At 43.7% G+C, this 72089-nt stretch overlaps 1 protein-coding gene across 1 annotated transcript; it reads right to left on the bottom strand.

Annotated features, from left to right (window-relative positions):
• Positions 1-16470: 16470 nt before the first annotated feature.
• On the bottom strand, positions 16471-59960 carry Ubl3 (ubiquitin like 3). The gene is made up of 5 exons (XM_057765704.1): positions 59069-59960; positions 23434-23542; positions 21578-21664; positions 18347-18424; positions 16471-18059 (listed from the first exon to the last, which is right to left on the bottom strand). Exons 1-5 carry the CDS (start codon positions 59093-59095, stop codon positions 18007-18009), a joined length of 354 nt encoding a protein of 117 aa, XP_057621687.1. The 5' UTR covers positions 59096-59960; the 3' UTR covers positions 16471-18006.
• Positions 59961-72089: the final 12129 nt, after the last annotated feature.

The following is a 72089-nucleotide window of genomic DNA, read 5'->3' as shown; positions in this document are numbered from 1 at the left end:
TGCTGGGAACTGAACCCAGTTCCTCTGCAAGAGCAGACTACACTCTTAACCGCTGAGACATCTCTCTAGCTCTCAAACTCTTCACATTTAATGAGTCTGTCTTTAACAACCTGATGCTTGGATAATAAAATATAACCATTATGTTATTTATTGTATATTTATAATCTCTGAGGTCTAAAGGAGTACATATTTGTTTCCACTGATCTTTGTCGAACTTCTTTATGTATAAAATATGAGTATTAATGTCCAAAGTTCAGTATAAATCTAAGGTGAAGTTGACAACATGGTAACCTTGCTGTTCTGTCTTGGTTACTAGATGGCCACCTGGGCCCGGGTGCTCTGATACTGGGACATGATGTCTGTTACAGGAGGCTTCGTGTCGGTCCAGGTGTGATCATCAAAGTGTCTGCAGCGCCTCCCCTCCACCCTTCCAGTGTGGGTGTAGACTGTGCTGCCGGGACCAAACCAAAGCTTCACACATAAGCTTCACACCAACTAGTAAGCACTTCACACTGAAGGTCATCCCAACCCCCCCCTTAACAGCCTCTCCTCCCGACTGGGTGGGGGACTCTGATCCAAACTGCAGTCAGTAGTTATTTAACGAGGGGGAAGGGAAGGAGTCCTTGCAGGGCAGATGGCCATTACTCTATTGGATTGGTCCAGTGCTTTCTCTAGTCCTCACTAGTGGGTGTGGGAACCAAGAGCCGAGTCTCATGAAGGTCACAAGGCTGTGACCAAAGTCCTTTCCTCTTCGCCTTCCTCTCTTGTGACAGAAACGGTGCTTTCACATTCAGCAGCTCTGAACTTCCTGAAGGAAGGGGATCAAAGCGGTCTGGGGTTGTGACAGAGCTGGGCTGGATTTAGGAACCAAAATCGAGGTTGCACAAACCAAATGGTGCTTCCAAATGTTGAGCAGGGCACCCATCCGGGAACTTCCCTTCCGTGCTTGCTCCTGGCTGAACGCAAGAGCAGAAAGGTTTTTCCAAAGTTCTCATTCTGGTAAAGACAAAGGATGCATTTTCAATTGCAGAAATCTCATTTGTAAATTAGACAGAGCTCCTGTTACTACTGTCAAAGCCAGTGCTGCTGCTGCTGCTGCTGCTGCTGCTGACCAATGGCCAGGGAGCCTTCTCAGCTTCATCAGTCGCAGCTTTCTGACGGATTCTACACCTACAAAAAGCCAGTGGGTTTTGGAGGAGGGGCAGCAGTGTGGCTGAAAAAACCTCCCTGGCTTTTGTGCTCAGAACTGTCAACCTCAGATTTTTTTTTTCCAGTACAGGGTTTTTCTGTGTAACCCTGGCTGTCCTGGAACTCATTCTGTAGACCAGGCTGGCCTGGAACTGAGGTCTGCCTGCTTCTTCCTCCCGAGTGCTGGGATTAAAGGCATGGGCCACCACTGACCAGCAGCCTCAGATTTTTTTAAGGGTATCATAAATATTTGAAAGAATTACCTTTAAATCACGACTATTTTTAAAGTTGTATATTCTAAGTACAAGGTAATAGGGACTTACTGCTGTGTGTCAGCTTGCATCAAGGTGTTTTGGATGCTGTGTGCCTCAAACTGAATTTTAAATACAACTTCAGATTCAGGCTTGTACTGTGCATGCGGCCCATCAGTGTATTGAGTTTGCTTTTGTTTATGGCTTCAAATAAAAGCTACCTGCTGCTAAGTTGAATGGGTAAAATATACAGATAACAACTGTAATCATTTGTGGAGATATTTAAAGCAAAAATCCTTTGGAAACAGTTTATAGAGGCTGTTTGCTCCCCAAACATTGTAAAACAGCCAGAATCAAACCTCGCGATAGCAATGGCAAATTGGAGAGGCTGCCTTGGCTAGTATAGTTTTCAAAGCCTAAAATGAATTATGTCAGCCTTTCTAGCCTTGGGGTTTATTTTAACTCAAAATAATCCGGACTCATCCCGGGTCACAATAAATCTAATGATGACCAGGCCTTATAGCGTTCAGGAATTAAAGCCATGCCTAAAGAAACAGAGACCAGTCAATTGTTGTGGGATATTTCTACACTGTGTGAAGATAATACTTATTGCTGTGATTGGTGTAATAAAAAGAACAGTCAATAGGCAGGAGGCATAGGTGGGATTTATGGCTGATGGAGAACTCTGAGAAGAAAGGCAAAGTTGCCAATCAGACATGGAGGAAGGAAGACAGATGGTGCAGAGATGAGGTAACGCACCCTGTGCCAGAATGTAGATTAAAAAATACAGGCTAATTTAAGTTATAAGAACTAGTTAGGCTGGGCGGTGGTGGCACACGCCTTTAATCCCAGCACTTGGGAGGCAGAGGCAGGTGGATCTCTGTGAGTTCGAGGCCAGCCTGGTCTACAAGAGCTAGTTCCAGGACAGGAACCAAAAGCTATGGAGAAACCCTGTCTCGAAAAATCAAAAAAAAAAAAAAAAAAAAAAAAAAGAACTAGTTAGGAACAAGCCCAAGCTAAGGTCGAGCTCTCATAATTAATAAATCTCTGTGTTATTACATATATATGTGTGTGTGTGTGTGTGTGTGTGTGTGTGTCCCTTCTGCTCTCCCCAATCCTCTCTGCTGGCTTGCTGGCCCCCATCCTATCCCCAATTATTCCCCCTGACATTTTCAGAACACAATCTATTCCAGTTGCTTTTCTTGCTCCCTTCACCTTTCACAGAAGCCCTGCTCTACTTTCATGCCCTATGTGGGTGGATGGGTGGGGGAATGAATGGGTGGGTGGGAGGGTGGATGGATGGATGGGTGGATGGATGGGTGGGTGGGAGGGTGGATGGATGGATGGGTGGATGGATGGGTGGGTGGGAGGGTGGATGGGTGGATGGATGGATGGGTGGATGGATGGATGGGTGGGTGGATGGATGGGTGGGTGGGTGGATGGGTGGGTGGACAGATTTTGCATATGTGAGAAAATATACTGATGGAGGAAGGCCATTGGTTAATTAATAAAGAAACTGCTTGGCCTCATAGGTTAGAACATAGGTTGGTGGAGTAAACAGAACAGAATTCTGGGAGGAAGAGGAAGTGAGCTCAGATGCAGGGCAGCTCCTCTCAGAGGCAGACGCGATGCAGCCAGCCACCAGGTCAGACATGCTGAATCTTTCCCGGTAAGTGCACCTAGTGGTGCTATGCAGATTATTAGAAATGGGCTAAATTATTACGTGAGAATTAGCCTAGAAGAGGCTAGATATAATGGGCCAGGCAGTGTTTAAAAGAATACAGTTTGTGTGTTGTTATTTTGGGGCATAAGCTAGCCAGGCGGCCGGGAACTGGGTGGCAGGAATGCAGCCCGCAGCTCCCTTCAACAATATACTACTGTCTTTCTAGGTCTACTTTATTTCACTTAATGAGCTGCTGCTCCTTCCATTTTTCTGTAAATATTATGATTTTATTCCTCTTTACATGTGAGTAAATCCCCAGGGTTTTTTTTCCGTTTGTCATTGATGGGCATCTAGACTGGTTCCATTTCTTAAGCCATTGCGAATAGAGCAGCAATACACATGGACGTGTTAAGTGAATCTGTAGCATGTTGGTATGGAGTGCTTCAGATAAATGCCCAGGAGTGGTATAGTTGGGTCATATGGTGGTTCTATTTTTAGCCCTTTTGAAAAAAAACTCCATACTAATTTCTATGGAGTCTACATCAGTACACACTATCCCAACAGTGCATAAGGCTTCCTCTTTCTCCCTAACCGTGAATACACCTCAGGCACCTGGCTTTAAACACAGCCCTGAAAGAGTCTCCCTTAGACACAGGGTAAAGGGGGTTATTTACCCAGCCTGGAAATGCCATTTCCCTGAGAGTCACTCCTTGTGTTCCTGTAAAACCTCACTCACGCATCTGCTGTCCCACAGACGCAGGCCACTCCTCTGGAGTGCTGTATGGATGGGTCACCCACTCCTCCCGCTAGCTCTCAGCACCTAGCAAGGGCCTGATGAAGAGTGGGTGTTGGGGCCCGAGTGAGAAATGTCCCCACAGGCTCAGGTCCCGGGTGAGTAGAGGCGTTTGGGGAAGTTAAGGGACCTTTAGGAGGTTCAGCCTTGCTGGGAAAGGGACATCATGGTGGGGGTGGGCTTTGAGAGCTAGCCTTTCCCCTCTCCCAGTTCACTCTCTGCTCCGCCCCTTGGAGCTGTGATCTCTTAGTTTCCTGCTCCTGCCATGCTGCTGTCGTAATGGACTCTTGGCCCTCTGGAATTTAAACCAAACTAAACATTTTTATCCCTAAATTACTCCTGGTCACGGTTTCTTATTACAGCAACAGAAAGTAACTGGTACAGCAGGCATTAGGGACTGAAGCTGGTCCCTGTGCCTCAGGCTGATGTGTCCATGTCTTAACCCCCAGTACCTTCAACAGACCATGCTTAAAACAGGGTCACTCACTGCATTTACCTTAGTTACAAGGAGGTTACTGTGGATCTCAGACAGACAGACAGGGTGATGCCATGGGATCATGACGGCAGATTAGCATTGTGTGTCTGTCAGAGACTGCCAGTCAGCAACTGGGAGCTGGAGGGAAGCCCCAAACCGAACTTCCTTTGCTGCTCTCAGAAGGCACAAAGCCTGCATACTTCTTGCCTCCAGCATCTCAAGGCAACAGATCTTTCTTCTCTTGCTCCTTCTTCTCCTCCGAACCCAGATTGCTCCCCTTACTTATTCTCTCTGCTCACCAGCCCCTCCTATTCTTTCTCTACTGTGCTATCAGCTGTTCAGCTCTTTCATAGACAAATCAGGTGCCTTAGGCAGGAAAGGGGAAACAAATGCAGTCTAAACAAAAGTAACACACCTTTACACAGTAAGTAATATTCTACAGCATAAGCAGAAGTAACATATCTTTGCCTAGTTAAAATAACACTCTACAACAGAGTGTGGTTAACGTTGCCATTTGCTGTTGGAAGGGGGAGCTGCTAGTTTGTCCTGGCCGTCCATATACCTTAGACCCGAAATAATCACACAGAAACTGTATTAATTAAATCACTGCTTGGTCCATTAGCTCTAGTTTCTTATTGGCTAACTTTTACATCTCAATTTAACCTATTTCTATTAATCTCTACATCACCATGAGGTCATGGTCTACCAGCAAAGTTTCAGCACGTCTATCTCCAGCAGAGGCTCCATGGCGTCTCTCTGACTCCGCCCTCCTCCTCCCATGCTATAGGCCAAGCCAGTTCTTTATTCATTAACCAATAAAAGCAACACATAGATAGGACCTCCCACACCAATTTGCTTAAACTAATATGCACCAGCAATAAAAAGGACGCATGACTTAAGTGGGGTTGCACGCCTTTAATCCCAGCACTCAGGAAGCAGTGTGGGCACATGAAGCTCTTAGTTTGAGGCCCGTCTGTTCTAAAGGATGAGTTCCAGTACAGCCAGGGCTACACAGAGAAACCCTGTCTCTAAAGAAAAACAAAGAAACACAACCAAAAAAGAAAAGAAGAAAGAAGCATGAGAGCTCTGGGCATACAGCTTAAATACAAGGGCTGGGTTCAAGCCTTCAATAGCAAAGTAGATTAATTAATTAATTGAAAAATACTTTGTTTTTAAATTTTATGTGTATAAGTGTTTGCCTGTGTGTATGCTGTGTTGCACATTTGTGCACCCTCAGAGGTGAGGGGGGCATCAGATGTGCCTCTCCACCCTCTTCTCTCCCCCTCCTCTCTTCTTCCTCTTCCCCTTCCTCTCTCTTCCCCTCTATCCCCTCTCTACCCCCTCTTCTCCTGCTCCCCCACTCTCTTCCCCCATCTCTTTCCTGTTCTCTCCTCTGTCTCTCCTCCCCCATTCTTCCCCTTCCTCCCAACTCTCCCTTTGCGCTTCTGTCACTGGCTGAGGTCCTCACCAGAGCTCAGGTCGGGACATGCCAGTCTGTGTGATTGCGAACTACGTACACCTTTTCCTGGATAAAGTTAACCTGTCTGAGTTCCTTGGTCATAGTAACAAAAATGAACTAATATGCAATACACCGTGAAAAGTAAGCTCCAGAGAACTTCGCTACAAATATCTTTTTAAATTGTAGGATCAACATAATTATGCCCAGTTTTCTCACATCTGGGAACCGTTTAAGCTCTCTTTAGAGTGGGACCAAGCTGATTTGGCCCAGTTGTGGGAGGCATCCTAGGATATAAGATGGGAATGGAATGTCACTATCCAAAACAAGATCTTAAAGAAAGGCCAGGCACAGGTCAGAATGAAGCAGCCGGCCAGTAGGGTTGCTAAGTCACAGGGGTCTGGGTCCACGTGTGTGCTTTTGTGGAAGGCACCATACACTAGCAGAGGTAAAAGTGGATGGATGTGCACACAGTAAGTCTGGAACCCTTTCTGACTTGCCATTTGCCACGTGCTTTGGTTTCTGAGTTCTCAGCACCCACATCATCAGTAACTTCAGTTCCAGGGACGCCCTCTTCTGACCTCCGTGGGAACTGCATGGACATGGTGCACATGTATGTGCGTGCGCATGCACACACGTGTATACACACACACATATACATGCACACACACAGGCAGAACACTCATACACATACATTTTTCAATGTGGTGGTGCATCTCCTAGCTCCTGTGTTTTTTGTTGGGGGGTTGTAGGGGCCCCTCTGGAGAGGACATTGGTGGGTTTTCCATAGACCCTTGACTGAAGGACCAGGACCCTCTGCATTTGTGTTCTGTAGCTCACTATAATGGGAGAAACAGAGCCTGATTTCACACCATGACCTAATTGTTCTGTCAAGTCAATCATCCTGCAGGCTCCATGAGCCTCTGTCCCTCGGTGTGAGTGACAGGGCCCCCAATGAACCCACCATGACCCATATTCTGTCCCGCGAGCCTGCTCAGCCTCTGCCTTTGGACCTTACGCTGAACTCTTGCTCTTGTCTGTTACCAGGCAGCCTTAGCTGTGACTAGGAGGGCTCAGTAGACAAAGCAGTAATTGAACATATGTAAGCTGTTTACTCCATCCATAAAGCACAGCCCAGCTCTACAGGGGAGCAGCCGTGTGACAGAGAGGACACCAGCCTGCATCATTCAGTGGAGGGTGCTGGTGGTGGGAACTCGCTTTCCAGAAACCGAATAAGCTGGTTCACCTGTGTGCGGTCAACCTCAGAGGGAAAGAAGTCACGGAATTTGAAAGAAAATGTGCTCAACACTGGACTGAGCTCCCAAGGTCCAGTTGAAGAGCAGAAGGAGGGAGAGTATGAGCAAGGAAGTCAAGACCATGAGGGGTTCACCCACTGAGACAGTGTGCCTGAGCTAATGGGAGCTCACCAACTGCAACTGGACTGGGAATGAATGAGCATGGGATCAAACTGGTTCCTCTGAATGTGGTTGACAGTTGGGGAAGACTGAGGGGCCAATGACAATGGCACCGGGGTTTGTCTCTACTGCATGTACTGGCTTTTTGGGATCCTATTCTCTTTGGACGTATACTTTGCTCAACCTGAATGTGGTGGGGACATTACATTGAACATATGTACTCACCACAGGGTAGGGTGCCTTGCCTTCTCTTAAGATTGGAGGGGGTTGGAGAGAGTGTGTGTGGAGGGAATGGGAGGGAAGTGAGAGGAGGAGAGGAAGTGGGGATTTGGATTGGTAGTTTTTTAAAGTAATAAAATAATAATAATAATAATAAAGAAAATGTGCTCAAAAGCAGCGAGGCTCTCTTGAGGGGAGGGGCTTTTCTCGGCCCCTTTGATGATGTTACTATTGGAAGGAGTGCTGTGCTTCTTAGTCCGACCTGCACATTTCAGAGCGAAGGAAGCCATGTATCATAGCCAATCAGCACATAGGTGGAGGTGAGACCCTGCTCCTCACGCAGTGCTGTGTCTGTTTCCTGTCCATACGTGAGGGTCAGCAGATCTACAGGAAGGCTCCGGGGTGGGGACAGGGTAGCACTAACTCTGCATTAGAGGACCTGAGGCAGATGGGTACCGGAGAGGGAAAGCCAGAGTCTAACAAGGCAGTGACAGGGCTCATAGGTATGAGAAGGTCAGAGAGTTGAAACTTCTGCTCCTTCAAGGTTATGGTCAACAGGTGTGGCTAAAATCCAGACCTGGTATTTCAGGTATTAAGAAGTAGATCTGTTTCTACCTCAAACAAAAGTCTCCAAGGATCCAACTAGGTTCCTACTCTCTTAGGGAGATAACTATGGATTCCACCCAGAGAGTGGTTTGCCTACAGAATGTTTTCGTCCAAGTTGTGAGCGTTACTTGTCTTGTTCTGGAAACAGAATGTTTAACTAAGAATGTAGCCCATAATCCTTCAATTGATCAGCTCATTTCCTTGTATCATGTGAATGCAGTTTTTTTTTTTTTTTTTTTTTTAATCTTACTCCTACCTTTTGGGGTCGGGTATTTAAGCAAATGGAAATGAAATGTGGGTGGATTTCAGTACTCACTGGAACTCCCTCCTGATACTATCCTACGTTTTTGTTTCTTATTTCTCCTATATTTATATTCCTTTTGCCTAATAATTCTAATCCTCATGCTCCTATCCTGGAACGTACCAACCTGCCGCAGACAGGGACCCAATAGAAGTCACCCCATAAAGGTGGCTTATGACAGGGCAAAAATGGAGCAGGCATTCCTGAAGCCTGCAGGTGCCTGGACTGAGAGGCATTTGTGGGAAATTAGAGTTCAGGTCAGATGGTACACTGATCAGAGTAGATGATCTGGTCTCCAAATGTGTTTGGTGATTGGTTCTAGGATCCCCCACGGGCACCAAACTCACCGATGCTCAAGTGTGAGAGGGCTGCATAGAGCTTCCACAAATCCTGGGTGCTTTCGGTCACCTCCAGGTTTTACTATATAATGCCTAAGCCAAGGCAAATGCCGTGTGAATCAGCTGTAGACCATTTGTTATTTGCTGAGAAATAACAGTATCACGGGGAGTCGAACTCGAGTATACTACTTGCCTAGCATGCACTGTCTTGAATCGCTTCACTGCAAGGAAATGAAACAAAACAAAAACTATAGATCCTGGACAGACCCTGTAACCAGCACCAGGTACCACCCTGAGAAGTCACCTGCTAAGGAGGAAGTTGCCACTTTCCAGCCAGAACCACTGACCTAGCTGTGTAGCAAAATGAATGCTTCTTGCTCAGTTACACTTCCCACACACTCAGCTGTGAATCAAAATCTCACCTGGGGCCACCTGAGAGGGGACCCTCTTTCCGCGCAGGCGGCAGGGAAACCGAAGCATTCAGCGCTGACACGTATGTTTACGAGAAGGAGCCACGCTCAGGAACCCACTGGTGTGGTCAGAAGGAGGAAGCTGCGGCTTGTTTCTTGGCTAGAGAAGGGCCACATCAGAAAATGACTTTGAAAATATTTCTTTGGACATGTCATGTGTACTAGATTTGTCACGAGAGGTCTTAGAGGAGAAGGAATGTGTGAGAGGTACGGAAAGTAAGGAACAGAGGTGAGGGCATTGCAGTGCCGACGAGCCTGCGGAAGAGACCCTGTCACCTGTCCTCAGATTCCTAGGATCTCTTCCACAACTTGACACCTGGCGGGCACCCCTTGGATGGTTAGCACTGAGAAGGGCAGGTGCAAGGTTACCAGGGAATGGCAACAGCCAAACGAGGCCACTGAGGAAATTGGTAAGGAGGTAACTCAAAGTGGAAGTGCCATAGGAGCCAGCCAGACTGCTCCTGGGTATCCCCACAAAGGACTCTAAGCCAACACATCACAGAGATGCTTGCACATCCATGTTCAGAACCAAGATATGGAACCAGCCTATACACCTGGGTGGGTAAAGAAAATGTAGGGTATATGTACAATAGAATTTTATTCTGCCATCTTGAACAATGAAATCGTGGGGAAATGGATGCTGCTGGAAGTCGTCGCATTAGGTGAAAGATGCCAAACTCAGAAAGACAAATATTAGTGTTTTCTCTTACATGCAGGCTCTTAAGGTAAAAACAGCATGTCTACAGACTTGATGCTGGAAGACAGACACACAGAGAGAAAAGTTGGGATCAGGTGGGTTGGGTTCATTCTGATGGAGTATACTAACTATATAGTGCAACAACAAACCAGTGGTGTGGAGGTCCTTTTGTCTATGTGTTGCTTTCATAGGTTAATGAATAAAGAAACTGCCCTGACCTGTTGATAGAGAAGAATTTAGGTAGGCAGGGAAACTGAATTCTGGGAGGAAGAAGGCAGAGCCAGAGAGACGCCATGGATCTGCTGCCAGAGTAAGACATGCTGCTGAAACTTAGACGGTAAGCCACTACCACATGGTGACACACAGATTAATAGAAATGGGTTAAACTAAGATGTAAGAGTTAGCCAATAAGAAGTTAGAGCTAATGGGTCAAGCAGTGTTTTAATTAATATAGTTTCTGTGTGATTATTTCAGTTCTGGGCGGCCAGGACAAACAAGCAGTCCTCTTCTTGCAATAAACCAGGAGCCTGAGCAGGTTTATTATGTACAGCACAGGGGCAGGGGTGAGCTAACCTTGGTGTGAAGTGTCTGTAGTCAGGTAGCAGTCATCTGGCAGCAGGAAGCTGCAGTTACTCATCTATTTGCACACACTATCAATATCCACACCAGAAGATGACTTTGCCAATTTCCATGAGTCTGAGGCATTGGTCCTTGTCAATAATACACATTCATTCAGGTTACCATTCTCTCCTCACACATCCACTCAGGACCCCATCCTCTCCTCATCCACTCAGGACCCCATCCTCTCCTCACACATCCACTCAGGACCCCATCCTCTCCTCACACATCCACTCAGGACCCCATCCTCTCCTCATCCACTCAGGACCCCATCCTCTGCCTCATCCACTCAGGACTCCATCCTCTCCTCATCCACTCAGGACCTCCTTGGCTCCCCACAAGACATAAAAAGGAGAGATTTCTGAGGAATGGGATTGAGTGCTGAATGTGATCCAAGTACATTATCTGTACATGCTTTGTATGGAAATCTCAACAAAACCTACTGTTTTGTGAAATTAATATATCCCAATAAAAATAATGAAAAAGGCAAGAGATTAAATAACCGTGTGAACCATGTGTTTCTGCAGGCTCCGCCACATCCCCTTCCTCCTGACCAGCAGAATGAGAAATGAACAAACAGAACACGTTCCAGGAGTCCTGGTGAGCACTGAGAAGACCAGAAGTGTAGAACATCAGGAGAGATGTCAGAAAGGGAGAAGGGGCTTTCTAGCAGAAACGAAGGTTTCAGAGCTAACCCTGAGTGTGAAGGACAACCGGAAGCCTGAGGACCAGCCCAGGTGGGAACACTTGATACATTCCTCCAGCCAGGTGGAGGGGTTCCGGGCTGCACCAGCAGAGTTTGCAGGGTGTGCCTTGGCCAGGGAGCCTTCACATCAGCTGCCCTTCCCCCTCTGCTCATGCCATTTCTTTAAACTATAGTCAACTGCAATCAAAGAACCAGCATGTAAAGTTAAAAAAAAATCAAAGCTCTAGACATAGCTGAAAATCAAAGTGCTGACAGAAGAAAAACGTGTAGAGACGAAAATGAGTGCGAATGAAGAAAACGGAACTGTTCACGAAAGCTGAGGGGAGAATAGACAGGCAGAGGAGGAAGGGAACCCAAAAATTGGGGGTAGGGCATGAAGGAAGGGGCTGGCAAGAGGGACACGAGACAGTCACAAAGTTGTATACAAAAGGCAGGCCTGGTCAGCTCTGAACTTACAGTTTTATGGACTTTAGACTGAGGTGGGGCAGAGAGAGGATTGCGTTAGCCTAGAAGTCCAAGGTCAACCTGGGTAACATTATCTGAAAAAATGGAAGAGGGCAAAGGAGGGGAGAGGAGGAAGAAGGGAAGGGATGAGCATGCCCGTGTGTGTGTGTGTGTGTGTGTGTGCATGCCTGTGTGTGTGTACACAAAATCTTCCGGATAGAATTAAGCCGCAGACCTTAGTATAACTGATGCCATGATGGAAATTCACAGACAGCACCACCTGCCAAATGAAAACAAAGACCTAACCCGTCAAAGCCCACAGTTCTGGAAAAGTCTCTAAATGTTCTAGCCTTGCTTTTCTGGCTTCTGTAGTTCCACTTCTGGCTAACTGTTCTTGTTAGCTAAGTATGTCAACCCAGGATGTGGTTTTTGCGCTTACAGGCTCACCCTGAGAAAAGTTGGGGCTACCCTGGGATTCTGAACGCCCAGCAGCAGTTGCTAGTCAGCTAATGAAGACTTCCTATTGGCTTGAACCTGTGTCTGAGAAATCGTCTCTGGTGGCTACCTCACAACAGAACCCATGGTGGAAGGAGAGCACTAACTCCCACCATTTTCTCTGACTTACACACACACACACACACACACACACACGGTGGGGGGGGGAGAGAGAAAGAGAGAGAGAGAGAGAGAGAGAGAGAGAGAGAGAGAGAGAGAGAGAGAGAGAGAGAGAGAGAGAGAGAGACAGTAAACAAATATAATGCTTTAAAAGATTACCAGAAGCCTTGGCCAAGCACGATTCTGAGTCATCAGATGACGATGTCACTGATTTATCTTACCTGTTTTTTTCATTTTTAAAAAAAACTTATTGATTCTTTGTGGATTTTACATCATGTATCCAGATCCTACTCCTCTCCCCATCCCCTCGCTTCCACCCTCTGCCCTTGCATCCTTTCAAAAACAAAATTTAAAAGTCAAACCAAAAAACAACCAACAACCAAACAACCAAAATAAGAAAAACCTCAGCATAGAAGCTGTAGTGTGCCCAAGGAGTCCCACAGTACACCCTCTAGTCCATACATCTTTACTTACAAGTGTTCATTGCACGGAGTCATTGATCTTATTCAAGGCCTCTGGCTTCTGCTACACCCTTGACTCTGGGCCCTGAGACTCCTCTTGGACATCCTATTGTTGCCTTGTGTTATGGAGACCCTGTAGCTTTGGATTTGCAGGTCCAACCCCCTCACTGGCACCAGCAGTTCATAGATAAGGTGGTATTGGGGTGAGCTACCTCAAAGTCCTGGTTCTGGGTGGTAGCTGGGCTGGTCAGCCTGCCAGATTTCCTTACCTTACCTCTTCTTGGTCTGGGTGATGACTGCAGACTGAGACCTTCCTCTTCCCAGAATTCTCCTGTTCTGGTCACCCCGCCTATACTTCCTGCCTGGCTACTGGCCAATTAGCATTTTATTAAACCAATACAATTGACAAATCTTTACAGGGTACAAGACCACTGTCACACTGCAGGCCAGCATATGGTAGGCGAAAGGGTGGGACCAGATCTTCCATGTGCATTCACGGCACTGGGCCTCTGCTCACAGGGTCAGCTCTACTATGCTACTTGAGCCAGGTGCAGGGCCCATTCTCCAGAGTGCTGTAGCCTTTGAGGGGCAGGATCAGCTCTCCCACTTGTAACCCTGGAACCGCCTTTTCCGCCTGCAGTAGGTGATAAGGGGCAAGGGACAAGAGGATACCTCTCTCTTGCCCATGCCACCATGTGACAGACTGTGGGGCTAACTCTCCTACTATACCATATTCAGGGCCAGCTCAACCTGCAACCCACTGTGTTGCCCTGGGGAGGTGCAGGGCCTGCTCTCCAGAGCAGTGTGGTTGGTGGAGGGCAGGGCCAACTCTGTGCAGCCCTATCCTCACTGCTTTCGGTGGTAACAGGAAACAGACATCAGCACAGATCACAGATGCTGCAAGGCCATGAACCCAGAGATGGCCCAGTCCCAGGCAACACCATGGCCTTGGATTGGAAGTGCAGGATACTCAGATCTACATGGCCCTGGCAGAGACTCAACCCTCGGACACAAACCTGATTCTAGGTGGAGACTGAGGCCCCTGACGTCCATGTGGCCCTGAGTGGCATTATAGGCCATGAACATCAAATACAGACCTCAGCTTGAACTATGGACCTAAACATGGTTCTTGGCAGCAGCCCAGGTTCAGATGTCACCATGGTCCTGGTTGGCAGTGCGGGTCACTTAGATTGGTATAGACACAATAGTGTATCCTAACTCTGGGTCTATTTTTTTTAAATTGTATGTATGTATCCATCTATTTATATATATGAGATAGGGTGTACCGTGTAACCCTTGGCTGGACTAAAACTATGCAGCCCATGCTGGTGTGGGGTTCACAGAGATCTGCCTTCCCAGTGCTGGGATTAGAGGCAAACAAGGCACCACACCCAGCTAGGTCTATGTTAAAATACAAGATAGATCCAGTTTAACAAACACACCAGGCTCTAAGCTGGGGACGCAACCTACAGTCACATCTCATGGAACTGTCTGGTCCTTTGCTAACACCAAGCACATTCTCCAGGTTTTCATTGCTGTCTTCCTTCCGACACTCACCTGGACTCATTCCTGCGACATCCTCCCGCCTTTGTGCACGCTGCTTTCCTCAAATTTAAAGGGACTGTCCTGGTCCAGCACATGCAGCTTTGTGACCTGGCTGCCATTCTTGGGCAGAGATGGCTTTCTTTAAAAGCAATCTCTACACCAAACCTACCAAACAGGTGTTACTTTAATGGTGGGGAAACTGAGGCTCAAATATCAGCTCCCCTGATGTCTCCCACTCTCAAAGCCCAGCTGTTTCTGTGGTACTGAAATTCGAGGATGCAGTATTATCAAATTGGAGAGACACTGAAAGCCAGCAACGGTTCTGAGAAACAATTAGTGAGCTTCAGTAAGTGACATCCCTAGAGAACAACCACTTGACAGGGACCGTGGCGGGAGTTGGGGACACTGCTCTGCTTCTGCCGAGCTTCCTATCAGATTTCTACATTAACTTCCCTGCATTCTGAAAGGGAGACTGGGGTCCCAGCTGGTAGCCAGCCCCTCGGCAGAGCTGGATTCTATGACTTCCTTCAATCACTTCAGCAGCTTCTCCCATGGCACCACAGATGCTCCAACGCCAACATGCGAAGTGAGAAGTGATCTGGTGTAGTAGCTACATCCTGACACTGGCTACACCTACCTACACAAGTGCCTGCAAGCCACCCACTGGCAGAGTGTTTAAAGGCACATTTGGCCAATTTTTTTTTCTCATTGGTGAACAATGAGATTGATGCTCCTTTCTCCAAACGTTTACTACTCTACTCTGTACATCTTGAAAGCTGTCAATGTGGAAGACAGCGCTATAAAAAATTAGTTAAGGACTAATCCTTGTCACTGTGACAGTACACAGACCCTGATAGGGAAATAGTTGCGGTTTCCCAGTTTTGCTCATGATTCCTTTGGCACGATGCTCTGTATGTAAGGTATGGGATGACGGTCCTCTGAGGAGGGCATCACGAACCACAGACATGCCTCTGCCCAAGAACTCCAGCACACCTTAGCCATGGAAAGAGTAATTGCTGGCTGGCTGGCTGCTCATGAGTGACTGCAAAATAAAATGATGGGGGCGGGGGATGCCCACGACAGTTACCCGCGAGGACAGTATGGAAGCGTGGTAAATTCTGGCTGTCTTTCTCTCACTTAGATAAACAGCAGAGGAGAGGCTGGGCCATGGTGAATTTTATTTGAGTGTCATAAAATAAAGTGAAAAGGAGTAGAAAGATAAATAGGATATTTATGACTACTATGAATGTAAGTCATTCAAAACAGGAGGACTACTCTTCGACAGGCGAAGAAAGTTCTCATTTCTTTTCACATTAAGTAAGCACTGCTTACCATGCACTGGCTAACAGAAACGGCTGCAGCACTGGTCAAGGTGACAGCAGGGACCTGTCTGGCCATGTGAAAACCTCTGCACGAATGAGGGTGTCACCTACAACTTATCCTGGAGAGAGAGCTAATGGTTCCAACCAGAAAGGCATGCTGAGGTTTAACATAGAAGACGCCATTGCATGGAGCACTTAAATGAGGACACTGCAAGCTGCAGATGACTGAGTTACAGGGCTGGGGTCAGGCCCATGACTCAGGTTCTCTTTACCCACTGGCTCAACTGGGTCTGGGCACGGCTCACCCTTAGGGAAGCTGTGGTTATTCTAGGCAGAGACCTCCAATCTCGGTCTTGAGTATGATCAATCCCATTTTAGCCATCGGTAGGGAGAATCCAGTGTTTTCATGTATACACTAGCACATTTTTGGTGTTTTCAGTGTAGGATTTTACTTCTTGCCAATAGAGGTATTCGTAACTGTCCAAATTCAATCACAATTCATTGAAAGCTCCTAACTGTGGGAAGACAGAGAGTAACTAGAATCAAAGCATTAAAAATGATTAATGAGTAGCTTGATTTACAAAAGAATACAGTCATCAGGACTGAGCGCTCAGCTAACTACCTGCTGGGTTATTCTCCAGTCAGTGCCTACACAGCAGATGGACACGCCATCTTCTGAATGCAACATCTCAGTGGTAACAGAGACAGAACCCCAGCTGCTGTGCTTCACACACCAACTGGGCAAGTGATGAAGACACGGGGCACACCCAAGCAGCAACGGAGTGGAAAGTGAATGGATTTTAAAAGACCCAGAAGAGTAGAAAATTAATTGTAAAATAGATGAAACAAGGCTTAAGCAATTATTGACCTTTAAATCACTCACAAAATGCACTACAATTTTTTATTTAGTTTACAGAAGGAATCTAATAAGTACAGGTTGCAGAAAGAAAAGGTTTAGTACTATTTACATTCATTTTAAAACTCTGTTCTATACAAATTTAATTCTGATCAGTATGAACAATATTTTCGTAGATCTACTGCATATAAAGCCTCTTCATCAACACATTAACAATGAATAAAGTAACCTGATTGCATTTAAACAGAGATGACCATCGAGACCATTGACACTTAATGCTGCTGAGAGCTAAGGACCCTCATTAAATACAGAACACAATGCAGTCTGCAACTTCATCTTTAAAAATGTTGGATAAAGTTATTGATATGGAATACTGGTCTATATGCTACACGCCAATCTATATTTGCGTTCTACAGTTAGATATTTTATGTTTTTTATTAAATATAATCTACACATATTTGTAATTTCATCCAGGAAGATTTCTTCCCAGTGAAAAAAAATATAAAATCTTTTTTTTTTTACAGGTTTAGATGAAATTAGCTCATGCTTTAGTGCTGTGCAAATTGTTTATTTATAGCATATCAATTTTTAAATTATCGGTAAAAATAAGAGTGGTGCTACTAATCATGTATGCCTTAAAAATCAGCTTGTGATCTCAATACAACTGCAAGCATTGATTCCAAATGCAAACTACATAAAGTAACAAAATTAGTATCTGGAGACTGTTTAAAAGGATTCCTCTGTCCTAGTGAGTAAGCATAATGCAGGGCGTGGTTACGGATGAGTGACAGTGGCGGAAGTTTCCAATTTTCTGATATTCAAATACACAATCGGATCTGCTGCTGAGGCTTCCTATCGTTTCTGCGCAGTGACAGCCCCTGAGCGACTGGCCCTCCACATTAAGGCTAGGGACACACTGCTGCCTGGCTTCTGTGCTGTCTGGATGAGCCCCTTGCCAAGAGGACTCAGGGCGCAGGCAGCAGAGGTATCCTCTGCAGAGTGCTGGGGGCAGCAGGCATGGCTTTTCCTTTGCTGCAGTGAGGACAGTCATGCCTATTTGGATATCCCGTGAGGACAGCCACGGTGGCTGACTTTGGTAGACTTCACCCAGCATTTTGGATCCCTTCCCATTTTCCCTGTGCGAATGGCCTGGTGACTAACTTCAGTGATGCTGAGTGTCCCCCAATGTGGACTGTTACGGGGTACTTCTGGGCACCACAGGCGCTGGCAGATTCTGCTGATGAGGAAAATAACGATAATCTTTTTTCACTGCAAACTGTACTTGCAACACTTGATTTCTGACTTCTGCGGATGAGCCTTTGTGGCAGCAAGGCGACTTCCCCTGGAGACCACTGTGCATTTCAGACTGTTCAACACAGACGAGAGACAGGAATAAAGGAGCAGATGAGAGTGTTCTTGGTTCTTTTTACTTTATAAGAAGAGATGGCAGAGCTCCCGAGTAATTCAGCCCCATGGGTGTGCAGGTGACTGTCCTACAGGTGTGGGACGCTGTTGAACCTCCTCTGTCTCAGCAGCATCAACAGACTGTGGCACATGCGGCGACACATCACAGGATCACGCAGCAGTTGCTCTCCCCAGTCTTCTCCCGATTTCTCTGGCCTGGGGAAACAAAGGCAGCCTACTTTAGCCAGCTGGGTCTCGGGTGGAGAGGCAAATGCAGAGGCATAGTCAAAACAGCCTGAACTTGGCTCAAAGCTTGCTTTAAAATACTACAACCCTGTCAATAAGGAATCTTTTCATCTTGGATGCTTCAAAAACCACCTGGTTACTTGCTCCATAAGCTCAATTCATATACTATGAACATTTCCTTCTCAGCAGAATGTCTAAGCGGAAGCAGGCATGATGTCTTGATGGCTCAAGTTAGGCATCTTCCAGGGTAGGCTTACCTTGTGAGTTGGGCTCTGGCAGGGTCTCTCTGGCCACCAAATGCATCACTGTTGTTTTGCCAAAAGGAAGTTTTAATGCTATGTAAAAGAAGGGACAAACTGTTACATACACGTCATTCTGTAAAATCACTAGCCAGGGATGAAAGCACTTAGAAATGTTGCCGGTTTCTGAATGGCTTCAGGTTGTGGCTCCTTCACAAGGAGACATTTCCTCACCCCAGGGGAGTGTACAGTTACAAGTGACTCTCATAGCTCCACCACTGGAAAGACTCAGGAATCTATTTTATCTGAGAGAAAGCACACACTTCTACCTCTAAACTCACTGCACTAGTGTGCCCCACTTTTCAAGGCATGCTCTATGCAGATCTACAGACTGCTAGCTGTCCGGGCATCGTCCCTGACTCACAGCTGCATGGCTGGCACTTCTCTTCTGCACCCAATTCAACGCAAACAGGAGGCATAGCTGCTGGCAGGTGAAGGAGAAGCCAGAAACTGGAATGCCCTCCTTCACGGAAGACCTTTCTATACACAGGGCAACATCCAGAAGATAGCATTTCAACTTTTCCTTTACACACAACCACCACCAGCATTTCAACTCCAAAGTCACACTGGTAGGAAATTGTTAAGTGCAGAAATCTGCATTTTAAAGAGTATCGGGGTTGGAGCTGGACTGGTAACTCAGAGGCAAAGGACTTGAACGGCATGCATTAGGCCCTGCACTCCTAGCCACACAAAAGTAAGTAAGTGAACAAGAATAAAGGAGAGTGCCCCGGTGATGCCCCACTCTCTCTGGTCCCCAGTGACTGTCAGAGTGTCAGCTGATGATCATCCTCTCAGCAGAGCTATCATCGTGCCTCTCCTTCAGAAGAGTAAAATTCCATGTGATTAACAAGGTTACAACTCAAAAGAAGGGGACTCAGGAATGTTTAAAGAGACCTGATGATCACAGATTTAAACTTGAAATTGAGTCAATCACAGAAATTCACAGAATGACAGATCGAGCTATATGGACCTGTAATGTGGGATTCCCCTCTCTATACTGTGAACATGTTTCATTACCACTGGTTAATAAAGAAGCTGCTTTGGCCTATGGTACGGCAGAAAGAGAAAGATGCCGGAACCTTACCAGTAGGCCACAGCCTCATGGTGATACATAGATTAATAGAAATGGGTTAATTTAAGATGTAAGAGCTAGCTAGGAATGCCTGAGCCATATATTTGCCTCAGCCAAATAGTTGTGTAATTAATATAGTTTTTGTGTGATTATTAGGATCTGGGTGGCCGGGAAATGAATGCACAGTCTCCACTTACAGACCTGTAGTCTGACTATTCAAGAAGCTGAGGCAGGAGGGTTGCTGGAGCCTAGCAGTGCTAGGCTAAGCTGCACAACACAGTGAAACCAGGTCTTAAAGTGGGTGGGGAGAGGAGAAGAATGAGCAGGCCCAGCCCTCCTCCTATGTCTGCCTGTCCAGAGGGAAGGCTACCCACCTGCCTGGAGCCTCACTAGTTCTCCTCCCCCACTGCTTGAACAGCACCTGCAAGGACTCCAACTCTTCCCATAACTGGGCTGTTCTTTTCTCTGAGCTGGTGAGATGACTCAGCAGGCAGCCTGCCAACCTGAGTTTGACCCTGAACCCTAGGTAGAGCTGGAGAAGAGAACTGACTCTATCAAGTTTCCCTGTCCTCCACACCCGCACCTTGTCCCCCATTGCAGTAAAATGAAAAATTAAAAATACTGTTATCAAATATTTTTGATTCTATTAAAAAGCCCACAATTACCTCTGCCTTTGATCCGCAGCTGTGGGCTCTAAATCTACTTCACAAGTTACCGAGCAAGTTCACACTTTCAGAGCAGCTGTGAAAATACTGGGAAATACCTGCCACTGCTGTACAGGTGACAAAAAAGGAAGCCTGCAGCCTAGAAAGCGGACAGTGGAGTGCTAGCATGTGGTCCAAGCAAGCACCCAGTGGCCCTGGACTGTGGAGGGCTAGCATCCGGCCTTCACCAAGTCCCAGGTGACACTGGCCAACCAAGGGCTACCGCACTCCACACCACCTGTCTAAATCACGAAGCTGCAAGGCCTTTAATTTGCTTCCAAAAAGACTGGTGGCCACACAATAGTCACAATGAGAAAAGTCATTTTGATGATTATTCTAAAAGAATTTAAAAAAAATAGTTTTAAAACTGTAATTTAATGAAAATGAATGAACCATCTTGATTTTAGCACAAATCCTGTGAACTTTAACCTGACCCTGGGACACTGGGCTGGCGGAAAATGCTTAAGAGACCAATGTTCAGAGGGAGATGAAGACTCACTCATAGTCGAGAGTCAATCCAACCAACAATCAGTTTTTTTATTAATTTTAATTCAAGGTCTTGTTTGAACCATAGGAATTAAAAAAATAAAAGATGTCCCCACCATTAACAGATGCATAAAACACTCAGGAGGCTAACAACAGTCAACTCTCACCAGAGGGTTGTCTAATTAGGCAGAACTACAAACAGAGAAGCAAGCCAAAGAAATGCGATGTCTAAATGGTAGTTACTTCTTAGAGACTACAGTAGTTTTTGGACCAGATCTAACCCTGTCACAAACTAGGCTACATGTGAGCCTAGACTCGAAAGTAGTCCACTAATGTGCCACTGTCAGTCACTGAAGTCATCAGCTCTAACCCTCAAGTCTTTTTACAGTGGACTTTATTGTCCCACGTAACAGAGCAACCTGAAGAGGGGGCAGGTAGGTGTCTGGTCATATTCAATGCTGTCGAGGTTTATTAGTGCAGATGCATAAAAAAGCTCAGCAAACACACAGTAACCAAATGAATAAGAACAATCTGCCTGAGGAAGAAGAGAGTGCAGCTCTCAAGTTAGGCTTAGAGGACAAAGTGCCTGTGTTGAAGTGAGGATCACTGTGTCCACAGCAGCTACTGACTTTATCCCCACACAACAAGCAATTTCCCAATTCACATGAAAAGCTGCTGTCCTAAGTGTGTCCTGGTCTGTGATGGGTTTTAGCTTAGGAGCATCACATCTAGACTCTGTCATCCGGCAGCTCAACGGAATCCACCTGTAACACGGTAAGTCTGCACACTGGCAGGCAGGGCTCATCTCACAGGGAGAAGGCACACTCAAAGCAGGGGACCTCAGATTGATTCTCAAGTCATCTTTTTTAGTAAATGCAAAGGCACTGTCATTCAAAATAAACAATGGCAGGAGAGGACGTCAATTACCTCCTAACGTGACGTTCCCGTGTAGAAATCTGCCTTGGTAGATGAGTCGCAGGATGTTCGGGCTGCTCACCTGTTCTTCTTCCCAGTCTGAAAGAGACGAACTGGTTAGGGGCCCGCAGCACAGTAGGGGCTGTGCACTGTCACATTCCATGGCCCAGAGTGTCTACCGCCCAGGCACTGCAGCCCTTGCTCCTTCCACCTTCCTTAAGAAGAAGCAAAGAGCTGCAGAACACTGCCTCTCAAACATCAGAGTGCCAGCTTGTAGGTTGAAGTTAGAGAATGAGCTGGGGAAAATCTTGTTTTAGTTAAAGGGATCTATCATTTGAAAATCGATTTCTGTTATCAGTAATTAATAGAGTGTTATAATGTTTCAGTGCTTGGACCTGCTGAAACGCAGGCTCAAGGGCAGTAACAAGTTCCTCAGAGACTTTCTTAGGGCTCCTTATGTTAGGTGCTGAGGGATGTATTGTCATGTTGTATTTGCCAACTGACCAACATGACATGGAAGCTGGGACAAACTGCTACCAGTGGTAGTATGGGTGGCCCAGTAGCTACTGCTGATTACCATCTGAAGACCTCAGTTCACAGAGACTGCTGCTCAGGCAGAATATGCTTTCAATGGCAGTTTCCATCAGCTTGCTGCTGCAACAACTGAAGCTCTGCGTTTAGTTAAGATTTGTGAATTCCTATTTACGTTTCTCAGTAATTCTAGGTTTTGCTTTCAGTAGGAGATAATGGAAACAAAGTCTAGCGTAATGGAAAGGAAGGGAGGCGTTTACCATGGTTTTGTTTTGTTGAGTGTTCAAAACAACTTATGTGCATGCACTTGACAACATCACCTTGATCCAAGAACTCTTATTCATTTCCAGGCGCCTGTGCTATGCCTGTCCTCATGTAGGCCCCCTCTTTTCCTGGGAATTCTGACTGCACTGGATCCTCTAGATAAGATCAGGTGATCCACTTTGCTTCAGTATGAATTACTCTGCATGCACTGCCTTTAAAACCATTGTTTACAGAGTATGTATGGCCAAGCATTCTTTTGTTATACAGACTAGTGACGGTAACTTTAATCCATACAGAAAAGAGGCTAGAATTGATTTTGCTAAACATATTATACAGACTCGGTATGGTGGCACATGCTTGTAATCCCAGATACTGGAGAGGTTAAAGCAGGAGGACTCCAAGTTTGAGGGCAACCTGGGGAATTTAGCAAGACTTTCTAAAAAAGGGAGCAAGGGATACCACTTGGTAATAGGGTACTTGCCTAGAATGCACAAGGTCCTGGGTTCAATCTTTTGTACTGGAAACAGTTAAATGAGATGGGCTAAATCAGTGGTACCAGATGGCACATGCCACAGAAACCGTTATGGGCAAACTCTAAGGACTTATTGAAGGCAGAGCATCACTAGACAGGGAGGAACTACCACAGACACTCCCCTAAAGTGTTCACTGTGGTGGAGCTGAAAGCAGAATGCAGAGATTTCGCTCTTTCTGGACCTTGTTCACAGAAGGCATGTAACACGAACTCCAGGTCAGTTTTGTTTCAAGTTTGTTTCAAGCTTCTTTTTCAATAGGCCACACATGGAGGAGCCCACGGGGCCTGCTGCCATGGTGAAGAGTCTCTTTCCTTCTGTGTTTTGGTATGAAGTTGATTCACATGGAGGTGGATGTGCACTGAACACTCTGCTGGCACTAAGGCAAACATGGCCTCTGTAGCCCTTTCTCCTTCACTGCTTTGTGGTGAGAAAGGCAAAATCTAGGGGAGTGGCTCCGTCAAGAATCAGATTATGCCCTCAGTACTTCCTCAAAACGTGTCAAGCAAGTTGGGGACAAAGAACCAAGCAGCCAGCACTCACCCATGGGCCAGTTGTCATACACATGCTTCGCAATGTCAGAGGCAGAGTCGTTTGGGGAGAAGAGGAACTCCTTCGTCTTTCCACTCACCAAGATGAGGCGCAAGTTAATCTGAAAGTAGACAGCAATGCTCTGAATAGACATCTCAGCTTGAAAACAGGATGGTTTGTACAGGTTTTCACTGACGCAACATTCTGAGTTGTTGCCAGTGCCATTTTGGGTTTTTCATTTCAATTTTTATTATTATTTAAGTCATGAGACAGAGTCAGAGTTTCATTACTGCATTTTTCATAATATGTCATTATACTTTTTATTCTTCTTCTGCTTCCTGCTGAAATGTCCCTGCCCCCGCCTCCTGCTATCCCCTGAAACTCTAATAGGTCTCCTTCCTCTCCAAAAGTCCCACCCCCTTCTACTTTCATGTCATATTACTTACATAAATTCTTTCAAAGTAGTTCTTATAACGGGAATTGGTATATAACTTTTACTTCTTGTTATTTACAATGAGCATGCTGCAGGTACAATTGTGAGTAAAAGAAAACCAAAGTCAAGGGTCCTGGGGGAGATGGCCTGGTTGCTGCAAAAGCATAAGGACCTAGATTCAGACCCTGGGCTGCTGTCCAGCCAGTCTAAGCTAATGGTGAGTCAGAGCTCAGTGAAAGACTGTCTCAAAAAATAAGGGAGTAGGATGGAGGAAGCCACTTGACACTGATCTCTGGCCTTGGCAAGCACACACGTGCATGTACACCCATACACATGTACATGCACAGAAAACCAAAGCCATTATGCTTCCGAATATATAACAACGTCCGCAACTAAACTGCAGATTATGACTGCTATTATAGAATTTGCTTTAATTCAAAACTTAATTTAAAAAAAGAACATCAGCCTTAGAGGGCCTGTTGCTAAACAGGAAAGCAAACAAGAAGAATCCAACAATTTTGTTCTGCATCTCTTGGATTTTGTCGAAAGCCAATACATATTCCAACTAAGCAAATATTCTGAAAAGTTCACTATTTTACTGCTGTTGTTAAATTCACTGTATCTACTCATTTCCCTATAAGACACAGATATAGGTATGGTTTCCTACATCTTCCCGTCTCTATTTTAAAGACTTTAGTGAGGCTGAAGATAAGCTAAGCAGTTAAGAGCACATACTGCTCTTACAATACACACGCGCACACACACACACACACACACACACACACACACACACACTTTTTTCTTGTTTTAAAAAGGCCTTACTAAAAAGTTGGGTCTGGTCCCAAGCTGAACATTAGACATTCTAGCCTGGCTTCTTTACATATGACCAGAGAATGTCGCTGGATGAAGGCAACTGTGACAAGGCCCAGGTTATCATCTCTCCTCTTCAGTTACTAATATGTACTTTTTAAAAATTAAAGCAATCAGGAATTCTCTAGGACCCAGAGTCAATATAAGCAGATCAGCACTACCACAGTACTGCACTCCTGCTTTCCCCCTTTAAATCAGTCATGGCAACACCACCTCTGGTACCTAACCACACCGAAAATATGCTGAAAATTGTAGAATATCTATCTACCCTTGAGAATGGATACTCACTAACAATGCAGAATCAACTGGATTCTTAGACAGAGTGGACTTAGGCTCATGAATTAGAATTTGTACTCTAACTGTATGGAAGCTCAATAGAAGAGAAAAAGGAACTCTATGGTACAGTGAGAAGCTTTCAATATATCAGTAAGAATTTAGAGCTACTTTAAAAATGAACTTAGACTAAAAATCTTAATATAGGAAAAGAAATGAGTTGTACTATTGTAAAGAAGCTCATGCTGAACATCCCTCCTCTAAACCTGAACCTTTCTGAATACATTTCAGACTGTGGATCTTCAGCTTAGGGATGTCCAACAAGTCAAATCTCAGGCATGCTTCAAACTCTGAACTACCTCTGGCCCCATCCTCTCAACCTGTGCTATGCAGAAATTGTCTCACTGGAGCAAGCTCAGGTGGCCATCTACAAGACTTAAACTGTTAGTCCCCAGCATTTCCCTAAGAGGACATTCTTGAGACTGGAAAAGTAAAAAGCTATCACTGCCCCCCACCCCTACACACAGTGAGGGGGGGCGTTAAAAGGTAGAGGGGACACATACACATGGGAAATCTATGTCTTCCTCTTAATTTTCCTGTCAACTCAAATTGCTCTTTAGTGTTTTGTTTTGATTTTTTAAAGAGCTATGCATATGAATATAGAAATGTAACATTTTAACAGCAAGTTATAAAATATTTCTGGTGTCCTCTCAAGATTCTTCACCGAGCCTAAATTAAACATTCTGGCTGAAGAAACCGTAACACGCACATGTGCACCCTACTCTACAAATACACACTATGTTCTCCGCACTTCCCGTTTAAAACGTGTACCATCATGAACCAATAAGCCGATAAGATACTTTTTCACAGTTTACAATTGTCTATTATCTACTCACAATACTAGAATCTTCTGCCCTTTACATGTGTTTGATACCATCTTAAAAGAATTACTTTTCTTGGATATTTATGGGTGGACACACATTTTTGGTTACACAGCTCTACTCACCCTCCTGCTTTGCTTCAGAAAACACCTAAAACTAGAGGGGTCTGAACGTGGCTCTGGAAAACTACACAAGTATGGTTTTTCAATCTTGGAGAAGAGAAGCAAGAGAATATGACAACTCCAAGGCCAGGAATTTATCAGTCTCACAGTTATAAGCAGCTAAACCTGATGGAAGCTGTGTCAAGGAAATTAGAAACAAAAATGGTAACATCACATGGAAGCACTGGGAGGCATAAAGTAACTCGCTGCCTAAAGCACCTGCAGTGCTTTAAGGATCCCCACAGAGATGCAAACCAGAAAGATCATAAGGAAGGCATGAAGGAAGCCACGCCTCAGAGTTCCTGATACCTGAGCACACAGGGATGAGTAAAAACTTCTGGGTAGTGCTCTGGATGCATGGGTACTCCTCAGAGTTTGTGACATGCCAGTTAGACTGCATGCTGTCACTGAATGAATATTCTGCAAAGTAAATCCATTTCTATGCTACCATGCACGTATTTGACCCAGCTTCTAAATGAAGACAAAATGATTTATTAATATAGCCAACTTGGTCCCACACCAGAAGTGTAACCTGCCTCGTACATGGCCAGATAGTCTGGGGTTGTTAACACCAACAGAGGAAAATACTGAATTCCAACCACTCAGATGAGCACAGCACACAGGCTGGCCAGCAGCTAACCGTTCCTGTATTGTAACAAGAATCTACTCAGGAACAACCACCCCTTGGAGGTAATAGAGTCCTCCACATGGCAACAGGGTAAAGACTCTTCTCTAAAGCTTATGCACAACACACTTTGTGCACATGTCGAATAAATGGTTATCGGGACAAAATGACTTGGTATGAATGGAGCAGAATGTACCAGAAATCTCAAGAGGTGGCATTCAGAGCTTCCAGATGAACTACATGCTGAAAAACTACATCTGAGGTAAAGCAAGGCAAGATGACTGTGACTACTGGTGACTGTTCATGGTCCACAGCCACTGACTACAAGGCCAATGGAACAAGAGGCCCCAGACTTTCAAACCACCATCCCTCTCTGAGATAACAAATTTGGAGACACCTCATTTAAAGCTTAATCACATAATTTGTTTAAAATGATCAGGATAGAAAAATTAGGCGAGTCAAAGAATGGAAGACAGACCTGACTAGAGAGAAGACCAATGGAAATGAGACAATTATGGAGGTAGACAATCTCCTTTAAGAGGAAGCAGAAAAGGAATTCACACTTCCTGACTGAAAGCCTGAGGGGTAAGCAGTAAGGCCTGGGCTATGTCCCCAAGTTTCCCTTGGGGAACAAGATTAGGAGAAGTACAACTGCCTCCGTGCTGTGGATCTCCATATTCCATGTGCCCTACCCTGCCACTATTCTTTGATAAATGGCCATGGCCAAGTGGTGAGTGGAAAGACCCTAGATGACCTCTAAGCAAGTCACTTTTAAAGGCACTCAGCACAGCTCAGGGGAATTCTGCTGGGTGAGGGGAGGACCCTATAGGTCTACACTGTGTGAGTTCCGTTACAACCTCTTCTACTGACAGAACTGGAAGAGGAGAGCAGGCCAGCCTTGGGGAGGAATGAGGAGAGAGCTGTATCTATGGAAGTGGGCAGGGGGAGCTGTGCATCTCCCTGCTCTAGGTCATGATGTGCCAGCGTCCCAGAAATGACATGTGAGAACGCTACATAGAACTAAATACACTCATCTACCGCATCCCCGTGACGTAGCAAGTCTGAACATCCCGTGAATCTTACCAATATCTGATTCCAGTTGTGATGTCATAGTTATGAAAGGGTTACCATTAGGGAGATCTGGGATTTGTTATTCCTTACACGTGCGTGTGAATTTTAAATTATTTCAAAATAAAATGCTTCTTCTTCACTTAGGTATGCCAGTGGTGCCTACAGTTAGTCTTGCCTACCGCTGACGGAGAGAGGCAAGTCGAGACTAGCCTGGGTGATATCTCAAGAAAAATCAAACAACAAATAATGCAAGTACCCAACTTCTTAAATATGTACATGGGATTTAACATGCATCTATTTTGATTATTTTTCTTATTTCCACTTGAAGATTACAGTATTTTTAAAAGTATACATTATATTAAAATAACTACTTAATTTAGAAAAAAGATGCAACCCTGTATCAGTGACTTGTCTTAAGACAATATAGTAAATTGAAAATAGATTTGAGGTTTTCCTTTCTCTAGAAATGAAGGTTAATAAATGGCAGATTTTAAATGTTGTTAATGCTTATAAAAAAGCAACAAAGAATGAGGGAGAGTGTAAGATTGATTTAAAATAAAAATTATATCCAAATACTTCTATAGTACTAAAATATGAAAGCTATGTATTTAACAAACTCATTTCCCATCCACTCAGACATCTGGAACACACTGTTTTGTGTTTGCATCATGAAAACTTTAGTATGAAAGTAGAATTTCCTAACCTTCATTAAAAGAGTTATTTTAATTATAAGTACTTGAGTGTCTATGTGGGTGTGTGCACACAAGTGCTGGTGCCCATGGAGGCCAGAGACATCAGATATCCTGGTGCTGGAGTTACAGCAGCTGTGACGCAACTGGTGTGTGTGCGCGAGGGACCCAACAGACATCCTCTTCAAGAGTGGTACAAGTGCTTACACACTGGGCCATCTCTCCAGCCCCTGATGTCACAGCCATGAAGACAAGAAACATACCAAGGAGTGAAGAGAGGAAGGAGGTTTGTCCAGGATGTAAAAGTAGAACTGCTCACTAAGGATTGGTTGAGTGAGCTTTAATAGGAACCAAAGAGGAGGCATTCATGGGTTGAGTCCAAAGTAGAGCACAGCACAGAAAAGCCTACCATGTGCCACTTACTGGGACATTTCACATTGTATTTAACCACCCCACCTTGCCCACTGCCAAAGCAGAGAGAGACCACAGCCCCACTTCACAGCTATGGGAGGGCTGGAGGCAGTGCCTCACAGTGCTCGGCCCCCAGGGCCCCGCTCTTTATTCTTCCACAATCATTCTGCCTGTTTAAAGCACAGGCATCTTCACTCAGTCCCTGAAAGCGCCAAGGCCTTACTTTCTTCAAAGCCTCCGCACAGGTCGTCCTTTACTTGGGATGCTCAGCATTTCCTACCCCAAGGGCACACCTAAATATCAGTGCACAGCTTTGCCAGACTCCACTGCCTACGACCAAACTGCTTCTGTGTGCTTCAGAGGGGAGGGCATAATAAGTAACCGAGTCTCAAAACGTATAATCACTGCAGATGAAATACTAAAACTATGTTATGGAAAAGAATTTCAAGGAGGAACTGGAGAAGCCCAGTAAGTGTTTATATTCCCCACTGGAAAAGCAGCAGCAAAAATATTTGTGCAGTTTATTTACTCATGACATCTATGAATGTATTTAAGCTATATATAATACACCCGAGTTCCTGTCTGTGGCCTCACTGACCTTCCGGTAGACTAAAGCCCAGAGTCATGACTAACCACACTGACACCTGCTGGTTGGATTTTCTCAACACTGTTAGCACCTTAGGTGACATAGATTCTAATCATATGTTGCATATTAAGCCCTGAAAGTGGGATGCTCACTCAAAGAGGTACTCTGTTTCATATTCTAGAAACATCTGCCTATTGTAAATGGAGATAAAAGATCAGAAAGGTCTTTAACAAGTTCTTCTAGAATAATGGTTCTCAACCTGTGGATCGTGACCTCCTCAGAGTGGCATATCAGATATTTTTGCATATCAGATATTCACATTACAATTCATAACAGTAGCAAAATTATAGTGAAGAAGTAGGAAAAAATAATTCTATGATTGGAGGTCCCAACATAAGGAACTGTATTAAAGGGCTGCAGCGTTAGGAAGGTAGAGAACTATGTTCTAGAAAGTTTTATATCTCCCCATTTCCTTGAAGTGTGTACTTCCAGAATCACATTCCAAACAGTATTTTATATTTCCTGAATTGTTCAACTATTTATTGATTTATAAAAATTCCAATCACAACACAAACAAGAAGCTATGAAGCCGTAAAGATGAACTGATGGTAACAGTGGCTAGCTTACTTGCTTTAATATGTAGATTTATTTTTCTATCGCCAGAATAAAGAAGAGGTTTTTATATGTACAGTTTAGACTTTATATATGCAAAATAAAGTATCTAATGTGTTACATAGTAAGTACTAATTCACTATCAACATAGATTACTGAACATGGTAATAACCATATTCAGCCTAGCAAGTCACTAAACATTACTACAAAATATTCTTCTTTTAAGTTCTTTATAATGTACATTTATTTTGAAATAAGTTTGGGGAACTCTGGTAAAATTAAAATTCTATGAGAAGATTAACAGTGCATAAGCCTTGGGTATTCATGTGTGAGAGAGAGAGAGAGAGAGGAAGGAGGGAGGGAGGGAGAGGGGGTAGAGGGAGACAGCACCTATTGGGATATGTACACTGTGTGAAGATGGAATGCTGTGATTGGTTTAATAAAAAGTGGAATGGCCAATAGCTAGGCAGAAGGTATAGAAGGACTTCCAGATAGAGAGAAGAAGTAGGAAATACACAAGGTGTGCAAGGGAGATGCCAGAAGATGGCGAGCAGGCAGGATGTGCAGGAGGAAAGGTAAGAGCAACGAGCCACGCGGCAGAATGTAGATTAATATAAATGGGCTAAATTAAGTTACAAGAGCTACTTAGGTGTCAAGCCTAGGCTATAGGCCAAACTTTCATAATTAATAGGACGTTTCCGTGTCATTATTTGGGAGCTGGCAGGACAGGGAAATACAATACAATCTGCCCCCTTTTATAGGTCAGGTCCCATTGGCCTGGCACTTTCAGGGTAGCTTGGGCTGCCTGGCCAGTTAGCGGGCCTGCCTGTCTACAACTCCCCAGGGCTGGGAGTGTGTCAAACATCCTAACTTCTTCTTATGCTTCCTTTTACAAGTATTTTATATCTTTTCTAGCCTCAATGCTTGAAAATTCTTGCAAATTACTACTGGAAATGTAAAATTTTAAAGTTCCCAATGTTCTAAACTTATAAAATATGTTTCTGAAATCAAGTTCTGGTTCTGCAGTGTGTTAAAGCCTGACGATAGGCTGTTTCTTTAAAATCTGCCCACAGGACACCAAGTAGTTGCTTCAAACTGATTTTAATATGCATGGCTCTTACATATACTGTCAACTGAGGAACAGATGTGAGAGACACTTACCTGCTCTGGGAGGGACATATAAGGAAACCTTTGTCCTAAACAGGATTCTTAAATCCCACAGTTGACTAGAGAACGCTGTACATGCAGGACAGCTGTCCCTGATAACTAGGTACTGAAGATACTAAGTAAAGGTAGGAGGAAGAGAGTTGGCAAAAATATGGTAGTAGAGAGCCCCTGGGGACAAGAGAGGCTTCCACCCTGTCACACACTGTCATGTACTTCAGTAGGGGACAACTCTCTTTCTCCTGCCTGCCTCCTCTTAGAGAAACGCAGCAGTCCAATTTTTTGTGTAAGCTGGTCTGAAATCACAGGAAAAGAAATCAAATACGTCAACTGGCACTGAGGTTTTCCTTATGTATTCCCCAAATGATTCTAGCAGGTTGTATTGGTGTACTTTCTGCAGTTCATCTCCAGCCACCTAGTCACACAGGAAAATCCTGGCATGACATGGGGGAGAGCTCTCAGGAACCAGTATTAAATTTGTCTTGGTTTTGTTCCATCATCAGGTCTTCTACACTATTCCCTTCGGGGTGTCTGTCTTTTTGTCTCCATCTCTTCCTATCTACTCAGACCATCACCAAGCTCGCAGTGCTACATCAGATCGTACAATAAGGGAACTAAGAGGCCAGCCATCAACAGCAAAGCATAATGAAGACCCCAGGTTTCTCCTAGATGAGGGTTTGCTCCAGTGCTCCTTAACTACAGCCAAGCTTCTCCCCATCCCCTAGGACTTCCTCAATACCTGACCTCAGTCTTCAGTCACACAGAGGGCTTACTTTTTTCTAAGAAAACAAGTTCCGAAGCAAAAACAAACAAATAAACAAAAAAACCAAGCCTCTTTAATTTGTGACACACAAATTGAAATCTAGTCTTGCATTTCTCTGAACCATGAAACTTCAGAGGAATAAATTCTAAGAGAAAAAGGATTATTTATTATTTACTGTAAAAGAGGTTTAAAAATGTACTCCCTTAAAAAGCTTAACAAAGTTCCAAGCTTTGGTGCTAAAGCTTCGGAAGCCAGGAGAAATTCACAGAAATGAGCATCAGAAAAGGTTTATTATCTAGAAAAAAGTAAGTTTAGGTTTTTGGTTTGTTTGTTTAGCATTATCAGTTTTGAAAACTCAATCTTAAAAATTTATTTCTGGTAGCACCAAGGATAATTATCATCTATACCATGGATTTTGGAGATGAAGCGCCTTTGACCGCATTGTTTCCTGACTAAATCTTGCTATTAGATCAAAATAGGGGGAAATGCATTTTAAATAATCCATACAGGCATTGCCTGAAAAGAGAAGGCATTTTTAAAAATAAATAAAGACAGAATTTCTGTCTTGGAAGTCACTCTGTAGGCTGGGTTAATCTGGAATTTAGAGATCACTGCCTCTGCCTCCCAAATGCTGGAATTAAAGGCATATACCACCACAGGTTTTGACTGGACAGGTGAATCAATAACAGCCCAGGGATGTCAGATTACAGCCAGATTCAGTGTCAACAGTACGCCTTATATATAAGAAAGTAATCTACTAGAAATCACTAAGAAAGTAATGTTTTCTACTACTTTGCTATTAAGCATGACTAGGTAAAAAGAAATTCACTATTCTACATGCATTCTAGGATGCAAACTCTGACAAAGACCACAGTGATAATAGAAGACACTTGCTCTTGAGAAGTTTAAAAACTAATTCTTTACATTACATCTGTCAACTTATTATTCCAAAGTGCTAGCAAGCACTCCTATTTATGAAGATGTTCTGTCTGGCTATGAAGAAAGCAATTGTTTCACGCTGCCTGCGCTCTGCAGTCCTATTCAGCTTACACAAACAATCTGCATCGACCTGTGACTAGTGATACTGTCACTTAGTGGTGCCCCAGATAGCTATGACCTCATGGGCTCTTAATATTGAGGATCTTATTTATTAATTAATGTCTCTGGAACATTCATGAATTCTATCTTTAATACAATGGTGTTTTATTTATTATCATTAATTAAAATTTAAAACCCAAATATACTCAGGGTAAGTATAACAAATTATTCAGCAGGAAGGCTCATAAGACACAAACAAGAACAGAAACAACTGAATAATGGATGCATCAATGTCACTATGTAATATTAAATACAATCATTGGGAAAAATACAGCATAAAACTGTGCTAAGAGAGTTGCCCAGCATGAACTCTGTGCCAGTCAGCAGAAGTGACTGCTTTAGACTATCACTTAAAGATCCCTGAATCAAACTATACTTGCGGTCACATGGTGATAGTGCACACCTTTAATCCCAGCACTCAGGAGACAGAGGCAGGTGGATCTCTGTGAATTTGAGGTTAGCATGGTCTACAAAGTGAGTTCCAGGATAGCCTGTTACACACAGAAACCCTGTCTTGAAAAACAAAACAAAACAAAAAAGTCATTCTTGCTATAGACAGATTCAGCAGCACTGAAAAGCATTCATCCTAAGGTAGAGCTGAATGGAGGTTTGTTTCCAGGAGAGTCTATCAGAGTACTATTCCTCCATCTGTAAAAGTCAGACTTTCTATAATGAAGGCTAAAAGTAAGACATGAAGACACTTCTCCAAGTAAAAAGAAACAGGGAGACCCTCCCTGACTGACCCCTTAAGTTGCTGACAACTGAGGCCAGTAATTCCAGTTGAACCACTCCATATAAGAGCAGGATGGTGAGGCAATGGCTTGCCCTCTGACTAAGATGGAACAACAGCACAGTTAGAAATCTGCTCCCCCACTCCCAACCCAGAAGTGCAAGAGCAAAAGGGTATGTATGCGCTCTGTGAGAACAGAGGGATGCCACCTCCGCCTGCACTGGCTTCAGAATAATCACAACTCTCTTAAAGTGGTGTATAACCCTTTGTGGATCATGTTGGTATCTTCAAATCACATTTGTAAGTGAATAACTTGTCCCAAACTGCTTCACTGTCTCTAGCAAGTATCTAGGATCACTTCTGTACATTTTGTGAGTGATGCTAAGTAGGAAAGGAGTCTGTTTCTAAAAGAAATAGCTTTAACACTTTAATTCAAAAGAAATGAGTTGTTTCCTAGCTCTTACAACAGCCAAGCAAACACCAAAGAAGGAAGAACCAAAGACACTGCAAATGGAGGTGTAAGGCACAACTGGCCCATGAGAGGCAACATGAGAAATGGGGCTCAAGGCTACCTCTGTGTAGAGAAAATGTCACTTCCAAGTCTCTCTTAATTTTGGTCCTTTAAATTAAAACCTGACTTACAGAAGAAAAGTTATAAATTGCGACGCAGCCCTTGTCTTAAAGTGAGCTCTAAGTTTATTCCAGTCCGTGTATGTTATCACTGATTGGGGCTTTGATTAGCTAGTCATACCTCCATGAACAGGACCAACTATAGACCAAAAATATTCAGAAAAAAACTGCATCTGTATTAAATACGCAGGAATTTTTCATTGTCATTACTCCCTAAACAATAGAACACAGCAGTTATTTATACATTTCCCATTAGCTGTTGCAAGCATCTACTGGGGATTCCACTGCATGGAGAATGTGTTAGGTTATACACAAGTACCACCATTTCATAGGGGTCATCAGATTTTCAGGGTCCCACTGGGGGTCCAGAAACTTCCCCTCCTACACCAAAGTACAGTTGTAATTAGACTTTAAATTACAATTATAAACTGAGATTTTATTTTCTTTTCAGATATTTTAATGATCTGACCAAATCTTCCCAAATACCTGAAGATTCTTTCCAATGTAATAAACTAAATTTAAGAGCACAGGAGATCTTAAATTTTAGTGAACACAGCATTGAAATCATACTGAAAAGATCAGTAGTTGTACTGTCTAGTTTCATATCAACTTGATGCAAACTCAAGTCATCAGAGAAGAGGGAGCTTCACTGAGAAAATGCATCTATAAATTCAGGCTGCAGGCAAGCCTGTAGGACATTTTCTTAATTAGTGATATATGGGGGAGGGTCCAGCACATTGTGAATGGTGCCATCCCTGGACTTGGTGCTGGGTTCTATAAGAAAGCAGGCTGAAGCAGCAAGCTAGTAAACAGCAGCCCTCCATGGCCTCTGCATCAGCTCCTGCCTCCAGGGTCCTGCCCTCACTGCTTTTGATGATGAACTATTTTATATGGAACTGTGAATGAAATAAGTCATTGCCTCTCCAACTTGCTTTTGGTCATGGTGTTTCATCACTGCGATAGTAACTCTGACTAAGACAGTCCAATGCTTGTTTAACATTGCAAGTACAAAGAACAGGAAGTACAAGAAGAGATGGCTGAGCATGAGGAAAAAGAAACCATTGCAAACACACCAGGACAGCTCCAATCACAGAGAAGGGCAAATAAGAGTTGGCGCAGATGTGGAAACTATAGCCCTCAAATGCTGCTGAGCGTGATGGAGTGGCCACTCTCGACAACAACTGCAGTCACCCCCTGTGATTGAGGACCTCTAGCCTGTGCAGTCCACTCTCCTGACTGTGGTGACAAAGCAGAGGACACAGACACCTTTACTTGTTGGGGATGTTTTATCATGACTCCGGGTAAAATGACAAGACAGATTAATTTCTTAAAATAGCAAATTGAAAACAAAAAGGGGGAAGGAGACATTGAGCAGGCTAAGGGTGATTTGCTGTAACTGTGGGTGACAGGAGGGTTCATCAGATAACTTCCACTCCCAGCAACACTTGAAACTTTCTACAAGGAAAACAACTGAAAATTGTTAGAAGGTGGCTGATAATTTCCCAGGAAGGAAAAGACCTTTTTCTAGAAAGAAAATAATTCTATCAGAATTTAGGGACTTTTTCTATGGAATTCTTAGATTGTTACAGTGTCTCCAGGATCCAGGAGGCCTGTTGGGATAAAGACGATTCCTGCCTGCTCAAAACCAGCTGTTGTACAGCTGTTATGTCAATGACTCCTTCCCTAAAAGAGACAGGTTCTCAGTACCTGCCACGAACCTAAACAATGTCTTCCCTGCTATAGACAAGACCCTGATTACCAGCTGCGGAGGAGCTGTCAGAATCGCACTTTCCAACTACTATAAGAAAGCTATAAACAAAATCTCTCAAAGATTCCTTCACTATGGGTGCTATTCACTGTGAACAACTTATTCATACACCACAGAGACACACTCATACCCACTTTGCATATGCTCACGAATACATACAGGCATAAATCTCTCTGCTGACTGGAGGAAATTCATAGACTTCTCTTGTCTATAACATTGACTAATTTAATATCATTCAAATCTTAAGACACATAAATGCTTTCTGATAAAACTGTACATATAAGCACTTTAAATTTTCTAGAATATACATGTTTTTAATATTTTCCATCTTCCAGGGCCTCAATTCTCTTAGGTAAAATAACAGGTGATCTGATCATGTCACTCTCATAACTTGGTCTGAACTCGATCACTACAGGGCAGAGGTATCATTTGCAAACTGTTTGTAACCTCCTACAGGACACTGAATTTAACTAGTACCCTCCAGAACTCATTTTCTAGATATAGAGAAATTACAGAAAGACATCATGTATGGGAACATGTACAACAGAAAGAGAAAATGGTTTGGTGCCTTTTATTCAAACAGTGACATAGCAATTACAAATTACTAACAAACAGTAAAAATATTTTCTGATGACACATCTTATGAAATAAACTGTAAAGAAAATGTTTCTAATGTATTTTCTTGTTCTCCATATTTTATTTCCTGTTTTCTGTGGGTCTGTAATTGTTTGCTGTAGACACAAAAACTCATCTGTCAGTCAGATAGAGGGAGGCTGAGAGAAAACTAAGAGTGAGGTACTAATCAGATGAGACATGATGCTCACAGTCAGCACAGCTGTGTGCGGGGCCAGAGAAACCCAGCATTAAGGAAGTCATTGTGTCTGTGTGCTGCTGTCAGTCTGACAGGGTTAGCTGAGCCTCCCGATGCACTTCTTCCCATTGGGTGGGACAGCGAAGAAAGAACGATTCTAATGCTACAACATTTTCCTAATGCTTGACCCTTTAATACAGTTCCTCAAGTTGTGGTGACCAGTCATAAAATTATTTTGCTGCTACTTCACAGCTGTAGTTTTGCCACTGTTAGGAATCTGCATTGCTACAGAAATGCAGGATATCTGACATGTAACCCCCAGGTTGACAACCGCTGTGCTAGAGTAAGCGAAGCAATGTCCTGTCACTGTTCCAATGCTGACATTACACACTAGCCACACACACTTGGGAACACTTATATAAGAGTGTCTACTGAAAGATTAAAAACCATAAGAAACTTACTGTAAAGCTTACATCTTCAAAGTGTTGTGAGTCTAGATTTGTGTGTGAAGAGTAATTAGCATCCATGAGAATGGCTGCCCCTTATTCTTCTTACCTGACCCTCCTGGTCTAGCATACATTTAGTCCTGTAAAACCTGAGTGCAAAATAAGTAGGCATGCACATCAAACCTCCACAACTAGACTGCAAACCCCTTGAGGGCAGAATCACAATGCATTTGACTCCTGGTTCTCTGCTCCCTTTTACTCTTCTTCCCACTATTAGCCAGTTCTTCACAGTATCTGTGGTAGCAAAGGCAATAAATATCCTCATGAAAACTCAAACAAGAACTACACCAGCTGATCGTCCTCCCTGAAGTACGTCAATAAAATCACCAGGGGCCATTTAGAGAGGAAGGGAAACGCCATGATTGCCATGGCAGACTGGGCCTCTCACAAGCCTCAGTGGCTGAGTTCCCATAGTAAACACATAAGTTCCTCTTAAGAAGCTAGCAGTACCCTACATTTTCACAGTGTCTATACTGTTCCTTTGGACCATGTCAGTATGAATAAGCATTCACGAAGCACATACGGTTAGAAAATGCAAAGAAGGCAAGAGCTTCTAGTGCTGCAACACACCAAGATATAAAGACTATTACTTAGAAGATAAGGGGTATCTTTTGCAGAGTTCTTTATTTTTTTTAAATTATTTTGTTTTTCAAGACAGAGTTTCTCTGTGTTAACAGCCCTTGGTGTCCTGGAACTCATTCTGTAGACCTTGAACTCACCTCCCAAGTGTTGGGATTAAAGGTGTGCGCCACCACCACCCAGCCTACAGATTTCTTCTAATTTCTTACTGGGTAATGTTTTGAATTCAACTGGCATTCCTGAGATTTCATATTCTAGATTCATAGAAACTAAAGAAAGTTGTTAGAGAAAACCCCTAGACAAGGGGACACACATTGTAGAAAGAGAACACAGTTCAGTGTCTCTTCTCTTTAAATAGGGGCATGCCAATTACAAATTACTGACAAATAATTAGTAAAAATGTTTTCTGAAGGCTCACCTTATCAAATAAGCTGTAAAGAAAACCCCAAGTTTTAGGATCTATTTAAGAATTCACCAAACTTCATTATTTTAGCAATGTTTGATGTATTTTAATTGGTGGTGATAACAGCAGGAATAATATTTACTGTTTACTCCATGTTTGAAACTGTTGCCTATAATTACTCAAGGTAAAGATTGTTACTCTTGTTTTCCATCGGCAAACTCCAGCTTCAGTGAATTCAAAGTGGAATATCCACTGCAGCTCTATGTTACATTGTTGAGGATAAGCCTTTAATATTTAATATTAGCACTCAGGAGGCAGAGGCAGGCAGATCTCTGTGAGTTGAGGCCAGCCTGGTCTACAAAGTGAGTTCCTGGACAGACAGGGCTGTTACACAATAGAGGGCATTTTTAAAGGTATTTAAATCATTGGAAACAATCCAGCGATCCACCCTTTTCTTCGAGGAACATGCTGTGTGGTATGTATCTTCTCAAAACAAGTTACCTACAGAATCTCCCCTACTTAGTGCAACTAGAAGAGCCACTAAGAAGTTCTTTTCAGAAGTCTGTCTTCCCATATTTTTACTGTATAGAAAGGTCGAAACAAGTGTTAACATTCAAGATGTTAAGATGTAGCTGGAGAGATGTGCAACCACGAGGACCTGAGTTCAGAGCCCAGCGCCCACATCACAAGTCAAGCATAGGCTCATGTCATGCTTGTGTCCTCAGTGCTGTGGGGTCTTTCTGGTTGTCAGCCTCATCAAAAATAGAGCTTTGGTATGAAGAAGATTGCCTCAAAGAGGGAAAGCAGAGACTGACAGAAGACACCACACATCCTCCCAGGCCCTGGGTCTCTGCCTGCACACAGAGTCAGCTGTACCTGTGCACGTGCGCGCACACACACACACACACACTATAATTTTGCCTATGTGTATAAGAGTAAAGATTTGAGAAAACTACTCGCTTTAGAAGCACACCTCCTATATCAGCAAATTATATACATGGTATCCAATGGATAAACTGCTGTGGAGAAAAACAATTCCACTAATGACAGTTTTCATGTATAAATAATGACTGACTGACTCATTAACCTTTACACTGCTCTTTTTCAAAAAGGAAAAGACTCAGAAAATACCTAATGCCAGGCTGGAAAATAGGGTTCAACACTCTGCCAATTCCTACTGACTTATAATAGCTTCCAGAAAAGCAACACAACAAACTACACCATTAAGGATCGGATCCTGAAGCCATCCTGGGTCAGTGTAAACAAGTTGTGATTAATAGTCATGCCTGCCATGATCACAGTGTAGTGCTGCAAGGCCATTTATGTAATGCCAATTTACAAGGCAGTCATTAGTGATCTACTCTATACCATTAAAATCACTTCCCAAAGTCCTTAGGAATTTGAAGAAATTACATTTTATTTATGTTTTTGCATATGTGAAGGCACATGTATATCAGGGTACAAATGGAAGTTAGAAGAGAACTTTCAGGAGTTGGTTCTCTTTCTACCATATGGGTCCTAGAGATCAAACGAAAGTCATCAGATGTGGTGGCAAGCATCCTTAGTCACTAAGACCTCAATGTGTGGCTACTGACCCACCGTCCTACTGCACACTATATGAGTGGCAGCCCACAGGATGCCACATCCCTCACTCCTCAGCTTGTAGGCCACTCACCAAATAGTTGTATTTGGATTATGCAGGAAGCAGTGGCTCCAACCCCCAGTTAAGTCTAGATGTAAACTGCAAGCAACGAGTTATCTTGTTTTCTATCAGAAAAGTTAATTGGAAAGAGATTTCTTCAGGGCCTGGGACACAGTTCAGTGTGGAACACTCCCTAGCATGTGTTCAATTCACAGCACTGAAAAAAAAATTCCAGTTACCTAAAGAACACTAAAACACAGCATATTTAACTCAGTATCAATTTGTCTTCAAAATATTGTAAGTATTCATCATCCATTCAAGATTTCTTTGTAGCATCTGTCACAGACACATTGGCAACATAAAATGAGAAGCAGCCACAGGCCTCCGTCAACACGTTCACTGTGGATGCTGTGTGGCCATGTGGCAGGGAAAGCAAGCCTTTAGCCAGGCAACCTCGCACAGCGCTCCAATGGAAACTATAGCCTTCTAGAAGAGGATATTTGGGAGGAGCTGGACAAAGCCTTTGTTCAGGCAACTCAGGGTCAGAAAAGGAAGGCAGTTGTGACTGCACAACACCATACTGCAGGCCATGAAGACTTCAAGTTAGGAAAGGAAGGTACTTGGCACATCTGGGGAAACAGATAACAGTAGCAACTTGTGGGAATTCACATATTTTTTTTTTAAACAAAGAAGCAAATTACTGTCAGTAGGAACCAAAATCTGAATAAATACTAAAAACCAATGTAAGCCAAAGGCAAGTACATTTTGATAAAACATAAAAAGTTGTAGTCACTAACTCAAGCTGCTATTTTTTAATTCACTGTTTAATTCACTGTTTCAAATGAGAATAAAGGAGCCTTCAGTCAGCGCAGTGCCTGTGTGCTTGGGAGGTGAATTGGAGCCACCTTTTGAATCCTGAGGAAAGCAGCAGAGGAAAAAGACATCACAGAATTAGTGACACTTCTCTGAGTATCTAATGAAATGAGGTTCAGAATTATAAAAGTAGCTATGTGTTCTAGAAGATTAACTTCTATTCTGAGTAACTGGCCTACTCTAAGGGAAAATAGTACCTTTGAGGTCCCATTTATAATGTTTCTAAAAGTAGAGTATGTAATTTTGCTACAGGTTTTGTGACCTAGTTCCTCAAATATTACAAGCAATGAAGTTTGTCAACAGTTACATATTTTAGTGTTTACCTAAAATTGTACTCACTTACAGATTTTTATCAAGAAAAAGAAATATATTTTACCAGACAGCAAGCTTAATCTAGAAAAGAAATTCATAGCAGTAATGTAAAAATGCTAAAAATAAACCAGAAATTCCTGTTGTTCACATAAAGAGATCGTTTTCTACACAGCAAGAGACACAGCCAGTGCATAATGAAAAACAATGATAATTTCATTTCTGAGGTGCCAGGCCAAATACTGCACATGGGCAGAGGAGAAAAGACCAAGATAGTTTATAGTCAGTCAAACACGGGTGAGCACATCCTCTCTGAAGCACTGCACCAGGTTCAGGACTCAAGAATGACACATTCATAATCTACACCCTTTGGCAATGGCCTAAATTTGGTGAAGTAGGCATGAGGGGCTGCTGTCTGCACAGTAAGCTTTATGATGGACAGTGCAGCACTGTTGGTAGTAACTGGGCACATGTGCTAGCAGTCAGACAAAGTCCCAAGACAGAATAAAAGTCTTTACAGAATACATTTTATTACCCAATTTTAATGTCTACTTCAGGGGAAAAAAAAGCTGTAACATCTTGTGAGCTGTCTTGCCTATTTTAGAGAACTGGCCCACACTGGTAGGTAGGAACGACTCAGGAAGGCATCTGCTTCTGCATAGAAATGTTATTAAAAGAAAATCAATTTCTTCCTCTTCCATTAAATACATGTTGAATAAATATTTAAAGAATATTATTATTAGCTCCCAGATGACATGGTGTGGCCCATCCCTAAGCTCAGGAGCAATTGCAATGCTCCAGTGTGACTAAGAACCAAACAGCTGTCAACTGTGGCACACTGCCCAGCAGACCCCCAGGAAAAGGGCTGTGTCAACTGTGGCACACTGCACAGCAGACCCTCAAGGAAAAGGGCTCAAGAGAGACTCCTCTTTAGGAGCTGCTGAGAGAGAAGGCAAAGAGGGAAACACTTCTGATGAATCAACCTACTGCAGACTTCTGAGATCCTATAAATGGAATGCTATAAAACAAACACAAGCATTTGAAATGGCCATGAATCTATTATGGAGTCAAGATGCTAACACAAAAATTCCTGTACCCAAGTTCATGCTTTCTGACATTAAATTTGTTAACGTCCTGAAAAAAGTAAATTTGAAAGCTCCAGGAGCCAAACAATATTCACAATGCGCAATTAGAAAACAAAAAGCCTCATTTTACTTTTGTTCATCTAAAGGCCACTTTAGCCCCAAACACAAGCTGTTTTCTCAGTCTACAACCATAAACAGCAGCCAGCAACGTTTGCGGGGTACAAACATCTGGGGGAATTCTTGGCGTACTTCTCAGATTACACACAAATAAAACCACATGGAGGCTTCAGATGGGTTCCCCAAATATTGAACAACTCTGACGAAGCAGGTTACAGTCCAAAGAGAAAACTACCAAAGACATCTAGAAGCCCCTCCTTCCTGCAGTAAAGGAAGGGACTTACCTTCCTTTCCGGGGCTACCTCAAGTTCGATAATCTACACACATTTGTAACGTAGGTAATTTCAGCATCCTCCCATAGTTACCATTTTTTTGTGAGGAGTCATCACGAACATCATTTACTATGCAATGATGACTCCAGTCCTTACCAGGTAGACACTTAAGACATTTCCACTACACTTTGAGGATGCTGTGCTGGGAACCCTGCCAAGTTTTTTTGGGATTTCCTCCCCCTACTGTTAGCAGGGTTGACTTAGACTAAATGACATGTAAATGAAATATGAATGAAATCATTTGAACTGTGGCCCTTCTGTAAACACTGCAATAGCAAAGAATTTTAGTGTTACTTCTGTGCCATTTTGTGTATAGTCCCTTTCTTCTCTCCAAGCTATTTGGCCTTGGGGATGCTGTCTAGGTTGGGAAAACAGCCATGACCTATGGAGTACTTATCTTGGGAAACAACCACTCTCACAGAAGCTATCTGTCGGGACTATAACTGCAAAGTTCTGGCGATGGGCTGAATTTTTAATTGTCTAAACTACCAGCAAATACGTCAAAAGGAAAAGGAAAAAGGATACTCCATGTTAACCTCTGAAAACGTCTAGGAGTGTATTTTATAACTCTGGTTATAAGAATCTGTTTTGCTGCTGGAGAGCAGAGATTGCTGTAAACTGGAATCATCTAGCCTGTCTTCCAAGATGTAGAACTCAAGTTTTATTGGCTGCTTGCTAGGCTTCTCCAAACACAAAAGCCCAACCAATGCTACTAGGCTGATTTTTCAGTTATTTTAAAAAATATAATCTGTACCCCAAGCCTTACAGTAGAGCATAATTATAGATGCTTTTTAAAGGTTACATCATCAGAAGATCAATACTAGAATCAAGTTTGTTTAATGAAATACTTAAATACAAATCCACACGTACATATATGAATGAATTGTGTATTACATGTGTTCAATTCCTCCTCCATAGCTGCCAGTTTAGCAAATGATTGTGGTTCATTCAGAAGCTGTAGCTGAGGTCCTTATTTCAACTCCCCGGGATAGCACATCTCATGTGCAAATGCACTCCCCAGAAGCTGCACTACACCACCACTTAGCTGGGGCAAGGAAGGAAAGTAAAAGAACAAGACCAGATCACCCCTCACAGGCTTTCTTCTTCACGATCAAGACATCTAAATTTAAACTGAGGGGAAAGGATACTATCACACACATCCTTTTCAGTCAGGAAGAGAAAGTTAATATCTATAAAGCCTTCAAACCACAGGAATTCAGAGATACTTCACATCAATTATTTACGAAACAGCTAGTCTCTTACAGAGCAGAGAAAAAAGAGGGTTAGGTCACTTGACCAGAGTATAAACACTGTATGCTTCCTTCCTTTTCCTGCCAATAAAGTGGCAGAGGCCTAATGAGTTCTCAAATAAAGCCAATCGATCATTTTAAGGATATTCTATGGCCAAGAGCGATTTCTTAACAACGACGCAGCTCAGTAACTGTTAAAGTCTCATACAACATGTAGGACAAATGTTTTGTGGTCGACACTAACAGTATGTAACAGTTTGCATACTCAGGCAGCAGACTTAAAAACCTAAGAACTGGAAATTTCCTCTGTAAGGCTCTCCCCATTTCTCAATGTTCCCTAAACAAAAGCCACTCAAAGACATTCTCAAATGTTTCACTTTTCAGAGCCTTCATTTCAAATTGCTAAAAGAAAGTATGACTATATAAGCTTTGTATCTAAATTCTTGATAATATTAATGTTCATGATTTTAAGGCATGATTAGGGAACTATAGATTTTTTGGGGTTTTCAAGGAATTATAGATGTTTTAAAAATAACTATAATATAGTTATATAATCATACATTTTGTTAGCTTTCTTTTTATGCACATTTTTCAAAACCATTCTCCCATCAAAAAGGCCACCATTTTTTGTAAAGAAAAAAGTTATAAAAGAATCAAATTGGCAAATTAGAAATAATTCAGAAAGAACCCAAGGATGTGTTTTCACTCAAAGAATTAATAATCAATCTTCATCAATGTCAAGGAACAGACAGCAAGATCTGAGACCTGTCACAGGAGATAACGCAAGGACATCCCACTCCCAAACTTTTCTACAGGGAACTACAAAGTAAATGTCAGTCTTTCAAGAACCCCAAAAGGTTCCGTCTCCAATGTTTAGGTAAATTCTAACAAGGTCTCTTATTTAACTCACAGCACTAACACAGCCTGCTTTCTTGCTTTGTGGGGAGAGTTCTAATAAAGTTCCTAGTGACCGTAGTATGTCAGCAACTTACAATGAGGTATACGAGGATCAATAGTCTCAGGGAGAGACCCTCAGCCACTTTACAGTAGAACAGATGTTCCACAGTCTTTGCAACCCATGAGCTTTTCACTCATGATTCCTATTACTGGAAACTTCATTTAATATCCAAAAATATGTGTAACTTTTTTCTTGTGAGCTATTTTCTACTCTATTCTTGGCCCGTTGTCCTTAACAATAAACAGCACTGAAAACAGTCCCATGTGCAGTGGACTTGACCACACGCTAAAGACCCCAGGCTGAGCCTTGTAGCTGTTCCATTTCTGTGTTACATGAGCACCGCCTCTGCTGTTTAGGTTTCCTTCTCCCAGTCAGGGCTTACTATGTCCTGCAGCCCAGTCTTTGGCTCTTGTCCTCCTTGCTCAGATGCCAGAGCTGACAGTACTACTCCCAGCTTAATGCTGCCTATCTGATCGTAATAAATAGTTCAGTACACCTTTCTTGAGTCCTACCAAGTTCTGGAAACAATGCCTGGGTTTCAATCCTGGCTCCATCACACAGCAGCAAGTTGCTTAAAAATCTCATTTCAGTTTCCTTGCCTGTAAAATAGGGTAATAGTACCTCAGAGAATTGTAGGAAACTTAACATGTATAAACCACTTGGACAGTGCTCATTGGCCCATCAATACCTGCTCACTGAATTGTATGTATTTAATTGCTAAAAGTAATGTGAAGCAAGGAGATGTAGATCAGAAAAGGATCTGTAGCAAAAAGCTATTAAATGTTTACCATGTCCTTACCCTGTTAACAAGACATGGATGTGATTACACCAACTGTATCATAGAGCCTCCCTTACACCACTAAATTGACCACAGAGAACAATGGAATACCCAACTTTGTGATACAGAAAAGACACACACACACACACACTTAAAAACACTTTAAAAGTCAGACGTCCACTCACTTCATTGAGAAGGCTAATTGTGTAAATCACATTACTACCCTGTCCAACAAAGAAGCCAGCAGCTACACGTTCTATTTCCCACTCTAACTAAATACAGTCCTCCACGACACCAGCCAAACGACAAGCGCTCAACAGTCTCAGGCGACTAGTGACAGGGCTAGTCAGCATTTCTGAGTATTCACTGTGCTAGGTACTAATAAACCAGTCTGCCTCCATCTTGAAAGCCATCAAGACAAACTAGGTCCATCCCTGTTTATGATTAAACCTGTTTCTCAAGGGTTGAACAATATCCCACCTGTAACCTTAACTACAAATAATTATGTACTACCTATTCCAGGAATAGCAATCATGTCTTTGTTCCAAAAAGTTGTAATGGCCATCTTGTGACCTTAGTTTCAAAAGGTTATGACTGCCTTGACAACTTGTTTCTATGACTACCTTGTTATGACCACCTTGCAACCATCTTTTTGTTTCAGGAGGTGGTTATAACTAACTTGTTATGCTTATGTTCTGCTCCTGTAACCCCACCTATTTCGCCCACCAAATCCTCCATTTGGAAACCCCCAACTCCTGAGCTGGGAGTTTCCCACACATCCAATGCTGACCTCTCGAACCCTGCCTTAGGGGAAAACAGCCTTCGTACAAGAATAAAAAAGCTTACTTAATTAGTTGCTTGTTTTAATTTGGAGATGATAATTTGGGTTGGTGGTCTTTCTCTTCAAATCTCTGGATTAACAGTACTATGGTAGGCACAGGCATGGGTACAGAAAGGTAAGCATCTTTGTCCTTAAAGCGCATATGTACACTCTGTCTAATGGGCAAACAGCAATATTTACAATTGCTAGAATAAAGGTAGCGGCATTGAGAGCAATCGTTTGTGGTGCCTACTCTGACTTCTAGAGCAATGAGCACCATCCTCATCCTTTATCAACTCCTGATCCCGCCTTCATCCTGCAGGCTGGACTTTGTTCATGAAGGCTTCCACAACAAGTGATGCTGTTACTGCTCTCTACATATATACCCCTGAACCATCAGAACCAGAATGTTAGTTCTGTCCCTCGGGTTCTTTATACTGAAGGGAAAAACCATCCTGCCACTCTGGTGTTTTTCTTCTCTCTCCGAGGAGACAGCTCTCCAAGGAGACAGCCTTGACGGACTGTCTCTGTTGGATTACGGTTACAACATATGACGTACTAAGTGACTGATGCCTGGTCACACTATAGACAAACTAACACTGCAAAGGAGGAGAGGCACATTTTAGGCAGAAAGGGAAGACTGGACTGCAAGGAGGAAAGAAAAGCAAAAAAAGAAAAGCAGAACAGCAAAGGGCAAGATTTGTGGACAAGCAGGGCAACTAACTGCAGGACAGGAGACAGGACTATAACCCCAAATGCCTAAGCCTGAATGTTTCCCTAGCTGGGAGCCTAGTCCTATTAGCCAGTGAATGAAGACCAGTCATTGTCAAACAAAACAGCAGATAATGAGGCTTTCAAAAAGAAAACCTAGAGAATTGATGCAAGGCATATAATAACAGATAGAAGTCTCCTGGAGGTTAAAGGTGGTAAGAACAACATAAGAGAATTGATTTAAGAGATTTGGAGGAAAATAATTGGTTCCAATCACTGACAGGCTCTACCCAGCACAGTGGCATCTAAATATGTTGCTGTCAAATTAATGAGGAAGAAAATGAGATCACTTTATATTAGTAACAAACAAAGCTGGACGCACAACAAAACTTTAAAGGACTGGCAGAAGAAACAGCGAAGACTGGCTAGAAGGGACCAGTGACATCATACCTAACTTTCCACTGAAAACTACAACATTCTATGACCGTCACTGTCACCAATAATCTGGCTCTTTGAACACACACACACACAGAGAGAGACAGACAGACAGAGAAGGCAGGAGCAAAGGCATGGGAAGATGCCATCGTCTCCAGACCCTTGCCAATGATTAGGAAAGGCCCCAGAGGGAGCGTAATCCATTTTACCTACCCACAAATACAAGCCCTGGGATTCTGTACTACCAAAGTAGCCAGAAATAGATGACCCCATGGTTAGTGGCCCATACCTTTAACCCCAGCACTTGGGGGACAGAGGCAGGTAGATATCTGTGACTTCAAGACCAGACTGGTTTACAGAGTGAGGATAGTCATGACGACACAGAGAAACCCTGTCTCAAAAAATGGAAAGAAAAAAAAGAAGGAAAGAAAGGAAGGAAGGGAGGGAAGGAGGGAAGAAGGAAAGGAAGGAAGGAAGGAAGGAAGGAAGGAAGGAAGGAAGGAAGGAAGGAAGGAAGGAAGGAAGGAAGGATGAACGAGTGAGCTAAGAAGGGCTCTCACCAAGCCTCACGAACTATACTTGAAATTCAGACTTTACCAAGGAGAGGCATCTTAGTAAAACACCAAACTTCAACTGAGACCTTAATAGGGCCACACACCAGAAGAGAGGATATCAGAAGAAGCTAAATTCGGCCACATGCCATACATCAGTCACAGATGTGTGCACTTGAGACTGTGTCTCTAACTGCTAGGTGAGAATATAAGACCCTACCTGGAGAAATAGACTGTTATTCAGATTTTCTATAATTTTTCATCAAAATCCAAGGAAAAACAAACAGATAATTAAAAAGAAGAGCATAGAAACATTTTATAACAATGAGTAATGCACCCAAGAAAACATGAGCTCATCATGAGAAACTGAATCTACATGTGCTTTAGGACTGCACATACAAAACTGAGTAACTGGGTACTGGAAAGAGAAGATAAATGAACCACAAGATAGGTTGGCAGAAAATATCCAAACTGACATGGGGGGTGGGGGGGCGACGACAATGGAAACAGTGAAAGGACCCAATATTCATATAACGCAAGTCTAAAGGGGAAAGAAGACTTAATATACTTAATATTACTTAATGTAGGCACGCCTATAAAGGTGGCACTCAGCTGAGACAGGAGGCTCAAGGATTTAAGTCTACCTAAAGCTACACAAAAAGACTGTCTCAAAAACTAAAGGAGAGCACACACTAGGAAAATTTCCAAGTGACAAAAGGTAGCAAGCCAAAGGCAAACTCAAGGAAGGAATCTACAAACTGCCAAATAACTACTACAAACAGCTCTACACAGATCATAAAGCCTGAAAACAAAAGACAAATAATAATCCCAAAGGCAGCAAAGAGAAACACTAGCCACAAAAGGGATGAGAGGCACACAGGCTGACTTGAAGGCACAGGGAGGCCACATGCACTAGGACTACCCTGAGGACACTCAAGCTACAGAGCCTAAATTTAAAGATGAAAGAAGATGCACTGTGTGCCAGACACAGAGGAGACTTGTACAATACAAGCAACCCTGAAAGGACTTCTTTAAGTGAAAGCAAAATCACCCATGTGCAAATGTAGCAACATAGAAAAAAAAATGAAGATCCCAGAGTATAATTGCTGGAATAATTACTGACTTTCTAACAACTGCATCACTGCTATTACCACTGTTACTATTATTTCAACAACAACGTCTTTGGGTTTAAAATAAAGCAAAGAATTAAAGAGGAGTAGACTGGACTAAGATGTAGTAAAGTCCTTTGATTATCTAGGATTGAAGACTGTAACTTTAGCCCAGTCCCATAAGGCAAAGAACGTGGTCATCTTTGAAGCAAGCAGTGAAGATAGTAAGAGGATTGATGACAAACACACCAGAGAACGTAGAGTAAGCACTTTATGCTTTAAAAAAAAAAAAAGCAAGAAATAGGAAGGACTGACGGTGGGAGTGGAAAACCAACCCAGAGAAGGCGCTTGGGTGATGACACTCAGATTTATTTCAAGGCCAAAGAAAGTTGTAGAGGCCAAGGATGAAAGTGGAAAGATGGCAAAGGCTGTAAGTAGACTGCTCCAAACAGGAAAATGGAATATCCATGAATGCATTCTCAGCCAATAACCCAGTCTCACAGGCACAAGACAAGGTCTGAGGACTGAGAGAGCATACAGTCAGTAAAACCTGGAAACTGTAATGTACTTCTTTCAAGTGAATGTTGAGAGGGGAGTCAATAGCAAGCTACAGAGTGTGAACCCCCAAATCACAAAGCAAAAAAAAATCTGTATATTTACAGATAAAATAGATTATGCATGATTAGTAAATTTGACTTAGTTGATATTTATGGTACATCATACCCAGGTTCCAAAAACTACAAAGCAGGTAGACATCAACAAATGACCGTTTTGTGAAATCATAGGACAAATGGCTCCAGGTAATAACAGCATTAAACATGGTGTCAAAACCCAAACATAGATAGAAAGTCGCCAATGCTAAAATGCTATGCAACACATTTCTAGGTAACTCATAGGTCAACAGAAACACCATTGTGGAAATCTTAAAGCATACTGAATTATTTTTTGAAATTTAAATACACTTTGATTAAGGGATAATAAAAAGAATAGAGACTGAACTTGTGTGATCTAGCTAAATTTGTATTTGGAGGAAGATTTCCTACATAAACAAATGTATGAACTAAAATGGGACTGGCTGGTAATGAATGAATGACTAAGAATAACAAAGTAAATTCTGTTAAAGGAGAAGGGAAAAGATCAAACAGAAACTAGCAGAAAATGAACTTTAAATTGACTTCCTGAAATCACCAAGATAAGGAAACACAAGTTACTAGTAAGCAAATAGAGACCAGAATACTGAAAAAATTCAAGGTGAGGTGGAATTCAGGTGAACGGTCAGAACCCTGAAAAAGCAAAACCTGATACATTAAGAGTCCTGCATGTGCTGAAGAAACAGTACAAGTAATCTCCAGAGAAAACCCCAGATGGCCCTGCCGCTGAATTTCTTGGAACATTTACAGATGAAATAAAATCAATACCTACAAATTCTTCCAAAAAGATTCAGAAACATTTCCCAGATCATCTTATGAGGTAAATATAACCTTAACACTTAGATCTCCCAAAGATTTTTCAAAGACATTAAAACTGATAATCAACCTTTTCCATGGACAAAGTTGTAAACATTTGATGTGATGGATAAGTTAGCATACTAACAAATGAAGGCTCAGCAGTTAAGAGCACTTTGCCAGGTTCCGTTCCCAGCTATCAGATTCATAACTACCAGTACATCCAGTTTCAGAGGATCCAATGTCTTCTTGTAACCTCAAGTACCAGGTATGCATGTGGTGTACACACACACATAAAACAAATAAATCTGAAAATAAAGCATTTTTAAAAAGAGAATGCAGCTAGTCATGGTGGCACCTGCCTCTTTAATACCAGCACTCAGGAGGCTGAACCAAGGGGATCGAGTCTGGGCTATTCAGACACATTGGATATCTGGTCTAAAACAAAAACCAAAGGGAAGTGAGAAGAGAGAAGACATAATGAAATGGCCAGAATCATCTGGAAGCCTAGAAATTTTTTTTTTAATTATGAAATTGGTACCCTTTCCATCAATGACTCAATAAATTAGCATGTCTTTTGGCACAGTAACTACATTCCCAAGAACTTTAAAGATTACTCACAAGACAGGAGACATGTTTAGGAACAGCCCTTAAACTACCGCTTCCCACAGCTTTTAAATTCCTGCTGTGATCTGAATGTGTCCTGAAGAGCCAAGGATAGGAACTCCATTCCCTAATGGGGCACTGGGAGAAGTGGGGACCTCTCCCCACTCCTTCCATTCTCCTCCTCTTCCTCAGCATGTATGTGTTCTCTAGACTTACAGCTACAGGAAATGGAATAACGTGAGGTTTACAAATATACAATCAGTTAAAGAACTGACATCTATTAGAATCAGCTTAAAATTACAGTGTGGTTCGATCCTTATTTGTATAGACGGTGTTTATAAAATATGACTGCATGAAAAAAGAGTATTCTAAGGCAATATTTACTTCTCTATTAAAGAAATTAAACATAAGAACATTTTGTCTAGACATAGTGAAGTGTTGCCTAAATTAAGCACTAAATTGAGATATAATGCCAAACTTCAACAGTTTTCTTCACCAGGAAGAACATTTTCTCCTCAAAAGCTAGTCATTACAAAGAGAAAATCCAGTCATGGAATACTGCCTAGAGAAGAGAGACCATACAAAAATGCTAGTAGGCTTGACTCAGTCAACAGACAGTCCACATTGTAGGTAAGAGGCTAGAGCATGAAGATGGAAGAAAAAGGCTCGGTAGCACTTAGCTTTTCACATGTCAACCTATGTGCTACATACATGAAGCATTCCAACAGGCAACCATACAGGAAGAGTTCTACCATGTAACAAATGTGAACATAAGACTCAAGGTGCCAACATACTTAAAATAAGCTCCAAGTCCAGCAATTAGCGATGCAGCAGGCTGCTCAAAAATCGTGTCAACCCTGCCAGGCGGTGGTGACACACATTTAATCCCAGCACTTGGGAGGCAGAGGCAGGTGGATCTGTCTGAGTTAGAGGCCAGCCTGGTCTACAAGAGCTAGTTCCAGGACAGGCTTCCAAAGCTACAGAGAAACCTGTCCTCAAAAAACAACAACAAAAAAATCATGCCAACCCCCAAGTCACCAAGCATGCTGCACAACAGGGAATTCACCTCAACTCTAAACAATCAGCAGTGACCCGAAGCGTTGTCTGGGAAGGAATCTGAGGCATCAGAAGGAAATGTGCTTGAGGAGCTCAGCAGTATCTGCCCGGGTAGGGGAGGCACAGAAAGTCCATTTTGATGCCATCAGACCCAAATTCCCATTGAGACTCAGTGCTTCTTGCTATGAGACCTCAAGTTTCTTGTCCTCTCTGATCCCAGGGTGTAAGAAAGTAGCACGAACTCTGTTGATAATCCCACTGCAAATTTGGAGGACGAAGGGGCGGCCAACAGAAGAGCAACAGACAATGAGGTTTTCTAAGGCTGTGGCCTACAACTCAAAATGACTAGCAGTCTCCTCCCGATGTGATCCCTACTTTTGACACTGTCTCCCCAGCCTCCTTACTCCCTGCCATTGGAGCAGGTTGCTGAAAAACCCAGTTAGTAACTTCCCTCCACTTCCTGCATGGTGATGGTCCTACTCTTTTCTAGTACTGAGTGAGAGTCCCCAGGCACAGACAGCCCAGGCCTCTCCCCTCTTTCAGAGACTGTAGTTCCTTAAGCAGTGTCCTTGCTGCAAAAGCAGACCCTAAGTTCTTTCATTACATGTATCCCTGGTGGTCTTTTCCAGGTGGGCACAATTTCTCCACAAGTGTCTATCTATACAGTGTCTCTGTAAATGATACGCTACCATGAAAATACCAAGAATCCTCTCAGTAAACAAGTATCCAACAGCTTAAGATCGCTATGAGGTCAAGGGAAAGTAACAGCCACATAGATAGGATGGGCTCAAATTTGTCATTGTCCTGCCTCAGTCTCCCTTTGGCTGGGATAATTGACATGTTAAGAGCTGTCCTAAGGCAAAATGAAAACCCTAGCTCACAAAGAGGCGTAGATCAGGAGCAGAGTACATCACTTACAACCTCATAAAGTCACCATAGTCTCCATGCCATTACCAACTTTATCTTAGAAGTCAGCTATCTTATGCAATTGTTAATAAAATTTCATTTTTCCTGAGGGCCTATATTTTTGCAAACTAGTTTTGCCTTTTGCTTCTAATGAGTCAAAATTCATTGGAGTTCTTTGCAGAGAAGGCCTTTTAGCATACAGGCTCTTGGAATGTTCTCTCTACAGCACTGGATTCTTCAGAGCAGTAAGACTTTTCTCACTTTGGATTCAAAGTCTTTGAGAGTAAAGCTCTGCTGTCAACCGAACGCTAAGTCAACAGCAGATTCTATTAACTAGATGCCGTAGTGATCAATCACAAAACCCTCTGAGCAGCTGCACTTCATAGTGTGCCTACTGGCCTCCTGATCCAAGAGTTCCTTTCCTCAGCAAACTCCATTCACAGTTAATCTAGAGAGCAGAGAGGAAGGAAGGCGGAAAGCTTACCTACACTGTGGGGCAGAAGATATCCAGATGGACAGCAAGTTCTAATCATTTTATTCTCAGACCTTGACTGACTTGCCTTACTTCTCTTTATAAAGCAGTGATCCAAAAACGGGCAGAAAGCTCAGGGCCTCACATTTGCATACAGAAGTTTGCAACTACAGAATTCTGCAGCAAACTCGGAACACAAGTGACAGCATTCAAATGTTGGCTGTAGCCATCAAAACTCAGCTAGACAAGCTTGTGGCCCATATTATAATCACAGCACTAAGATTGAGGCAGGAGGATTGCTACTGTGAAGCCAGCCAGGGCAACATAGCCAGTACTTGACTCAAAAAGTCAAAACGACGAAAGTACATGACATCCTATTTTATCCAAGCAGCAACTCAAAAGGATCGCACTGGCTGTTTCAAAACACAACCTTCATGGGGGGGGGGGGGGTCACCAATCCAGGGTGCCTGACCGCATTATTATGAATTGAGGTCACTTCAATTTCTTCTCCTAAAGAAAGGAACTTGACAGTCCAGTGGTAGTGGTTCACACCTTTGATCCCAACACTTACGGGGGCAGAGGTAGGCATCTGTGACTTGGTGGCACCCTGTTCTACAGAGTGAGTTCCAGGACATTAAAGGATACAGAGATACCCTGTCTGGAGACCTCGAGACACCCTCCCCGCTTTAAAAGGAACCTGAAAACCAAAGCACATGTGCTCCACATTATGAAGACTAGAAGAGCCAGCGCCGTTTATCACTAATGTAAGGACATCCAAGCTTTAATATTTAACAGTGTGCTTTCCACATTCAAAGTGCTAGTCACAGCAGACAGAATAAACTTCTGATCTACTGGTGGGTGTAGAATGCTTTTCCTTTTCTCTAGGCAACAAACTGTACCACTCTATGAGTCAGAAAGTTTTAAACATCAATCTGATTCAGAAATCAAGGAAGACATAACAATCTAAGACACTTGTCCCCACACCTGACCAAGTAAAAGCACAAGCTCCAAAGACATGATTTAGAAAAAGGAAAGTCCACTTGGACCTAGAATGAACTAAAATCCATTTCAACTCAAAAGCTGGGAATCAGTCAAGTAAACCCTGAGAGAAGCACTCCACAGAGAGATGCTGCTCACTGCGCTATCAACAAGTCACACTGTGGACTTGTGAGCTGTACTCATTTGACTCCTGGGCTTGAGTCGCTTTCTTTCAACTTCAATCGAAAAAAACACTATATGTGGCAGGGGAATGAAAACAATAAAGGAACTGTAACCAGGAGGGAGTCTGGCATTTTGTCTTGGATACTTTTCCCATAGTCAATTCTGATCTTGTTCTAGGCATGGCTCCTCCTCACAGGTCACTTCACTTTAACTTGGGAAACTGATCAAAGTTCACATTGAAAGAAAACTTATTTTAGTTATTTCCTGCCCACTAGAGGGCTCCAAAAATATTTCTTTCGTGAATAAAAGAAAAAAAAAACAAGCATTACAATTAAATTATTCTATTAAACACATGAAAAGTACTGACAAAACTGTCATGGTATCTTTGTCCCCAAACTACAATCTGTTGATCACAACTGTCATCAACCTAGCAAGCAGTTAGATACAGTCTGAGATCACTGTCCTCATACAATTTCTTCTGCAGATAGTTTCTTTTCTTTCTGTTTTTGAGACAGGGTCTCATGATGTAGCCCTCATTGGCCTAAAACTCACTATGTAGACCAGGCTGGCCTCGAACTCATAGGATCTGCCTGGCCTTGCCTTCAGACCACTGCACTAAGGGCAGCGCCGGCCACACCGGGCTCACTGATGGTCTGCAGATAGTTTTTGATGTAACAGATGTCATAAAGTAATAAAGTATAATTCTAGTTCAAAGTCCTAAGTAGTCTTGCAAGTGAAGAAACTTTTTTACGTACATGTGCACACGTGCTGAGACATTTCCCAGTCCAAAGTGAGGTCATCACCTTCACCTGATCCTCTCCCCATTCCTCTCTTCACAGTAAATGTCTTTTTGTGGGGCAGCTCACGTCACTACATAAACATAAATAATGGCTAACACTCAAGGAAGACCACAAACTGAACTCAGTTTTTAAAAACATAAGGGGAATTACCATTTAAATAAGATGCAGTCTAATGAAATCCTGCTCCAATATTTTCAGTTTTTTTCCCACAGAGAGGTTGTTACACTAAGGTATTAGTAAACATACTTCCAACTCTATCATTATTGACAAGAAAAAAACAGCATCTCCTGTAAATACACTTATGTTTCTAGAACGTGCATGTGTGCACACGCAGTATGTGTGTGTGTACTGCAGAATGGTGATTCCTTGCAAATTATTTTATGGAAGGTGCAACAAATGTACTCATTAAAGAGGCACTTTGCCCTTCTAAATTTGGATTATAAAAATGTTCCTACAATAAAACAAAAACGTACTTAATATTTAAAAGCAAATTTTAAATGACAATTCTATTTACAAAATCTGAACTGGTATTAATATATGGGTTGCAAAATGAGTCACAATGATAGCCATAGCCATAAGAAGACTTTTCCCAAATGTCAACTGATTTAATAATTATCATCTGTCTGGAAGGAATTACCGCAAATGAAACAGAGCAGGGGTTCTAACATCAGAGCTCCACCCCCCCTCCTGGCCAGGATGTTCCTAGGGTTGACAGCACCATTAAGATGTAAAGGAACAGAAGAACATTTGTTTCTCCACAGCAAGGAGGAGCTGTCAACACTTGAAAGGTTCACATTACAGCACCTAATAGAAAGGCGATGCTGCACTTGCAAGTTCAAGTTCAGAGGTCTGTGACAGCTCCTATCCTAATCAATTTAGAGTAGGTTTGCAAGGAAATGTTACTTTGTGGGAATATCTGTGGGAGCAAAGAGATGGCTTTCAAATTAAAAAGTGGTAAACTGTCCTCACTTTAAGTCACTAATGCAAACTCAAATTGTCAGTTATTGGCATGGGGAGTTTAACTATGAAACACTAAATCAACAACTTCAAGCCAGTATTTAATATCACATACATACATACATACATACAGTTGGGGAGGCTAGGAACTTTCAATCAAAGACACTTCTGAGGGAAAAGTAAAACTGAAGTAATGTAAGATGGAGGTTTAAAAGGTCTTCACAAACAATCGTATCCTCCAGCAAGATGAACAGGAGACACAAAACCCACTTAGAGCCTGGAAGTCTGCACAGCGTCAGGCTACCTCTGAAGAACATCATCAGGCATGCTATGTTTATTACATAATACTGCTTTGCCCTTGCATATCACCTTTAATCAGGGATCTCAAAGCACCACTGAGTCATCAGGGCCTTAACACACAATCTCGAACAGACAAGTAGTTACAGTTTGTAATTGCAGCTATTAATAAAACTGTGCCCCTACTTCAGTCCCCCAGTCCCAACACAGCTTCCAACCTTCAAAGAAAGCATTCCCCCAAATCACCTCAATGTGTGCCAGATGCTGTACGCCCCGCTTTAAAAAAAAAAAAAAAAGTCACTGGGCCTAAAGAAAGTAGTGGCACTGCTTTAATGACACAAATCTATTTCATTACAACTTCTCTGACAGAAAAAATGGCACTCAGGTGGGTGTAGCCTGCACTGTGTTGATGATGTAAAATGGAGGCTTTACAAAGAGCAAATCTTTGCCGGAGGCTATGAGCCCACAGATCACTCATCAAACAGGGGAAATAGCATTTGCAGTTCTGTGCAGAGACCTCTCCAGGCAACTTTGAGAACAGTGTAAAGGGAACTGTGCGCCACTCTAGCAGGCAAGAGACCATTCCCTCCGTGCACGTCAAGAAGGAAGAACAGCTAAAAGGACGGACGGAGCAGGAGTTTAAAGACTCCGGAAGCGAAGGCTGTGTGCGGTGAGGCCGCCCAGGAGACAGACCCAGTGGTTCCTTTGCATTTGAATAGGGTATTAAGTGGAAAATCAAACAAACAAAATGTCTTTAAGCCAAGGTCAAAATACAGTTTAGGGTCACTTTTCTTTTAAAGGTGTGTAAAAGAGGTCTCCCCACCCCCATAGAAATATTTGACATTTTAAAAATGTAATCATTAGCAAAGTTCAATTTTGGTTTTACACTGTAATACACATACATTTAAATGTCAACTTGACATAAGTGGGCATGATTACATTAACTTCAATTCTTTCACGAACAGGATTATTCACCTCCCTGTTAAATGCCCTGGGGACTGCAAAGTGTCATTTCACACTCCCACAAACCCATCCCTCAGCACTGTAGGGCTACAAAGTAACTGTCGGTCAACACACTCACAACCTTAACCTTTAGAAACCGAAGGGAAAAGGCTCAATAAACAAGAGCACTTTTTGTTTCCAGTTCTCGACGCCCAGTGATCCAGGCTCCATAAGCTGTTTCATTGGCTTAAACAAACAAACAAAAACCTAAAATGCAACCCTGCTAAATATCTGTTAACCAAGAAACCTTGGGATATCTATATAAAAAGGGGTCCTTTATGCGATCAGCCTGAACTCGAAAAACGTCCTAAATAGCTCGGGTCTCCAGAGCTGCTCAGCCAGAGCTTTCCAAGGGCTCCCTGCAAGACTTTTCCAAAGAGGTGCTCCTCGGTCCCTGAAACGTAGCAGGTGTGCGCCTACTGCCCGAATGATTTTGTCTGTCACTGAGCGAGATCGCCTCTTCCTGCCCTAGGCATCCAGCACGGCGCCCGTCCCCGGCTCTGCCCACACTGGCCCTGACGTTTCCCCGAGACGTTTAAATCCAAGCCTAAAGAGCCTTCTAGCAACCGGAGAGGAATTTCCTTCGCTTCCAGCTGCATTTCCCTGCCTCCGGTGACTTAGAAAACAACCGAGCCAGTGACTCCCTGTGGTTAAAAAAAAAAAAAAAAAAGCAAAACCACACCAAAACCCAATGTTTCCTAAAAATAATAATAAATAAAAAATATAAAAGGAGGGGGAGGGGGCCAGAAGTGCCAACTTCTCCAAGCCAAGCGGGGTGGCTTTGACACCAGTGCCGTAAAACCCTCACCCCCGGCCCCAGGAACTTCGCCCCGACGCCGGTGTCGTTTTCGGATTAAATCAGATTCGAAACCACAATGCAATCCGAACGTCAGAATTTATCGTTCACTTACCATATCCGCCGGGACATGACTGGACATCTTGCCTTTTGAGGGTGGCCCAGAGCTTTACGCAGAAAACAAAAAACAAACAAACAAAAAAAACCAACCAAACAAACAAACAAAAAACAGGAGCAGAAGTGCTGGAGCTACGGGAAATCAAAACCCTTCACAGTTCTGATCGGTCTGTCGCTGAGCTTTTTCAAAAAGGAGGGGAAAACAAAAACAACAAAAAAGTAGAAGTTACGTGGGAGTCCAAGAGGTTCTGGAGCGAGAGGCGCGAGGGGAATCGATCGTCAGCAGCAGTGGCAGCGCGGGGACCCGCCGCGCCAGGTGGACCGAGCCGAGTGACACACGGACATGGAGCGGGGTGGGAGGGGGTTAAATGCGCCGTCCTCCTTCCCGGGCCCAGGCGGTGATTCACACGCGCTCGCGACTCAGGTCCTCATTAAAGCCCGGCGACGAAGTGTACAGATAACTATGTGGCTACACATCGAGCGCCGGGCTGAGGGCGGCCGGGGCCGCCGAGAGGCTCAGCGCACGCCGCGGGGCCGCACAACCGGGCCGCGCGCAGCCGCGCTCAAGGGCATCGACTTCGCCGGCAGCCGAGCCGAGCCGAACCGGGTCGAGCCGAGCCGAGCGCAGCGCCGGGGGGCTCAGGCCGCGGGCGCCTTAGCGCAGCCGCGCGGCTGGGGCTGCATCGCGTCCGGGCTCTGGCCGCCTCCGCTCTGCTGCCTTCCGCGGCGTCTTCCGGGGGCTCCTCCCTCAGCTAGGGAACAGCTCCCTCTCAGAGCCCTGACTCTCCGCCTCCTCCTCCACTTCTCAATCCCACACACGCCGGCCTCCTCCTGTCATCGCCTCAGCCCAACATGGCGGCGGTATCGGCGGCCGGAGCCCAAGAGCCGACTTGGGAATAGCGCCCCCTCCCCGGCCCCCTCCCCCGTCCGCTCTCATTTCCTTCGTCACAACGGAGCCCTCTCCGAGCATCATGGGAAATGTAGTTCGTGCAGGTGAGGGGAAGGGGCCCGCAAAGGGCGTCCTCTCTCGCATTGACGCCACGTCCCCGCATAGCAACAGTTGCTAGGATAGGATAGCTCCCTTGTTTCGCCTTAGTTTAGCAGCTCTGCCCCGGAGTTAGGCCTTACCAGTGTCCTGAAATGCTATGATCATGGGGCTTGTTGGAGGAAAACAACTTGCACGAAGAGAATCCCTCGCGCACGACGTAGACACAGTTAAAATAGGACACTCCTTGGTGCAGGAGCATGCGTTTTAATTCTTGCAAGTTCTCCACATCCTGCAGTCTCAAACCATTTTATTGAGTGAGTGAATCTTTAGGTCTCCTTAACATGACAGTTTGAAGATCTGAAGAAATCATCGATTTCCAATCAGGCCATGAAAGTTCAACAGAAACAAGGCTCTCATGAAGCAGAGGCAATGTTTGAACACATTTGCTGAAGACCCAGGGCCATAAAGCTACAATCTAATCGAAATGACCAGAAACTGTATTGGGCACAATAATGCTACCATGCACGATCTGTAGCAAAGTCTACGTGTGGAGTCACCCACTTGACAGCCTACCCCCTGTTTAACCCAGTGATGTAATTGTCTTATGAGTTTAAAACAGCATGATATAATGCTGGTGTTAGGAGATTTAGGCAAAAAAACATGTCTACCACGGATATAGGATTAGGATAGAGAAACCACAGGTATCCAGTTGATTCTTATTCATATCTCAGGCCTTTTGGAAGGGCAGTCTCAACATGATACCTCCTCTCCCACCTCCAGCCGTGTGACCTCACCTGTGAAGCAGCCTTGCCTACCTTCCAGGGCTCAAGTCTGAGTGCCGTTGAAGATGAGTCCATGCACGGCACATACGTCATTTTGTAAATAACAGCACATCTTCTGACGCGAACTGTTGCTACTCATTCTCTCTCTCCACAGGTACTTCTTGGCCACTGAGAGCTCAACCATGAGCTATGCGGTCCCTATCCTCAGGGAGCTCTTTGTCTAGGAGCCTGTGTCATCCCCATAGCCATCTCCTCAGTCAGGTTTTTCCTCATCGGACGGGAACTCAACAGGACACAAGAGTACCTACCTGTCCCTTGAGTGGCCTCGCTTAAGACATTTCATGCACTCCTAGGGGCCTGTATCACAGAAATACAGACCCACTGAGGCTTCCATACTCTCGCTCTTTCAGCACCTATGGGTTCCATGACTTGCCACAGCCTCTGTTAATATGGTCTCTCTTTCTCTGTGGCTAATAACCATAGGACCCTTCTCCACCATTTAAAAACCCTCGCCAAAGTTAATTCCCCATTTCACACCTATTTTTTCCCCCCGTAGTTTCCCCGAGCATGGGTCTGTCAGACCTAAGCGCTATTGAAAGGCAAGAGGCAGAAGGAGGCAGAACAAAGCAAAGGCCTCCACCAGCCCCAGTGCCAGGGATAGAATGACCCCTACTTCAAGCCCAAGACTGGCATTTCTGCTATAGGATGCTGTTTGCCCCTGTCCCTTCTATATAAGGCCACATCTCTCCAAAGTGAACTCACTGAGCCTGGTTGCATTTCTAATTACTCAAATATTGTTACCAGCAAAACTTATAGAAACCTTTCTCGGACATAATTAAGGCATGAAAGACTGTGCTGTCTTTACTGTCAGCACCCAGGCTCTAGAGAGCAAAAGGAGAACCTGTGGAGAGGAGCCTGACCCTCCACAGCGGGGAAGGGTAACATGGTCTGCATGAGACTCTATTGTCAGCATCGCTTGGGAGGAAGTGAATGACACAGCATTTTTGACATGGAAATCTAACCTCACAAGAAATCAAGGAGCTAACTCTGCCACAAACGAGTTGTGTGGCCTTTGCTGATCGGCTCTGAGTTTCCGAGCCTCTGCCGGGGAGCCTCGTCTCCAAGGGTCCTCCTAAGAATCTGTGATGACACCGTGGTCTGTCAAAAATAGCACCCTCGAGTCTGTAGAGATGAAAGGCTTTTCTGGAGGGGCACAGGGGTGAAGAAAATGTCAGGAAATGAGATGATGGCAATGTGTCCACAGCTGGGTACGGTGATAGCAGCCTGTAATCCCAGCACTTCAGAGACCGAGGCGAGAGGATTGCCTTGAGTTTGAGGCCAGACTGGGCTGCATATTAATAACGGGACAATCAGGGTTACATAACAAGACCTTGTCTCAAAACAAAACAAAACACAAACTTGCAAAACTGTGAACATTCTAGAAACTACTGCATTGGGCACTTTAGAAGTTCTTTTTAAAGCTTTTAAATTTTATTTGTGTGCGTGCGTGTGCGTGTGCGTGTGTGTGTGTGTGTGCCCTGTGTATATGGCCGCCCTTGGAGGCTGTTTAAGGGCATCAGACCCTCTGAAAATGGAGTTACAGGTAGCTGTGATCCACCTTATATGGGTGCTGGGACCTGGGTCTGGGTTCTTTGCAAGAGCAGCCAGTGTTAACCATGGAAACATCTCTCTTGCCCTAGAAGGTTTTTGTTTCATTTTGTTTTTTGTTTGATTGAAACAAGGTCTCCATGTAGCCCTAGCTGTCCTAGAACTTGCTCTGTAGACTACATTGGTTTTGAAGTTAGTTTTTCTTGGTTTTTTTTTTGATTGTTTGTTTGTTTGTTTTGTTTTTCAAGACAGAATTTCTATGTGTAACAGCCTGGCTGTCCTGGAACTTGCTCTTGTAGACCCAGCTGGCCTCGAACTCACAGAGATCCATCTGCCTCTGCCTCACAAGTGCTGGGATTAAAGACAAGCGCCACCACTGCCCAGCCGAAGTTAGTTTTCAATAGCAGCAATATACACATAAATACACCTGACCCCCATCACCATCTTAGTCGTGAAGCTCTGACTTTACGTTCATTCATTGTGGAGGGCTCATCCCCGCCGCCTCTCTACTCTTTCCTCTTCATCTCTATACTCAGTAGTCAATAACTCCCTACCCCGCTCCCTACTTTCTCTTTAGACAATGGTTTTCACCTCTATTTCAGTGCCTCGTGTGAAGGGAAAGAGCATTTTTGTGAATGACCTCTTTCCTTAGGCATAGTATCTTCCAGGTTCAACCATGTTGTAGTCTGTGAAAAGTTTCCCCTCACTGTTATGGATAAGCTATATTGCATTGTGTGCTTATCTATGGACCGACCCTCTCACTATTGATACGACTATATAAGTCATATCTCAATAAAACCGTTTCCACAAAGTCAGCCCCAGCTGGCATGTAAAGGGTCCAAAGCAAGTCTCATCCCAGAGCCACTCTTTGTCTTCCCAAGGGAACCGGATGAAAGTGAGGCCGGAGAGCAGGGTGGAGAATGAAGTCCAGAAGGCCTCACAAGTAGGCTGCAAAATTAGCATAGGAGAAAAACCTGCCGGCCAGGGCCGCCTAGAAATGGCAGGAGCCACTGGTACAGTCACAGAGACACTGCAGGGTGTCTGAAGGTGACCTGTGGCTCACGTGCCTGGGTGGAGATTTGAGATCATTGAGCAGACACGCGATGCATGAAGCAATACGCGCGGAGCTCGGCGAACAGAGCGTTCACGGAAAAGCTTGTGTGACATGAGAGCTCTAACCCACTGTCCAGTGCAGCTGTTGTGCTTCTAAGCGGCTCCGCTCCAGCCTGCTCCATCCTCTGCCATGGTCCTAACAATCTGCCCCAGCTCGTGTGACCATCAGTTTATCTCCCTGATCACTTTCTTGTTCTAAGACACAAAAGCCTGGAACCTTTCCGGTCATGCCCACCAGACCCAGATATCCACCTGGATCTAAAGAATGACCTAACTTAGGCTGGGGAGACAGTTCAGTCAGGAAAGCATCCATGGGACCTGGGTTAGAGCACCTGCACTCACATAAAGCAACCCAGTGCTCACAGAACCCTGGGGCAGGGGAGGAAGAAAGACGGACCCTCTAGCCAGCCACTGTAGCCAATGCGTGATCTCAAAACCTAAAGAGGAGGGTAAGGAGATTGCTCAGTAGGGAAAAGCGTTTCCCACAAAGCCCAGGGGCCCAAGTTCAGATTCTCAGAACCCGTGGAAAAGTCATATACAGTCACTTAAGGGTCTGTAGGAGACTCAGTGGGAGCTTGGAAGCTCACTAGCCAGCTAGCCTGAGTTATATAAGCTGGAAGAGACCATCTAAAATAGTAATTCTCAACCTTCCAATGCTGCGACCATTTAATCCAGTTTCTCATGTTGTGATGTCCCCAACCATAAAATTATTTTCCTTGCTATTTCATCACTGTAATTTTTCTACCATTATGAACCATAATGGAAATATCTGTGTTTCCCACTGGCCTTAGGTGACCCCTGTGAAAGGGTCATTCTACCCCCAGAACGGTCAACAAGGTGGAAAGATGAACACTGGCTGGAAAAGATCTGATGACCACGCACAGGCCAGCACATTCAGGAGCCAACAGCACAAGAATATGCATATATACTCACACACTCGTACATCACACATGCACACAGACACACAGACACACGCACATAAAGCATGCATATGCACATACACACACACACTCTCCATATCACATGAGTGAATATAAACTCTTGAGTCACACATGGGTACGCACACATATACATTCATATACTTCTACATTATGTACATACAGACACAAAACACGCATATACACACACACACACACATTTAAAAAGATGGAGAGTGGTTAAAGAAAACTCCTGTGGCATCCACATACATGTGCTTGCGTGTACAAATAAAACAAGCATAGAATTAAGGGGCAAATGAACCATGTTCTCCTGCGAGGTATTTCTTTATGTAGTCATCTCATGATGCTGTTCGCTGTCTTTTACAAAAGGTTCGAACAATAAGACAAGCCCCCAAGATGCAGAGAAAGGCTTCCGCAGTGCCTGGGGGTGAGGGGACCCAGTGGACATACCCCGTACCAATGGGGTTGGGAAGATCTGGGCTTGGAATATGGCCTGGGCCACCTCTATCTGAGTGTGCTCAATGCGATCCAGTCTACAGGTACCAGAGCCTAGCACAGTCTAAGATTTTCCAGTTAATGTAAGTCTCCTCACTGAGTCAAGCCAGCCTAGAGTCACTCCAAATATTTAAGTGTAAAGCCATCTCATGCTTATGCAATGCTCTAAGACATAGAAACAAAAGATTCCATGAGTTTGGAAGCCTCTCTCCATGTTCCTATGACCTCCCAGCTTATCAGGACAGTCCCCACCTCACTCAAAACCTTTGATGCCCCCCATTCCTCTCAGAGAGTGACCCCCCAAGCAGCTCATTTGAATTACTGTCCCTCGTGATTGTCTCCTCCCTCTAGCCTTTCCTAACCCCAGTGTAACCCCCAATTCCTAATGGCCACTTCCCCTGCTTGCACCGCTTGCAGGACCCCTTGAGATTTGGCACAGACTTTCTCTTCCTGGCCAGCCATCTGTTCACTCATCCTCCTCATGCCTGAATGTCACGCACCTCAAGGGTGCTTGACCTTATTTCCCCTGCCCTTCCAAGTGCCACTGCTTACTCCTATGGCGGCGTCCATGCCCTCATGACATTGTGCTCAAATTTTCACCTGGTCTGTATCTCCTACTGGATCTCAGTAAAGACGGTAGGCACAGGGACTTGGCTGGTGTCAGGGAGAGGTCAATGTCTTGTCGTTAGATACTGAGGAGGGAAGAGCAAAGAGCCGTGGGACTTGATTCTCCTTGGACTGCTGAGCTATGGCCACGGGTACCTTTACAAACACATAACGGTTTAAACTGAGTGGCCCAAGAACCCATAGATGTTAGAAGAGGGTTGCTTGTGTTTTGTCCTATTCCAATGTCCTGCAATGTGTTTCTTCCTGACATGACCCCACCTTTGTCTACATGGTGGGGTCACCGGAACAGCAGTGGCTGCCGGGGAAGGAAGCTTAGCAGTGACATCATCTCCATCTTTTTCTTGAAAACAGAAGAGGAAATGATGACTTCTTGAGAAGCCCACATTTTCTTGGTGAGTTTTAAGGCACCTGAGAATGTGTTGCCTCTAAGATGTCCCGAGAAGCAGAGATAGAGGAACTCCTTTGGCGTTATAGATTTGTTGAGTTATTACACAGCTTTAGAAAAAATCATGACAAATATGTCCCCAAGTATAGAATTTACTACCAAATTAGTACCATAAAACACGATGGTCATTATTCAGGGTTTACACTGTCATAAGCAATCATCCCACAATTAAAAGGCTATTTTATGAAAGCATGTTAATGCCAAAAGTAGTAAAATTCTCCTCAAGACATTTTCAGACTCTGTGTAAGCAATATACTCCCTTCAATGTAGGCAAACCTTAAGACTAAGGTTGTAATTGTGTTTCTCTTGGGCCCCAATAAACTCTATCCCGGCCATGGTATGTAGTTTTGTGTTTTATTTCTATGTTTTTGTTGATAGAATTATTAACCATCATTATTCTGCCCATTCAAATTTTGTTCTTCTGCAGTCACCAAGGGGGACACCAAGTTCTAAGTTTCTATAACCCCAGTGCTTGAGAAGCTAAGATAGGAGGGTAGCAAGTTTGAGGCCACCTTGAGCTCAAATAAATACATAAGTAAATGAAGCTACTGAAATTATATTGACATTTCAAAGAGCTGCATTGAGAATTGTGGTACATTTCTCCAAACCCAGCTTACTCTTGAAGGTTTTCCATTGGCAAGAGGTCATGACGGTTGGAAAATGGCTACAGTCAAAGAGTGGCCTCTTTGTTGCCGCTGACTCAGTTTCCCCAGTCAGGCCATGTTGGGCAAGGGCCCACGTGTATGTGTGCATTTCATGACCATGCTTCCTAGATTGAATAACCCAGTTAGCATGCGCCTTCTCCAGCTCACTGACAGAAACGTCAGCTCAGAACTGTTCCTCACCAGCGCACAGGGGCAGTGATACAAAGAGCTGATCACCCTCGAGGCTGGCTGCCGGGAACCTGCCTATCAGATTACAGGCTCATCTTTTCTGAAAGATTCAGTGATGATTAATTGATCAGGATGTCAACCTTTGACTTGATGCCACAGAAAAGAAAGGACCTGAAATGAACTTAAGGAGAGAGAGAGAGAGAGAGAGAGAGAGAGAGAGAGAGAGAGAGAGAGAGAGAGAGAGAATATCCTAAGAGTGTATGCCTGTTTTTCAAAACATGATTGACATTTACTAGATGTGGAAGCTGGGTAACTTACTTGTTTTCCTCATCAATCAATGATTTAAAAAAAATATTAAAGTAGATCATTTCTTCAAAACATACAAATTTGAGTCTGGAGAGATGGCTCAGAGGCTAAGGGCCTGACTGCTTTTTCAAAGGACCCAGGTTCCACTCCCAGCACCCACATGGTGGCTCAAAACCACCTGAACACCAACTTCAAGAGATCTCACATCCTCTCCTGGCCTCAGTGGACACTGCATGCACATAGTACACACATAAATACGTAAAATAAAGATATTTTTGAAAATCATTCAGATTTAAAGTTCAGGACACTTTCTAGCTTGACATAAGCGTTTAATAAGTTACTGTTAGGATCGTCTTAATGAAGCAAGCTGCTGCTTTTTACATGTGCTAAGACCTCAGCCGAGCCAGCCCCTCACACTGTGTTTTTACCCACTCCTTCAAGTCCAACACAGTTCTACCCATGCTGTCTGCCTTCCCTTGTAGAGATCAATAGGAATGTATTATGAGAAGATTAGCTCAGGGCTAAAACAGTAAGCAAACAAGACTGGGAACGTACACTCAAACTGAAAGCCCCATAGATGCCCACTTCACAGAGGACAGCATCAAGCCAGGGACTGTAGGGATTCGGAGCATGTGCTTGGCCATTGGCGTCCATCCTTACATGTTGTAGTCCATAGGGAACCTTCCCCTCTACCCACTTTAGAGATCCACTCTATCTCAGAAACTTTTCCCGACAAAGCAGCCTTCCTCTCTCTTACAACTGCCTGCTTTCCTTCTCTCCTGGCTCTTCCACTGAGAGTTGACTGTAGAATGCATAATTCAACCAAGGGAATGGTAGAGGAATAGGGAACACGATTGATAAATATGCCAGCAAAGCAGGCAAGCTGGCTCAACCCCACACAAACTAGGGGACTCCTCCTCAGAATGGAAACACGTTGCAATTGTCTTTAAAAAAATACAAACAAAAAAACCAGACTAACTTACTTCTGGATGCTCTCCTCCACTCTCCTCACCTCCTGTTCCTATCCCTAATATCAAGAATCTCTCAATCAGCCACCCTCCATATCCCAGGCTTTCACATTCATGGAGCCAACCAACTATGCATTGAAAAATATTTGAAAAAGAAATCAGAGTTGCATTTGCATCGAATAGATGCACAACCCCCCGCCCCTTGTCTGATTCCCTAAATACCACAGAACATCTACTTGAGCAGTATCTCTACCATGTGAAGTCTTACATATAAATGACATATGACTTAAAGTACACGAGTAGATGTGTGTAGCTTGCTAGACAATACTGTGAGATTTTATAGGGGTGCGTGAGCATCTGAGGATTTGGGTATCCGTGGTGATTCTGTAACCACACACTATGAAACACCTTGCATTCTTCTGGGACTCAAAACTCCTGCACGGTGGCATAGAGGAGGGGTCACCCTGAAACCCACGTGCATGGTGTCCCCGGGAACAGTGCAGCAGCCAAGGTCAAAGCCATGCTTTGGGGCTCTACCCATGAGCCCCAAATGTCAAGGAGCATCTGACTTCTCACATCCTGCACACTTCACTTTAGCTCATGAGCTAAGATGCTCAACTGACAAATACCAAGGACGTCTTTCCTGTTTTGTCACCCTTGGATCACTGCCCCGAGTTCTTGACATCATGGGCCGCTCCCTCACCTGTGAATGAGCTCTGGAGTCGGAATGGATTCCAGCTTTGCCACTCACTGGCCCCATGGACACATTTACTGAATCTAGGTGAAATGTGAGCGTCTAGGTTGTAAAATACGGCCACCAATCGACTCTGTTTTATAGGGCTGCCGTGAGGGCCAAAAGAAGTGGGTTGGAAGGCATTCAGCACAGGGCAGGAGAGATAAATGTTAAATCACCACGATGGTTATCCTTTTAAGAGTGACACGGGGTTTAAATGAGGACCCCCTTTTCTTGTTTTTTTAGACCACCTCTTCCTCCCTTCTCCTTCTCTTCCATTAATGTACTTGACCCTTAGATGTGGATGTTCTCCATCCATGTGGCTAATTGTCGGCTCTTCCCATTCCTCCCTTCCTCCCTCCCTTCTTTTCTCCTCTTTTTGCCAGTCTGAATCTTCCACTCCACAAGCTGCCAATATCTCATTGATGCTGTCTGATTTCACGACTCAGTCATAGCCTAGCCCCCTGGGCTTCAGCCAGACACCCTGGCTTCCTACTAGCCCTTTTATGAGGTTGGCTGGCTGGAATCCCAAAGCCAACACATTGCAAAGCAAAGCAACCCACATTTGTCCTAAGCCTCCCTCTCCACCTTGTTCAACTTCCGCTTCCTTAGCATTTTCCCATGGCTCAACTCCAGCACCCACATCCTACCCAGTCTATCTCTTGATATATCCGGTGCTGACCAATTGCATTTCAGACCCATCTTTTCATCCTTAATTTCTTTTCCCACCATTTTCCCTGAGGTCGATCGCCACCTATAATGTGCTCCTGTGTGTGCCCAGGCTGATGTCATCTAGTTAAGTCTGGGTGTCAGAGGTCCCAGGTACCAGACAGAATGGTCTCTAATCTGTGGCAAAATGTTGAAAATAAGGCAATGCAGTTTTCACATAGAAAACATTTTCAATTTACACAGTTTCTTTATTTAAAAAGAAGAGTTTTCCTTTTTTGATTTGTGTGTGTATGTGTGTACATGTTCGTGTGTATATATGTGTATAAGTGTGTGTGCACATGTGTATGGAAATCACAGTCTTGGGTGTGGTTTCCCAGGAACAACATCTACTTTAAAGTTTTTGGTTTTGCTGTTTTAAGGCATAGCGCTCTCTCTCTCTCTCTCTCTCTCTCTCTCTCTCTCTCTCTCTGTCACTCACTCACTCAATAGGTAGGCTATACTTGCTGTTGACCAGTGAGTCACAGGATCCCCATATCTCTTCCTTGCAATGCTGGGATTGCAAGTATCGGCCATAGTACTAATCTTTCATATGGGTTCTGAGGTTTGAACTCAGATCCTCCTGCTTGCAAGGCAAGAATATAATAAGTGAGCCCCCCACACAGACAGATGCACACACACAAACACACACCCACGCGCACGAGCAACCCTTCCTTCCTGTCTTTCTGATATTAAAATTATTGCTTTTGAAGCTTGGACCCATCTCTAGTCAATCAGAGATGGGAGAAAGATTCATAGCCCTAAGGCCTGACCTTCCAGGGGAGCTAGTGGAAGTTAGTGGTTGCCAGAGAAAGCGAAGTCTTTTTCTTCAGTGGTGTAGCTGCTGGTTAGTTGCAGTAAAGAACTCTTCACCTATGTTCACACAAGAAACCCTGATTAACCTCAGTGGGACACAGAGAGAGAGAGAGGAAGAGAGAGAGAGAGACATATAGATACACACACATAGACACACACATATACACATATGTAAACACACACATAGTCACACATATACACACATAGCTGGATGGTGGTGGCACATGCCTTTAATCCCAGCATTTGGGAGGCAGAGGCAGGTGGATCTCTGAGTTCGAGGCCAGCCTGGTCTAAGAATGAGTGCCAAGGCAGGCCCCAAAGCTACACAGAGAAACCCTGTCTCAAAAAAAAAAATAAATCAAAAACATATACACACACAAACACATACACACACATACACACATATGTACAGACACAAACACACATACACACAAATACAGACACAGACACACACATGCCCATACAGATACACACACATATACATACATGAGAGTAGAAGACACATTGGGAAGAAGAGGTTCAGTGGGAGTGGGAAGGAGACAAGAGAGGGCAATGGGGAGGTGAATCTGATTAAAATATATATGTACATAGGTACGGCATTATTATAGATTTTCTTGAGCCTACATATAAATACACATATTGCACAGAATACAAGTATATTACCTGACAGATGTCCATCATCCTGTGGGCCAAATGATCTATATGAAGGACTCCAGTCCCAATTCAGGGCTGCCTCCTTTCTGTCGATCTGACTCCAATAGCTTGCGACCTTTCACATCTGCAAATTCCACAGCCCATTGCAAATACTGTACTCGTCGCTGGTCCTGCCCAGGTTTGAATGTCCCTGGCCAGCTTGGTGGTCTGCATGTGGTTCATATCCATGATGGCAGCCACCTCCAGTGGTCTGATGAAGGCTATTATGCAATTTGTTTTTGATCTGAAAGGACATTGATTCTGCAACAATGACACATTTTAGAATTATAACAGAGTGAAAAACAGCCAGTTCCTCAGTGCTTCCAAACTCAAATCAGAAACTTTGCGGCAAAATGGATGGGCTTAGAAGGTGTAATAATAGAGGCTGGAGAGATGGCTCAGTGATTAAGAGGACAGAATGCTCTTCCAGAGGTCCTGAGTTCAATTCCCAGCAACTACATGGTGACTCACAACCATCTATATGGGTTCTGATGCCTTCTTCTGGGATAAACGTGTACATGTAGATGAAACACTCATTAAAATAAAATATATAAATCTCTTAAAAAAAAACAGATGTGACAATAAACAAAATCGGCCAGTCTCAGAAAGAAAAAAACTGACTGCTCTCCCTCATATTTAGATCCTAGCCTATAAGGTAACCATGTGAAAGAATCTAAAAGCCCAACTTTGCTGTCAAGATTTAAAGAATGGTAACTGTTCAGAAGACACTGCAAATTGGATTGTTAAACAGACAAGATAAGAAAGTGTTAAAAAGAATTGGTTGAGTTTGTTTTGTTTTTTTGTTTGTGTGTGTGTTCTTTTTTCTTTTTTCTTTCCCCCATCTTTTGAGAGTCTCCTGCCATCTTCCCGTTAAGAAAGCATTCCTTCATTATACTCATTGCATTGTCTCAGAAGCAAGAAAAACAGACGTGGGGAGGGGGGTGGGGTGGAGGATAAGGTTGTGGAGGT

This window comes from Chionomys nivalis, chromosome 3, assembly GCF_950005125.1.
Source record: "Chionomys nivalis chromosome 3, mChiNiv1.1, whole genome shotgun sequence".
Classification (NCBI taxonomy): Eukaryota; Metazoa; Chordata; class Mammalia; order Rodentia; family Cricetidae; genus Chionomys; species Chionomys nivalis.
Note: the sequence above shows the minus strand (reverse complement) of the source record. Positions and strands in the feature narration are given on the sequence as shown.

Coding starts and splice junctions, on each gene's coding strand:
- Ubl3 (XM_057765704.1), bottom strand. CDS start 59,095: ATGTCCAGTCATGTCCCGGCGGATATG. Junction 21,665..23,433: donor GTATGACAACTGGCCCATGG/GTGAGTGCTGGC, acceptor CGTCTCTTTCAG/ACTGGGAAGAAGAACAGGTG. Junction 18,425..21,577: donor CGGGAACGTCACGTTAGGAG/GTAATTGACGTC, acceptor TCTTTTACATAG/CATTAAAACTTCCTTTTGGC.